Raw genomic sequence first — 71,323 nt, 5'->3', positions numbered from 1 at the left:
CTGCTTTTTACAAATTATGGTCGAACATTCACACCTACTTGCAGCTGAATACTTCCGCTCCACCTTTTAGGTATGTATGGTTGGCATTTGCACCTCTTTTTATACTGATTGCTGAAGATTAAGTTGTTCTTTCTCAAACTACAAATTTTTTTTAATTGTTGAAACTTGATTTGAAGTGGATAAATAAGGAGGACAAACAGTTTTAAGTCAGGCTGATAGAAGGAATTAATTTTATAGCAAAATCTGTATTTTGTCATATGTCGAGAGATGCTTATTGCTGAAGAAGTTCTTTCTCATTCTACAAAGTACAACGTTGTTTATCGTTGAAACTTGATTAGACATGAATAAATATGAAGGACAAAGCAGTCTTAACTTGGTTTGAGTTAATGAATTCGTTTTATAGGAGAATCCGAATTCGTGCATAACTCATAAAATAGAGCTTATTTTCGGATTCCTGAAGAATGAGTCTGGTTCTTTCTCATAATACAAAGTTTGTTGTTTATTGTTGAAACTTCATCAGAAGTGAAGAAATAAATGAATGCCTATCAACAAATGTGGGATCTAAACTCTAGTGCTTCCTCTAAAATAATTTCCTTTCTCAATTTAGAAATGTGTGTGTGTAAGTCACAACACCCGTGACACCAAAACGGCTTTCTTTTCTCTACACTCTGCACTATGAGCACACACACCAAATCAGAAAGGCTTTTTTCTCTCTTTTCTACATTATGGACTGTGGGGACACAAAACCGCTCTCTCTCTTTTTTTTTTTTTATCGTGTGCCAGGGCGTTGTCTCATGTATTAGATTATGCTTAAGATACGACTGGGTTTATCAGTCACATCAGAATCCATACATACTGATCCTCCCGTAATAAAATGGTCGGATCTTATCAAACACACTTTGTTTCTTGTGACAATCAAGTCAGCGAAACAGCGTATACACGTCAAGACACTGAATCAAGTTTGCCACAAGAACTCATAAGTTTGGCAGTATTGCTCTGCCGTCAGCAATCATACACCCATTTTATTTTCGTGAGACATGTGCAAGCACCTGTTCATCTACTGTTCTATCAATATGAATTAGTGATCTATTATCAATAAGGATACTTCTACAACTACTATCAAAGTATGTCCGGACTTCTTATGTTGTCAGTTGCTATATATGAATAAGTGGGTAGCTACTGACAAGCATTAAGCATGTCACACAGCCCAAACATATAACATTTCAGGACACACCACACAGTTAACAACCACAGTGAAGCGTGTCAAAGCCCAAACATGTAACATTCAACAGGACACTTACACAACACATTCAAATCAAACAGTCAGACAACATACAAGAACATATACCCCAGCCGGCATTGCTCCCTGCCTATTTTCGTACAGCACACTATGTGTGCGCACACCTTTATTCACAAACTCTTCAACTTATACTCTTTTACCGAAGCTGCTACAGCTCGATTGGCCGAATACCCTTTGATCCTATTTCGGTGAATTTGACATCTGCCTTACATATAACAGATTAGCGGTTTAGCAGTTTTAATTTAGTATGAGTGAAGGAATTCATTTTATAGCAAAATCCGAAATCGTGAAGAACTCATGAAAGTAAGCTTATTCTCGGATTCCTGAAACTTTAGATTTGCTCTTTCTTTTACTGCAAAGTACAACGTTGTTTTTTTTGTTTAAATCTTTCTAGACATGGTAAATATTAAGGACAAAGCAGTTTTCACATAGTTTGAGTGAAGGAATTAATTTTATGGATAAAATCCCAAGAGTCTGCTGAGAAAAGAGAGTGAATGCGAAGTAGACTTTAACACGGCTATGGGAGCGAGCCGAGTGTGGGCTAACCGGGAGAATTGCTTGAAAGAAACGCGACACCGAATGAGCGATCAGAACAAAGCCTCAATACGGGATTCTCGTGGTGTTTTTGTTGCTGCCTTGTCTTTTGCACAGAGTAAAAGACAAGGCAGCCATCGAATAGGGCCCGATTGTTCCTAGTTGGTCAGCCGAGGAGCAAGGGGGGGGGGGGGGGGGGGGGGGGGGGGGGGCAAGCGTCTCAACCAAGCAAAGCTCACCATGGGGAAGGTGGCTATGCCAACAAGCCTGATGCCCTGCTCCCGCAGTGACGGATAATCGTACTCTGGTTTCTCTTCATAACGTACAAGTCTTTCGCCTTTTACTAAAGATTTCTGTGGAGAGCAGCACTAATGAGTTGTTTCTATTTTTGGCAGGCTTTACCTTTGCGGGTGAAGCCCTTTCTGTCTGTGCAAAAGAAATCTTCTTACTGTGCAGAGTGACTTCTCTGAGTAGAGTCGCCTTACTTGTTGCGACTGTGCCGATGTTCGAAGCTGGAGTGCAAAGTTGTTGCTTGAATGGTGCTTGCTGGAGCGTGCGGGAGTGCAAAGTTATACCATTTAAAAGGGCTGAAGAGTGCTCAGTGCAGCGGGTGGGCGACACTCTGGCCACCTTGAAAACCGAGGTTACATCCACTACCAGGGGCAGCCCAAGTTCTGCCGCAAGTGTGGTGAGCATGGGCACCTGGTTGAGGCTTGTACCAAGGTGTTATGTGGGAAGAGCAGAGAAATTGGGCAAACTTTTGGAGAGTGTCCAAATGGCAGGAAATGTAATCTCTGTGGAGAATTAAATCACCTCTTCAGAGATTGCCCTAAATCTTTTGCCAACAAATTAAAGACGGTAAAGCCACAGTCAAGCCAACAAAGAGAAGGACCAAAGGTGGCAGTTGGTGAACAAAGTGAAGAGGTTGACCCAATAAATTCAAACTTCCCGCCAAAAGCTTGGATTGGAAGTGAGGAGCAAAAAGGGGAGGGGCCTGTAGAGGCCTCACCACTCAGTGTTGAAGTCTGTGAGAATTCACAGGCAGAGGGTGGAGCTACGCTAAATGAGGAGGAAGAGCAGACAGGTGAGTCTAGTGAAGATACTCACCTCCCCGAAGGTCAACAGCCGAAGAGGACGGCATCTGAGCCTCTGATTCCCCAGTGGTATCAGAGAAGAGGGGAAGGGTTAGGTCCCTTTCAGACAGTTCTTCAGTGGAAGAACCTAGAGTCTTCCCCTCCGACTCACGAAATGAGGTCTCCTTTTTAACTTCAGCTCTGCAATCAACCCCCAGGGACTCAAAGTTAAATGCAACATTGCGTCAGAGGCCAACACCGAGAGTCCGAAAAGGAAATATAGATCACCCTACTCACTTTTCACCTAAAGAAATGAAGGAAGAGCTAGTTTCCCAAGAAATAACCTGTGTGTAATTTGTTTTGATAACTTAGAAAAACGAAAATGACATACCTACTTTCCTTTATGCTTTTAATGGTTCTCACCTTCTCAACACTAAATGTGAGAAGTGTGAAATCAAAGACAAGAGCCCAGAGTATTTTATCCTTCTTAGACTCCATTAAATCAGATGTGTTTTTAATACAAGAATGTGGACTACCTTTTTTAAAAAACCATAGACAATGGGAGGAAATGTGGCCCCATTTATCGATATGGAGTGGCTCAAATCAAAATAAAAATGATGGTGTGGCCATTCTAATTAAAAATCCGCATGTTCTGGTGAAAGGTAGCACAGTGGTGAGAGACGGACGGGCACTTTTAGCACACTTGAATTTTATGGGGCAAGACTTTAACCTCTTAAATATTTATGGTTTCAATGGAAAAAATGAAAGGTATGACCTTTTAGAAGATATACAGCTTTACATGCTAGGGCAAGTACCTTTAGTTGTAGGAGGGGATTTTAACTGTATCTTGAGCGGGAAAGATAGAAAAAGAGCAGGGGTAGATTTTAAAGTGGATAAGACTTCGATTTTACTTCAGGGCATATGCAAGGATTTTAAGCTTACTGACTGTTTTAAAACCATGCATCCCAGAGAGGAGGGCTTCACCTGGTTTAGTCATGATGGCACCAGAGCCTCTCGCATTGATTATTTCTTTACTAGAGATTGCCCACCCACTGATGTTAGATTAACCCCTGTTTTCTTTTCAGACCACCTTATGCTCTCCTGCACCCTTTCACCCCCTTCTGGTGTGACGGTAGGAAGTGGTCTGTGGAAACTCAACTGTTCCCTGTTGGAGGATGAAATCATAGTCAGTCAGTACAGGGAATGTTATAAAGAGTGGCAGACCCTTCAAGACCTCTACGAAACACATGCACAATGGTGGGAAATGGTGAAGGAAACGACCCAGACTTTTTTTAAACAGCAAGGTAAACGTAAAAAAAGGAAAGAGAATAGATGTATGATGGGACTACATAAACGCTTACAGCGCTACTTTAAACTAAATCAGTGTGGCATAGACTTTAAAGAAGAAATCAAAGATGTCAAAAAGGAAATGTCAGTTTTAGCAGAAATAAAGAGTAAAGGAATTTTTGTAAGAAGCAGGGAGCAGGAAATTGAGGAAGGTGAAAAAGAAAGAAAGTTATAAATAAAAAGGAGTGTATTCAAAATCTAAAAAGAGAAGATGGGTTTTTAACAAAATCCACACAAGAGATGATTGAAACTGTACATACCTTTTAAAGTAACATGTACAAAGAGAAACCAGTGCACTTGGAAACATCGGCAGAAATCTTAAAATTCGTTGACAAAACCGTAAAAGAGAATGCACACTTGACACAGAATTTTACTGCTTTAGAGTTAAAAAAAATGCCTAACAGGTTTTAAGAGAAGTCGAGCTCCGGGTTTAGACGGGCTTCCTGCAGAATTCTATCTGACCTATTGGGACCTTTTATCATCAGACATTTTAGATGTTTTTAAAGATTTTGAAAAACTCGACCGACTGCCTGACAGTTTTAGAGTGGGAATAGTGACTCTACTTTATAAAAAAAATTATAAGACTGACCTAAAGAATTGGAGGCCCATCACACTTTTAAACTTTGACTGTAAACTTTTTAGCAAGGTTTTAGCGACACGGATGTCCTCTGTTTTAGAGGAGGTAATTCACCCAGACCAAGCTTGTGCCATCTCAGGGAGACAACTCACCGACAGCCTCGTACTGATTCGAGACATCATTGATTACGCTAGAGACAGAAACACCCGGCTTGTCATCTTAAATTTAGACTTTGAAAAAGCATTTGATCGGGTCTCGCATCAATATCTCTTTCAGGTGTTGCAGCCATCGAAAAGGGCCCGATTGTTCCTACTTGGTGAGCTTTGTGCTTGGTTGAGACGCTTGCCCCCCCCCCCCCCCCCCCCCCCCTGCTCCTCGGCTGACCAAGTAGAAACAATCTATTCGATGGCTGCCTTGTCTTTTACTCTGTGCAAAAGACAAGGCAGCCACAAACACCACGGGAACACCGTATTGAGGCTTTGTTATGACCACTCATTCGGTGTCGCGTTTCTTTCAAGCAATTCTCCCGGTTAGCCCGCACTCGGCTCGCTCCCAGAGCCGTGTTAAAGTCCACTTCGCATTCACTCTCTTTTCTCAGCAGATTAAAAGAAAGTTTCATCTTGGGCTCCCTGAAACTTCCATCCTGCACCGCTGTTTGCTTTTTCACAAGAGCAGAGGAGAGCGCACCGTTCCCAGCGGCACTGCAGTACCGGGTCGAGGCTTGGAGTGAACGGAGCAAGCTTCTTTTTCAACTCCTATTCTTAAAAATCCATTTAATATGTTGTCCTCGTATAGAGGACATATTAAACTGATAAGAACGGATACTACACTTGATCTTAGCCAAAAGGCCGAGAAGCGATAACTGTCCACTGTTTCAGGTCCGAGGGCCCTTGCTGGCACAATGCGCACTTGTGGCAGTGTTCTTTTTATGGCCATAGGTGGCCAGAGTGTCACGTTGCACCTCCGCCCACCCGCTGCACTGAGCACTCTTCAGCCCTTTTAAATGGTATAATTTTGCACTCCCGCATGCTCCAGCAAGCACCATTCAAGCAACAACTTTGCACTCCAGCTTCGAACATCGGCACAGTCGCAACAAGTAAGGCGACTCTACTCAGAGAAGTCACTCTGCAAAGTAGCAAGATTTCTTTTGCACAGACAGAAAGGGCTTCACCCGCAAAGGTAAAGCCTGCCAATAATAGAAACAACTCATTAGTTCTGCTCTCCACGGAAGTCTTTAGTAAAAGGCGAAAGACTTGTATGTTATGAAGAGAAACCAGAGTACGATTATCCGTCACTGCGGGAGCAGGGCATCAGGCTAGTTGGTATAGCCACCTTCCCCATGGTGAGCTTTGCTTGGTTGAGACGCTTGCCCCCCCCCCCTTGCTCCTCGGCTGACCAAGTAGGAACAATCGGGCCCTATTCGATGGCTGCCTTGTCTTTTACTCTATGCAAAAGACAAGGCAGCAACAAAAACACCACGAGAATCCCGTATTGAGGCTTTGTTCTGACCTCTCATTCGGTGTCGCGTTTCTTTCAAGCAATTCTCCCGGTTAGCCGACACTCGGCTCGCTCCCATAGCCGTGTTAAAGTCTACTTCGCATTCACTCTCTTTTCTCTGCAGACTCTTGGGATTTTATCTATAAAATTAATTCCTTCACTCAAACTATGTGAAAACTGCTTTGTCGTTCATATTTACCATGTCTAGAAAGATTTAAACAAAAAAAACAACTTTGTACTTTGCAGTAAAAGAAAGAGCAAATCTAAAGTTTCAGGAATCCGAGAATAAGCTTACTTTCATGAGTGCTTCACGATTTCGGATTTTGCTATAAAATGAATTCCTTCACTCAAACTAAATTAAAACTGCTAAACCGCTAATCTGTTACATGTAAGGCAGATGTCAAATTCACCGAAATAGGATCTAAGGGTATTCGGCCAATCGAGCTGTAGCAGCTTCGGTAAAAGAGTATAAGTTGAAGAGTTTGTGAATAAAGGTGTGCGCACACATAGTGAGCTGTACGAAAATAGGCAGGGAGCAATGCCGGCTGGGGTATATGTTCTTGTATGTTGTCTGACTGTTTGATTTGAATGTGTTGTGTAAGTGTCCTGTTGAATGTTTGGGCTTTGACACTTCACTGTGGTTGTTAACTGTGTGGTGTGTCCTGAAATGTTATATGTTTGGGCTGTGTGACATGCTTAATGCTTGTCAGTAGCTACCCACTTATTCATATATAGCAACTGACAACATAAGAAGTCTGGACATACTTTGATAGTAGTTGTAGAAGTATCCTTATTGATAATAGATAAACTAATTCATAGTGATAGAACAGTAGATGAACAGGTGCCTGCACGTCTCACGAAAATAAAATGGGTGTATGATTGCTGACGGCAGAGCAATACTGCCAAACTTATGAGTTCTTGTGGCAAACTTGATTCAGTGTCTTGACATGTATACGCTGTTTCGCTGACTTGATTGTCACAAGAAACAAAGTGTGTTTGATAAGATCCGACCATTTTATTACGGGAGGATCAGTATGTATGGATTCTGATGTGACTGATAAACCCATTCGTATCTTAAGCATAATCTAATACGTGAGACAACGCCCTGGCACACAATCAAAAAAAAAAAGAGAGAGCGGTTTTGTGTCCCCACAGTCCATAATGTAGAAAAGAGAGAAAAAAGTCTTTCTGATTTGGTGTGTGTGCTCATAGTGCAGAGTGTAGAGAAAAGAGAGAAAAGAAAGCCGTTTTGGTGTCACGGGTGTTGTGACTTACACACACACATTTCTGAATTGAGAAAAGAAATTATTTTAGAGGAAACAGTAGAGTTTAGATCCCACATTTGTTGATAGGCATTCATTTATTTCTTCACTTCTGATGAAGTTTCAACAATAAACAACAAACTTTGTATTATGAGAAAGAACCAGACTCATTCTTCAGGAATCCGAAAATAAGCACGAATTCTGATTCTCCTATAAAACGAATTAATTAACTCAAACCAAGTTAAGACTGCTTTGTCCTTCATATTTATTCATGTCTAATCAAGTTTCAACGATAAACAACGTTGTACTTTGTAGAATGAGAAAGAACTTCTTCAGCAATAAGCATCTCTCGACATATGACGAAATACAGATTTTGCTATAAAATTAATTTCTTCTATCAGCGTGACTTAAAACTGTTTGTCCTCCTTATTTATCCACTTCAAATCAAGTTTCAACAATTAAAAAAAAATTGTAGTTTGAGAAAGAACAACTTAATCTTCAGCAATCAGTATAAAAAGAGGGTAACAAAAGGTGCAAATGCCAACCATACATCACTAAAAGGTGGAGCGGAAGTATTCAGCTGCAAGTAGGTGTGAATGCTCGACCATAATTTGTAAAAAGTGGGTAAGAAAAGGTTCGAATGCCCGACTAAATATTAACAAAAGCGGGAGGAGAGGTCTTCGGATGAGAGTGGGTGAGAATTTCCTACCATACAAGTATGGTGGAGAGGAAGCTGTGATTGGCCGACAATAGTAAAAAGCAGGTGAGAAAAGGTGCGAATGTCAAAACATACATGATCAAAACAGGGAGCGGAGGTGTTTGGCTGCGACAAGGTGTGAATGTCCACCCATAATTAATGAAAAACGGGCAACAAGTAGGTTCGAATGCCCAACCATACATCATCAAAAGCAGGAGTGGATGTGTTCGGCTTCAAGAAGGTATGAATGTCCATCAATAATTGCTATAAAACATGCAAGAAAATTTTCGAATATCAAACCGCACATAATCATAAGCGGGAGAGGAGGTGTTCCGCTGCAAGAAGGTGTGAATATCCACCCATAATTACTGAAAAATGGGTAAGAAAAGGTGCAAATGCCCAACCATACATCATCAAAAGCAGGAGTGGATGTGTTCGGCTACAAGAAGGTTTGAATGTCCGACCATAGTTTGTAAAAAGCGGGTAAGAACAGGTTTGTATAACCGACTGTACACAATCAAAAGAGGGAGCGGAGTTGTTCAGCTACAAGAAGGTGTGAAAGTCCGACCATGGTTTGTAAAAAGCGGGTAAGAAAAGGTTCGTATGCCCGAATATACACCATCAAATGCGGGAGCGGAGGTGTTCGGCTGTGAGTAGGTGTGAATCTCCAACCATAATTGTTGAAAAATGTGTTAGAAAAGGTAAAAATGCCGGTCCATACATCATCAAAAGCGGGAGAGGTGGTTTTTCGGCTGCAAGTAGGTGTGAATGTCCAGCCATAATTACTCACAAACGGGGGAAGAAAAGGTAGTATTTCCAGACCACACATGATCAAAACAGGGAATGGAGGTGGTTCAGCTGCAAGGTGTGAATGTCTGACTAAAGTTTGTAAAAACCGTGTAAGACAAGGGGCGAATGCCCGACAATGTATGATCAAAAGAGGGAGCGGAGGTTTTCGGCTGCAAGGTCTGAATGTCCAACCACAATTTGTAAAAATCGGGGAAGAAAAGGCTCGAAAGCCCGACTATACACCATCAAAAGCGGGAGCAGAGGTGTTCAGGTGCAAGAAGGTCTGAATGTCCGACCAAAAATTACTGAAAAATGGGTAAGAAAAGGTGCGAATGCCAAATCATACATCATCAAAAGCAGGAGCGGGTGTGTTCGGCTACAAGAAGGTTTGAATGTCCAACCATAGTAAGTAATAGTCGGGTAAGAAAAGGCTCGAATGCCCGACTATATACCATCAAAAGCGGAAGCGGAGGTGTTCGGCTGCAAGACGGTGTGAACGTCCGACCAAAGTTTGTAAAAAGCAGTTAAGAAAATGTTCGAATATCCAACCAAACATAATCAAAAGCGGGAGCAGAGCTGTTCGACTGCAAGTAGGTGTGAATATCAGATCATAATTTGCAAAAAGCTGTTGAGAAAGGGTGAGAATGCCCGACTATACACTATCAAATGTGGGAGCGGAGGTGTTCGTCTGTGGGTAGGTGTGAATGTCCGACCATAATTGCTGAAAAATGTGTTAGAAAAGGTAAGAATGCCGGACCATATATCATCAAAAGCGGGAGAGGTTGTGTTCAGCTGCAAGTAGGTGTGAATGTCCAGCCATAATTACTCACAAACGGGTAAGAAAAGGTGCGAAAGCCCAACCGCACATGATCATAAGTGGATGAGAAGGTGTTCGACTGCAAGTAGGTGTGAATGTAAGATCATAATTTGTAAAAATCGGGTAAGAAAAGGTAAGAATGCCCAACCATAAATTATCAAAAGCGGCAGCAGAGTTTCGGCTGGTATTTATCAATGTCTATATAGATTTCAGCAAAAAACAACGTTGTACTTGGCAGTAAAAGAAAGTGCAAATCAAAAGTTTTAGGAATCCGAGAATAAGCTTATTTTCATGAGTTCTGCACGATTTCGGATTTTATGTATAAAATGAATTCCTTCACGCAAACTAAGTTAACACTGCTTTGTCCTTCATATGTACCCATTTCTACATATATTTCAAGCATAAACTTCCTCATACTACCCTGAATGAGAAAGAGCCACACTTGTGATTAAGCCATACGCCCCTTTTGAGGAGTTCTGCATGATTTGGGATTTTATCTATAAAATCAATTCCTTCACTCAAACTATGTTAAAACGGCTTTTACCTTCATATTTATCAATGTCTCGATAGATTTAAACAAAAAAACAACGTTGTACTTTGCAGTAAAAGAAAGAGCCAATCAAAAGTTTTAGGAATCCGAGAATAAGCTTATTTTCATGAGTTCTGCACGATTTCGGATTTTATGTATAAAATGAATTCATTCACTCAAACCAAGTTAAAACTGCTTTTTCATTCATATTTATCAATGTCTAGATCAACTTCAACAAAGAACAACATTGTATTTTGCAGTAGAAGAAAGAGCAAAACTGAAGGATCAGGAATCCGAGAATAAGCTTCTTTTCTTATGGGCAAGTGGGAACTGCTTTGTCCTTCATATTTATCAATGTGTAGATGGATTTCAACTTCTTCTACTGCAAAGTCCAATGTTTTTCTTTGTTGAAGTCGATCTAGACATTGATGAATATGGAAGGACAAAGCAGTTTTAACTTGGTTTGAGCAAAGCAATTAATTTTATAGCAAAATCCGAAATCGTGCAGAACTCATGAAAGCAGGCTTATACTCGGATTCCTGAAACTTTAGATTTGCTCTTTCTTTTACTGCAAAGTACAACGTTGTTTTTTTGTTTAAATCTTTCTAGACATGGTAAATATGAAGGACAAATCAGTTTTAACATAGTTTGAGTGAAGTAATGCATTTTATAAGCAAAATCCCAAATCATGCAGAACTCACGAAAAGCTTTTTCTCGCTTTTCACTGCTTTTTACAAACTTTGGTCGGACGTTCACACCTTCTTGCATCCGAACACCTCCGCTTCCGCTTTTGATGATGTATATTCGGGCATTCGAACCTTTTATTACCCGCTTTTTACAAACCATTGTCGGACTTTCACACCTTCTTGCAGCCGCACACCACCTCTCCCGCTTTTGATGATGTATGGTCCAGTATTCTTACCTTTTCTAACACATTTTTCAGCAATTATGGTCGGACATTCACACCTACTCACAGCTGGACACCTCCGCTCCCGCTTTTGATCATACAATGTCGGGACATCGCTCCTTGTCTTACCAGCTTTTTACAAACTTTAGTCGAACATTCACACCTTCTTGCAGCTGAACACCTCCGCTCCCGCTTTTGATGATGTTTAGTCGGGCTTTCGAGCCTTTTCTTACCCGGTTTTTACAAATTATGGTTGGACATTCAGACCTTGCAGCCGAACACTTCCGCTCTCTCTTTTTATCATACATTGTCGGGCATTGGCACCTTTTCTTACCCGCTTTTTACAAACTATAGTCAGACATTCACACCTTGCAGCTGAACCTCCGCTCCCTGTTTTGATCATGTATGGTCTGGCAATACTACCTTTTCTTCCCCCGTTTGTGAGTAATTATGGCTGGACATTCACACCTACTTGCAGTCGAACAGCTCTGCTCCCGCTTTTGATTATGTTTGGTTGGGCATTCGAACCTTTTCTTAACTGCTTTTTACAAACCATGGTCGGACTTTCACACCTTCTTGTAGCCGAACAACTCCGCTCCCGCTATTGATTGTGTACAGTCGGGTATTTTAACCTTTTCTTACCCGCTTTTTACCAACTATGGTCGGACATTCACACCGTCTTACAGCGGAACACCTCCGCTCCCGCTTTTTATGGTGTATAGTTGGGCATTCGAACCTTTTCTTACCCGCTATTTACAAACTATGGTAGGACATTCAAACTTTCGTATATCTGAAAACCTCTGCTCTCTCTTTTGATCATACATTGTCGGACATTCGCACCTTTTCTTACCCGCTTTTTACAAACCATGGTCGGACTTTTACATCTTCTTGTAGCCGAACACATCCGCTCCCGCTATTGATTGTGTACAGTCGGGTATTTTAACCTTTTCTTACCCGCTTTTTACCAAGTATGGTCGGACATTCACACCTTCGTACAGCGGAACACCTCCGCTCCCTCTTTTGATGGTGTATGTTCGGGCATTCAAACCTTTTCTTACCCGCTTTTTCCAAACTATGGTCGGCTATTCACAGCTTCCTCTCCACCATACTTGTATGGTGGGATATTCACACCCACTTGCATCCGAAGACCTCCGCCCCAAATTTTGTTGATATTTAGTCGGACATTCGCACCTTACCCGCTTTTGGCAAACTATGGCCTTCTTGCAGCCAAACAACTCTGATCTTGCTTTTGATGATGTAAGGTTGGGCATTCAGACCTTGCTTCACCTGCTTTTCACCAAATATAGTCGGACATTCACACCTTCTTGCAGCCGAACACTTCCGCTCCACCTTTTAGTGTTCTATCACACCTTTTTTTTCACCGCATTTTATACATTATGGTTGGAAATTTTCAACCACTCTCATCCGAAGACCTCTCCTCCCGCTTTTGTTAATATATTTGAACTTTAGTTTGACATTCAAACCTTCTTGCAGCTGAACCACCTCCGCTCCCTGTTTTGATCATATATGGTCTGGCTACTACCTTTTCTTACCCGTTTGTGAGTAATTATGGCTGGACATTCACACCTACTTGCAGTCGAACACAACCTCTCTCGCTTTTGATGATGTATGGACCGGCATTTTTACCTTTTCTAACACATTTTTCAGCAATTATGGTCGGAGATTCACACCTACTCACAGCCGAACAACTCCGCTCCCGCATTTGATGATGTATAGTCGGGCATTCTCACCCTTTCTCATCAGCTTTTTGCAAATTATGATCTGACATTCACACCTACTTGCAGTCGAACAGCTCTGCTCCCGCTTTTGATTATGTTTGGTTGGATATTCGAACCTTTTCTTAACTTCTTTTTACATATTTTGGTTGGACGTTCACACCTTCTTGTAGCCGAACACTTCCACTCCTGCTTTTGATGATGTATGGTTGGGCATTCACACCTTTTTTTTGCCCATTTTTCAGGAATTATGGGTGGACATTCACACCTTGCAGCTGAACACCTCCTATCCCACTTATGATCATGTGCGGTTTGATTTTCGAAAAGTTTCTTTCATGTTTTCTAGCAATTATTGATGGACATGTAGACCTTCTTGCAGCTGAACACCTCCGCTCCCGCTTTTGATCATACATTGTCAGGCATTCGCACCTTGTCTTACCCACTTTTTACAAACTTTAGTCGAACAGTCACACCTTTTTGCAGCCGAACACCACCTCTCCCGCTTTTGATGATGTATGGTCCAGCATTCTTACCTTTTCTAACACATTCTTCAGCAATTATGGTCGGACATTCACACCTACTCAGAGCCGAACACCTCCGCTCCCGCATTTGATGGTGTATAGTCGGGCATTCTCACCCTTTCTCATCAGCTTTTTACAAATTATGATCTGACATTCACACCTGCTTTTGATAATGTATTGTTAGGCATTCGCACCTTTTTTTTTACCCATTTTTCATGAATTATGGGTGGACATTCACACCTTCTTGCAGCCGAACACCTCCTCTCCCGCTTATGATCATGTGCGGTTTGATATTCGAAAATTTACTTTCTTGTTTTAAAGCAATTATTGATGGACATTCAAACCATCTTTTTGATGGTGTATAGTCGGGCTCTCGAGCCTTTTCTTCCCGGTTTTTACAAACCATGGTCGGACTTTCACACCTTCTTGTAGCCGAATAACTCCGCTCCCGCTATTGATTGTGTACAGTCGGGTATTTTAACCTTTTCTTACCCGCTTTTTACCAACTATGGTCGGACATTCACACCGTCTTACAGCGGAACACCTCTGCTCCCGCTTTTGATGGTGTATAGTCGGGCATTCGAACCTTTTCTTACCCGCTTTTTACAAACTATGGTGGGACATTCAAACCTTCTTGTATCCGAAAACCTCCGCTCTCTCTTTTGATCATACATTGTCGGACATTCGCACCTTTTCTTACCCGCTTTTTACAAACCATGGTCGGACTTTCACATCTTCTTGTAGCCGAACACATCCGCTCCCGCTATTGATTGTGTACAGTCGGGTATTTTAACCTTTTCTTACCCGCTTTTTACCAAGTATGGTCGGACATTCACACCTTCGTACAGCGGAACACCTCCGCTCCCTCTTTTGATGGTGTATGTTCGGGCATTCAAACCTTTTCTTACACGCTTTTGGCAAACTATGGCCTTCTTGCAGCCAAACACCTCTGATCTCGCTTTTGATGATGTAAGGTTGGGCATTCAGACCTTGCTTCACCTGCTTTTCACCAAATATAGTCGGACATTCACACCTTCTTGCAGCCGAACACTTCCGCTCCACCTTTTAGTATTCTATCACACCTTTTTTTCACCGCATTTTATACATTATGGTCGGAAATTTTCAACCACTCTCATCGGAAGACCTCTCCTCCCGCTTTTGTTAATATATTTGAACTTTAGTCGGACATTCAAACCTTCTTGCAGCTGAACCACCTCCGCTCCCTGTTTTGATCATATATGGTCTGGCAATACTACCTTTTCTTACCCGTTTGTGAGTAATTATGGCTGGACATTCACACCTACTTGCAGCCGAACACAACCTCTCTCGATTTTGATGATGTATGGACCGGCATTCTTACCTTTTCTAACACATTTTTCAGCAATTATGGTCGGAGATTCACACCTACTCACAGCCGAACAACTCCGCTCCCGCATTTGATGGTGTATAGTCGGGCATTCTCACCCTTTCTCATCAGCTTTTTGCAAATTATGATCTGACATTCACACCTACTTGCAGTCGAACAGCTCTGCTCCCGCTTTTGATTATGTTTGGTTGGATATTCGAACCTTTTCTTAACTTCTTTTTACATATTTTGGTTGGACGTTCACACCTTCTTGTAGCCGAACACTTCCACTCCTGATTTTGATGATGTATCGTTGGGCATTCACACCTTTTTTTTGCCCATTTTTCAGGAATTATGGGTGGACATTCACACCTTGCAGCTGAACACCTCCTATCCCACTAATGATCATGTGCGGTTTGATTTTCGAAAAGTTTCTTTCATGTTTTCTAGCAATTATTGATGGACATGTAGACCTTCTTGCAGCTGAACACCTCCGCTCCCGCTTTTGATCATACATTGTCAGGCATTCGCACCTTGTCTTACCCACTTTTTACAAACTTTAGTCGAACAGTCACACCTTTTTTCAGCCGAACACCACCTCTCCCGCTTTTGATGATGTATGGTCCAGCATTCTTACCTTTTCTAACACATTCTTCAGCAATTATGGTCGGACATTCACACCTACTCAGAGCCGAACACCTCCGCTCCCGCATTTGATGGTGTATAGTCGGACATTCTCACCCTTTCTCATCAGCTTTTTACAAATTATGATCTGACATTCACACCTGCTTTTGATAATGTATTGTTAGGCATTCGCACCTTTTTTTACCCATTTTTCATGAATTATGGGTGGACATTCACACCTTCTTGCATCCGAAGACCTCCGCCCCAAATTTTGTTGATATTTAGTCGGACATTCGCACCTTACCCGCTTTTGGAAAACTATGGCCTTCTTGCAGCCAAACACCTCTGATCTCGCTTTTGATGATGTGAGGTTGGGCATTCAGACCTTGCTTCACCTGCTTTTCACCAAATATAGTCGGACATTCACACCTTCTTGCAGCCGAACACTTCCGCTTTTAGTGTTCTATGAGGCATTCACATATTTTTTTTCACCGTATTTTATAGATTATGGTTGGAAATTCTCACCCACTCTCATCCGAAGACCTCTCCTCCCGCTTTTGTTAATATATAGTTGGGCATTCGAACCTTTTCTTACCCGCTTTTTACAAATTATAGTCGAACATTCACACCTACTTGCAGCTGAATACTTCCGCTCCACCTTTTAGGTATGTATGGTTGGCATCTTCACTAGACTCACCTGTCTGCTCTTCCTCCTCATTTAGCGTAGCTCCACCCTCTGCCTGTGAATTCTCACAGACTTCAACACTGAGTGGTGAGGCCTCTACAGGCCCCTCCCCTTTTTGCTCCTCACTTCCAATCCAAGCTTTTGGCGGGAAGTTTGAATTTATTGGGTCAACCTCTTCACTTTGTTCACCAACTGCCACCTTTGGTCCTTCTCTTTGTTGGCTTGACTGTGGCTTTACCGTCTTTAATTTGTTGGCAAAAGATTTAGGGCAATCTCTGAAGAGGTGATTTAATTCTCCACAGAGATTACATTTCCTGCCATTTGGACACTCTCCAAAAGTTTGCCCAATTTCTCTGCTCTTCCCACATAACACCTTGGTACAAGCCTCAACCAGGTGCCCATGCTCACCACACTTGCGGCAGAACTTGGGCTGCCCCTGGTAGTGGATGTAACCTCGGTTTTCAAGGTGGCCAGAGTGTCGCCCACCCGCTGCACTGAGCACTCTTCAGCCCTTTTAAATGGTATAACTTTGCACTCCCGCACGCTCCAGCAAGCACCATTCAAGCAACAACTTTGCACTCCAGCTTCGAACATCGGCACAGTCGCAACAAGTAAGGCGACTCTACTCAGAGAAGTCACTCTGCACAGTAAGAAGATTTCTTTTGCACAGACAGAAAGGGCTTCACCCGCAAAGGTAAAGCCTGCCAAAAATAGAAACAACTCATTAGTGCTGCTCTCCACAGAAATCTTTAGTAAAAGGCGAAAGACTTGTACGTTATGAAGAGAAACCAGAGTACGATTATCCGTCACTGCGGGAGCAGGGCATAAGGCTTGTTGGCATAGCCACCTTCCCCATGGTGAGCTTTGCTTGGTTGAGCCGCTTGCTCCCCCCCCCCTTGCTCCTCGGCTGACCAAGTAGGAACAATCGGGCCCTATTCGATGGCTGCCTTGTCTTTTACTCTGTGCAAAAGACAAGGCAGCAACAAAAACACCACGAGAATCCCGTATTGAGGCTTTGTTCTGACCGCTCATTCGGTGTCGCGTTTCTTTCAAGCAATTCTCCCGGTTAGCCCACACTCGGCTCGCTCCCATAGCCGTGTTAAAGTCTACTTCGCATTCACTCTCTTTTCTCAGCAGACTCTTGGGATTTTATCTATAAAATGAATTCCTTCACTCAAACTATGTGAAAAATGCTTTGTCCTTAATATTTACCATGTCTAGAAAGATTTAAACAAAAAAAACAACGTTGTACTTTGCAGTAAAAGAAAGAGCAAATCTAAAGTTTCAGGAATCCGAGAATAAGCTTACTTTCATGAGTGCTTCACGATTTCGGATTTTGCTATAAAATGAATTCCTTCACTCAAACTAAATTAAAACTGCTAAACCGCTAATCTGTTATATGTAAGGCAGATGTCAAATTCACCGAAATAGGATCAAAGGGTATTCGGCCAATCGAGCTGTAGCAGCTTCGGTAAAAGAGTATAAGTTGAAGAGTTTGTGAATAAAGGTGTGCGCACACATAGTGTGCTGTACGAAAATAGGCAGGGAGCAATGCCGGCTGGGGTATATGTTCTTGTATGTTGTCTGACTGTTTGATTTGAATGTGTTGTGTAAGTGTCCTGTTGAATGTTACATGTTTGGGCTTTGACACGCTTCACTGTGGTTGTTAACTGTGTGGTGTGTCCTGAAATGTTATATGTTTGGGCTGTGTGACATGCTTAATGCTTGTCAGTAGCTACCCACTTATTCATATATAGCAACTGACAACATAAGAAGTCCGGACATACTTTGATAGTAGTTGTAGAAGTATCCTTATTGATAATAGATCACTAATTCATAGTGATAGAACAGTAGATGAACAGGTGCTTGCACATGTCTTACGAAAATAAAATGTGTGTATCATTGCTGACGGCAGAGCAATACTGCCAAACTTATGAGTTCTTGTGGCAAACTTGATTCAGTGTCTTGACGTGTATACGCTGTTTCGCTGACTTGATTGTCACAAGAAACAAAGTGTGTTTGATAAGATCCGACCATTTTATTACGGGAGGATCAGTATGTATGGATTCTGATGTGACTGATAAACCCAGTCGTATCTTAAGCATAATCTAATACGTGAGACAACGCCCTGGCACACGATAAAAAAAAAAAAAGAGAGAGAGAGGTTTTGTGTCCCCACAGTCCATAATGTAGAAAAGAGAGAAAAAAGCCTTTCTGATTTGGTGTGTGTGCTCATAGTGCAGAGTGTAGAGAAAAGAAAGCCGTTTTGGTGTCACGGGTGTTGTGACTTACACACACACATTTCTAAATTGAGAAAGGAAATTATTTTAGAGGAAGCACTAGAGTTTAGATCCCACATTTGTTGATAGGCATTCATTTATTTCTTCACTTCTGATGAAGTTTCAACAATAAACAACAAACTTTGTATTATGAGAAAGAACCAGACTCATTCTTCAGGAATCCGAAAATAAGCTCTATTTTATGAGTTATGCACGAATTCGGATTCTCCTATAAAACGAATTCATTAACTCAAACCAAGTTAAGACTGCTTTGTCCTTCATATTTATTCATGTCTAATCAAGTTTCAACGATAAACAACGTTGTACTTTGTAGAATGAGAAAGAACTTCTTCAGCAATAAGCATCTCTCGACATATGACGAAATACAGATTTTGCTATAAAATTAATACCTTCTATCAGCCTGACTTAAAACTGTTTGTCCTCCTTATTTATCCACTTCAAATCAAGTTTCAACAATTAAAAAAAATTTGTAGTTTGAGAAAGAACAACTTAATCTTCAGCAATCAGTATAAAAAGAGGTGCAAATGCCAACCAAACATACCTAAAAGGTGGAGCGGAAGTATTCAGCTGCAAGTAGGTGTGAATGTTCGACCATAATTTGTAAAAAGCGGGTAAGAAAAGGTTCGAATGCCCGACTATATATTAACAAAAGCGGGAGGAGAGGTCTTCGGATGAGAGTGGGTGAGAATTTCCAACCATAATCTATAAAATACGGTGAAAAAAAATATGTGAATGCCTCATAGAACACTAAAAGCGGAAGTGTTCGGCTGCAAGAAGGTGTGAATGTCCGACTATATTTGGTGAAAAGCAGGTGAAGCAAGGTCTGAATGCCCAACCTTACATCATCAAAAGCAGGAGTGCATGTGTTCGGCTACAAGAAGGTGTGAACGTCCAACCAAAGTTTGTAAAAAGCAGTTAAGAAAAGGTTCGAATATCCAACCATACATAATCAAAAGCGGGAGCAGAGCTGTTCGACTGCAAGTAGGTGTGAATGTCAGATCATAATTTGCAAAAAGCTGATGAGAAAGGGTGAGAATGCCCGACTATACACCATCAAATGCGGTAGCGGAGTTGTTCGGCTGTGAGTAGGTGTGAATCTCCAACCATAATTGCTGAAAAATGTGTTAGAAAAGGTAAAAATGCCGGTCCATACATAATCAAAATCGGGAGAGGTGGTGTTCAGTTGCAAGAAGGTCTAAATGTCCATCAATAATTGCTAGAAAACATGAAAGAAAATTTTCGAAAATCAAACCACACATGATCATAAGTGGGAGCGGAGTTGTTCGGCTGTGAGTAGGTGTGAATGTCCGACCATAATTGCTGAAAAATGTGTTAGAAAAGGTAAGAATGCCGGTCCATACATCATCAAAAGCGAGAGAGGTTGTGTTCGGCTGCAAGTAGGTGTGAATGTCCAGCCATAATTACTCACAAACGGGTAAGAAAAGGTAGTATTGCCAGACCATATATGATCAAAACAGGGAGCGGAGGTGGTTCAGCTGCAAGAAGGTTTGAATGTCCGACTAAAGTTCAAATATATTAACAAAAGCGGGAGGAGAGGTCTTCGGATGAGAGTGGTTGAAAATTTCCAACCATAATGTATAAAATGCGGTGAAAAAAAGGTGTGATAGAACACTAAAAGGTGGAGCGGAAGTGTTCGGCTGCAAGAAGGTGTGAATGTCCGACTATATTTGGTGAAAAGCAGGTGAAGCAAGGTCTGAATGCCCAACCTTACATCATCAAAAGCGAGAAAAGAGGTGTTTGGCTGCAAGAAGGCCATAGTTTGCCAAAAGCGGGTAAGGTGCGAATGTCCGACTAAATATCAACAAAATTTGGGGCGGAGGTCTTCGGATGCAAGTGGGTGTGAATGTCCGACTATATTTGGTGAAAAGCAGGTGAAGCAAGGTCTGAATGCCCAACCTTACATCATCAAAAGCGAGATCAGAGGTTTTTGGCTGCAAGAAGGCCATAGTTTGCCAAAAGCGGGTAAGGTGCGAATGACCGACTAAATATCAACAAAAGTGGGGGCGGAGGTCTTCGGATGCAAGTGGGTGTGAATATCCCACCATACAAGTATGGTGGAGAGGAAGCTGTGAATGGCCGACCATAGTAAAAGGCGGGTGAGAGAAGGTGCGAATGTCAAACCATACATAATCAAAACAGGGAGCGGAGGTGTTCTGCTGTAAGAAGGTGTGAATGTCCAACCATAGTTGGTAAAAAGCGGGTAAGAAAAGGTTAAAATACCCGACTGTACACAATCAATAGCGGGAGCGGAGTTGTTCGGCTACTAAAAGGTGTGAAAGTCCGACCATGGTTTGTAAAAAGCGGGTAAGAAAAGGTGCGAATGCCCGACAATGTATGATCAAAAGAGGGAGTGGAGGTTTTCTGCTGCAAGAAGGTCTGAATGTCCAACCATAATTTGTAAAAACCGGGGAAGAAAAGGCTCGAAAGCCCGACTATACACCATCAAAAGTGGGAGCGGAGGTGTTCAGCTGCAAGACGGTCTGAATGTCCATCAATAATTGCTAGAAAACATGAAAGAAAATTTTCGAATATCAAACTGCACATGATCATAAGCGGGAGAGGAGGTGTTCAGCTGCAAGAAGGTGTGAATGTCTACCCATAATTACTGAAAAATGGGTAAGAAAAGGTGCGAATGCCTAACCATACATCATCAAAATAGGGAGCGGAGGTGTTCCGCTGTAAGACGGTGTGAATGTCCGACCATAGATGGTAAAAAGCGGCTAAGAAAAGGTTAAATTACCCGACTGTACACAATCAAAAGAGGGAGCGGAGTTGTTCAGCTAAGAGAAGGTGTGAAAGTCCGACCTTGGTTTGTAAAAAGCGGGTAAGAAAAGGTTCGTATGCCCGAATATACACCATCAAAAGCGGAAGCGGAGTTGTTCGGCTGTGAGTAGGTGTGAATCTCCAACCATAATTGCTGAAAAATGTGTTAGAAAAGGTAAAAATGCCGGTCCATACATAATCAAAATCGGGAGAGGTGGTGTTCAGCTGCAAGAAGGTCTAAATGTCCATCAATAATTGCTAGAAAACATGAAAGAAAATTTTCGAAAATCAAACCACACATGATCATAAGTGGGAGAGGAGGTGTTCAGCTGCAAGAAGGTGTGAATGTCCACCCATAATACCTGAAAAATGGGTAAAAAAAAAGGTGCGAATGCCCAACCATACATGATCAAAAGCAGGAGTGCATGTGTTCGGCTACAAGAAGGTGTGAACGTCCAACCAAAGTTTGTAAAAAGCAGTTAAGAAAAGGTTCGAATATCCAACCATACATAATCAAAAGCGGGAGCAGAGCTTTTTGACTGCAAGTAGGTGTGAATGTCAGATCATAATTTGCAAAAAGCTGATGAGAAAGGGTGAGAATGCCCGACTATACACCATCAAATGCGGGAGCGGAGTTGTTTGGCTGTGAGTAGGTGTGAATCTCCGACCATAATTGCTGAAAAATGTGTTAGAAAAGGTAAGAATGCCGGTCCATACATCATCAAAAACGAGAGAGGTTGTGTTCGGCTGCAAGTAGGTGTGAATGTCCAGCCATAATTACTCACAAACGGGTAAGAAAAGGTACTATTGCCTGACCATATATGATCAAAACAGGGAGCGGAGGTGGTTCAGCTGCAAGAAGGTTTGAATGTCCGACTAAAGTTCAAATATATTAACAAAAGCGGGAGGAGAGGTCTTCGGATGAGAGTGGTTGAAAATTTCCAACCATAATGTATAAAATGCGGTGAAAAAAAGGTGTGATAGAACACTAAAAGGTGGAGCGGAAGTGTTCGGCTGCAAGAAGGTGTGAATGTCCGACTATATTTGGTGAAAAGCAGGTGAAGCAAGGTCTGAATGCCCAACCTTACATCATCAAAAGCGAGATCAGAGGTGTTTGGCTGCAAGAAGGCCATAGTTTGCCAAAAGCGGGTAAGGTGCGAATGTCCGACTAAATATCAACAAAATTTGGGGCGGAGGTCTTCGGATGCAAGTGGGTGTGAATGTCCGACTATATTTGGTGAAAAGCAGGTGAAGCAAGGTCTGAATGCCCAACCTTACATCATCAAAAGCGAGATCAGAGGTGTTTGGCTGCAAGAAGGCCATAGTTTGCCAAAAGCGGGTAAGGTGCGAATGACCGACTAAATATCAACAAAAGTGGGGGCGGAGGTCTTCGGATGCAGGTGGGTGTGAATATCCCACCATACAAGTATGGTGGAGAGGAAGCTGTGAATGGCCGACCATAGTAAAAGGCGGGTGAGAGAAGGTGCGAATGTCAAACCATACATAATCAAAACAGGGAGCGGAGGTGTTCTGCTGTAAGTAGGTGTGAATGTCCAACCATAGTTGGTAAAAAGCGAGTAAGAAAAGGTTAAAATACCCGACTGTACACAATCAATAGCGGGAGCGGAGTTGTTCGGCTACTAAAAGGTGTGAAAGTCCGACCATGGTTTGTAAAAAGCGGGTAAGAAAAGGTGCGAATGCCCGACAATGTATGATCAAAAGAGGGAGTGGAGGTTTTCGGCTGCAAGAAGGTCTGAATGTCCAACCATAATTTGTAAAAACCGGGGAAGAAAAGGCTCGAAAGCCCGACTATACACCATCAAAAGTGGGAGCGGAGGTGTTCAGCTGCAAGACGGTCTGAATGTCCATCAATAATTGCTAGAAAACATGAAAGAAAATTTTCGAATATCAAACTGCACATGATCATAAGCGGGAGAGGAGGTGTTCAGCTGCAAGAAGGTGTGAATGTCTACCCATAATTACTGAAAAATGGGTAAGAAAAGGTGCGAATGCCTAACCATACATCATCAAAATAGGGAGCGGAGGTGTTCCGCTGTAAGACGGTGTGAATGTCCGACCATAGATGGTAAAAAGCGGCTAAGAAAAGGTTAAATTACCCGACTGTACACAATCAAAAGAGGGAGCGGAGTTGTTCAGCTAAGAGAAGGTGTGAAAGTCCGACCTTGGTTTGTAAAAAGCGGGTAAGAAAAGGTTCGTATGCCCGAATATACACCATCAAAAGCGGAAGCGGAGTTGTTCGGCTGTGAGTAGGTGTGAATCTCCAACCATAATTGCTGAAAAATGTGTTAGAAAAGGTAAAAATGCCGGTCCATACATAATCAAAATCGGGAGAGGTGGTGTTCAGCTGCAAGAAGGTCTAAATGTCCATCAATAATTAATAGAAAACATGAAAGAAAATTTTCGAAAATCAAACCATACATCATCAAAAGCAGGAGTGCATGTGTTCGGCTACAAGAAGGTGTGAACGTCCAACCAAAGTTTGTAAAAAGCAGTTAAGAAAAGGTTCGAATATCCAACCATACATAATCAAAAGTGGGTGCAGAGCTGTTCGACTGCAAGTAGGTGTGAATGTCAGATCATAATTTGCAAAAAGCTGATGAGAAAGGGTGAGAATGCCCGACTATACACCATTAAATGCGGTAGCGGAGTTGTTCGGCTGTGAGTAGGTGTGAATCTCCAACCATAATTGCTGAAAAATGTGTTAGAAAAGGTAAAAATGCCGGTCCATACATAATCAAAATCGGGAGAGGTGGTGTTCAGCTGCAAGAAGGTCTAAATGTCCATCAATAATTAATAGAAAACATGAAAGAAAATTTTCGAAAATCAAACCACACATGATCATAAGTGGGAGAGGAGGTGTTCAGCTGCAAGAAGGTGTGAATGTCCACCCATAATACCTGAAAAATGGGTAAAAAAAAAGGTGCGAATGCCCAACCATACATCATCAAAAGCAGGAGTGCATGTGTTCGGCTACAAGAAGGTGTGAACGTCCAACCAAAGTTTGTAAAAAGCAGTTAAGAAAAGGTTCGAATATCCTACCATACATAATCAAAAGCGGGAGCAGAGCTTTTCGACTGCAAGTAGGTGTGAATGTCAGATCATAATTTGCAAAAAGCTGATGAGAAAGGGTGAGAATGCCCGACTATACACCATCAAATGCGGGAGCGGAGTTGTTTGGCTGTGAGTAGGTGTGAATCTCCGACCATAATTGCTGAAAAATGTGTTAGAAAAGGTAAGAATGCCGGTCCATACATCATCAAAAACGAGAGAGGTTGTGTTCGGCTGCAAGTAGGTGTGAATGTCCAGCCATAATTACTCACAAACGGGTAAGAAAAGGTACTATTGCCTGACCATATATGATCAAAACAGGGAGCGGAGGTGGTTCAGCTGCAAGAAGGTTTGAATGTCCGACTAAAGTTCAAATATATTAACAAAAGCGGGAGGAGAGGTCTTCGGATGAGAGTGGTTGAAAATTTCCAACCATAATGTATAAAATGTGGTGAAAAAAAGGTGTGATAGAACACTAAAAGGTGGAGCGGAAGTGTTCGGCTGCAAGAAGGTGTGAATGTCCGACTATATTTGGTGAAAAGCAGGTGAAGCAAGGTCTGAATGCCCAACCTTACATCATCAAATGCGAGATCAGAGGTGTTTGGCTGCAAGAAGGCCATAGTTTGCCAAAAGCGGGTAAGGTGCGAAATTTGGGGCAGAGGTCTTCGGATGCAAGTGGGTGTGAATATCCAACCATACAAGTATGGTGGAGAGGAAGCTGTGAATAGCCTACCATAGTTGGTAAAAAGCGGGTAAGAAAAGGTTAAAATACCCGACTGTACACAATCAATAGCGGGAGCGGATGTGTTCGGCTACAAGAAGGTGTGAAAGTCCGACCATGGTTTGTAAAAAGCGGGTAAGAAAAGGTGCGAATGTCCGACAATGTATGATCAAAAGAGAGAGCGGAGGTTTTCGGATACAAGAAGGTTTGAATGTCCCACCATAGTTTGTAAAAAGCGGATAAGAAAAGGTTTGAATGCCCGACTATACACCATCAAAAGCGGGAGCAGAGGTGTTCCGCTGTAAGACGGTGTGAATGTCCGACCATAGTTGGCAAAAAGCGGGTAAGAAAAGGTTAAAATACCCGACTGTACACAATCAATAGCAGGAGCGGAGTTGTTCGGCTACAAGAAGGTGTGAAAGTCCGACCATGGTTTGTAAAAACCGGGAAGAAAAGGCTCGAAAGCCCGACTATACACCATCAAAAAGAAGGTTTGAATGTCCATCAATAATTGCTTTAAAACAAGAAAGTAAATTTCCGAATATCAAACCGTACATGATCATAAGCGGGAGAGGAGGTGTTCCGCTGTAAGACGGTGTGAATGTCCGACCATAGTTGGTAAAAAGCGGGTAAGAAAAGGTTAAAATACCCGACTGTACACAATCAATAGCGGGAGCGGAGTTGTTCGGCTACTAAAATGTGTGAAAGTCCGAACCTGGTTTGTAAAAAGCGGGTAAGAAAAGGTTCGAATGCCCGAACATACACCATCAAAAGAGGGAGCGGAGGTGTTCCGCTGTAAGACGGTGTGAATGTCCGATCATAGTTGGTAAAAAGCGGGTAAGAAAAGGTTAAAATACCCGACTGTACACAATCAAAAGAGGGAGCGGAGTTGTTCAGCTAAGAGAAGGTGTGAAAGTCAGACCATGGTTTGTAAAAAGCGGGAAGAAAAGGCTCGAAAGCCCGACTATACACCATCAAAAAGAAGGTTTGAATGTCCATCAATAATTGCTTTAAAACAAGAAAGTAAATTTTCGAATATCAAACCGTACATGATCATAAGCGGGAGAGGAGGTGTTCCGCTGTAAGACGGTGTGAATGTCCGACCATAGTTGGTAAAAAGCGGGTAAGAAAAGGTTAAAATACCCGACTGTACACAATCAATAGCGGGAGCGGAGTTGTTTGGCTACTAAAAGGTGTGAAAGTCCGACCCTGATTTGTAAAAAGCGGGTAAGAAAAGGTTCGAATGCCCGAACATACACCATCAAAAGAGGGAGCGGAGGTGTTCCGCTGTAAGACGGTGTGAATGTCCGATCATAGTTGGTAAAAAGCGGGTAAGAAAAGGTTAAAATACCCGACTGTACACAATCAAAAGAGGGAGCGGAGTTGTTCAGCTAAGAGAAGGTGTGAACGTCCGACCAAAGTTTGTAAAAAAGCAGTTAAGAAAAGGTTCGAATATCTAACCAAACATAATCAAAAGCGGGAAGAGAGCTGTTCGACTGCAAGTAGGTGTGAATGTCAGAGAATAATTTGCAAAAAGCTGATGAGAAAGGGTGAGAAATCCCGACTATACACCATCAAATGCGGTAGCGGAGTTGTTCGGCTGTGAGTAGGTGTGATTCTCCAACCATAATTGCTGAAAAATGTGTTAGAAGAGGTAAGAATGCCGGTCCATACATCATCAAAAGCGGGAGAGGTGGTGTTCGGCTGCAAGTAGGTGTGAATGTCCATTAATAATTGCTTTAAAACATGAAAGAAAATTTTCGAATATCAAACCTTACATGATCATTAGCGGGAGAGGAGGTGTTCAGCTGCAAGAAGATGTGAATATCCACCTATAATTACTGAAAAATGGGTAGGAAAAGATGCGAATGTCCAACCATAAATCATCAAAAGCAGGAGTGGAGTTGTTCAGCTACAAGAAGGTATGAAAGTCCAACCATGGTTTGTAAAAAGCGGGTAAGAGAAGGTTCGACTACCCGAATATATACCATCAAAAGCGGAAGCGGGGGTGTTCAGCTGCAAGAAGGTGTGAACGTCCGACCAAAGTTTGTAAAAAGCAGTTAAGAAAAGGTTTGAATATCCAACCGAACATAATCAAAAGCGGGAGCAGAGCTGTTCGACTGCAAGTAGGTGTAAATGTCAGATCATAATTGCTGAAAAATGTGATAGAAAAGACTAGAATAACGGACAATACATCATCAAAAGCGGGAGAGGTGGTTTTTCGGCTGCAAGTAGGTGTGAATGTCCAGCCATAATTACTCACAAACGGGGGAAGAAAAGGTAGTATTTCCAGACCACACATGATCAAAACAGGGAATGGAGGTGGTTCAGCTGCAAGGTGTGAATGTCTGACTAAAGTTTGTAAAAACCTTGTAAGACAAGGGGCGAATGCCCGACAATGTATGATCAAAAGAGGGAACGGAGGTTTTCGGCTGCAAGGTCTGAATGTCCAACCATAATTTGTAAAAATCGGGGAAGAAAAGGCTCGAAAGCCCGACTATACACCATCAAAAGAGGGAGCAGAGGTGTTCAGGTGCAAGAAGGTCTGAATGTCCGACCAATAATTACTGAAAAATGGGTAAGAAAAGGTGCGAATGCCAAATCATACATCATCAAAAGCAGGAGCGGATGTGTTCGGCTACAAGAAGGTTTGAATGTCCACCCATAGTAAGTAATAGGTGGGTAAGAAAAGGCTCGAATGCCCGACTATACACCATCAAAAGCGGAAGCGGAGGTGTTCTGCTGGAAGACGGTGTGAACGTCCGACCAAAGTTTGTAAAAAGCAGTTAAGAAAATGTTCGAATATCCAACCAAACATAATCAAAAGCGGGAGCAGAGCTGCTCGACTTCAAGTAGGTGTGAATATCAGATCATAATTTGCAAAAAGCTGATGAGAAAGGGTGAGAATGCCCGACTATACACTATCAAATGTGGGAGCGGAGGTGTTCGTCTGTGAGTAGGTGTGAATGTCCGACCATAATTGCTGAAAAATGTGTTAGAAAAGGTAAGAAGGCCGGACCATATATCATCAAAAGCGGGAGAGGTTGTGTTCGGCTGCAAGAAGGTGTGAATGTCCAGCCAAATATTACTCACAAACGGGTAAGAAAAGGTACTATTGCCAGACCATATATGATCAAAACAGGGAGCGGAGGTGGTTCAGCTGCAAGAAGGTTTGAATGTCCGACTAAAGTTTGTAAAAAGCGGGTAAGACAAGGTGTGAATGCCCGACAATGTATGATCAAAAGAGGAGCGGAGGTTTTCGGCTGCAAGAAGGTCTGAATGTCCACCCATAATTACTGAAAAACGGGTAAGAAAAGGTGCGAAAGCCCAACCGCACATGATCATAAGTGGATGAGAAGGTGTTCGACTGCAAGTAGGTTTTAATGTAATCAATGTCTAGATAGATTTCAACAAAAAACAACGTTGTACTTTGCAGTAAAAGAAAGTGCACATCAAAAGTTTTAGGAATCCGAGAATAAGCTTATTTTCATGAGTTCTGCACGATTTCGGATTTTATGTATAAAATGAATTTCTTCACGCAAACTAAGTTAACACTGCTTTGTCCTTCATATGTACCCATTTCTACATATATTTCAAGCATAAACTTCCTCATATTACCCTGAATGAGAAAGAGCCACACTTGTGATTAAGCCATACCTCCCTTTTGAGGAGTTCTGCATGATTTGGGATTTTATCTATAAAATTAATTCCTTCACTCAAACTATGTTAAAACGGCTTTTACCTTCATATATATCAATGTCTCGATAGATTTAAACAAAAAAAAAACAACGTTGTACTTTGCAATAAAAGAAAGAGCAAATCAAAAGTTTTAGGAATCCGAGAATAAGCTTATTTTCATGAGTTCTGCACGATTTCGGATTTTATGTATAAAATGAATTCATTCACTCAAACCAAGTTAAAACTGCTTTTTCCTTCATATTTATCCATGTCTAGATCAACTTCAACAAAGAACAACATTGTATTTTGCAGTAGAAGAAAGAGCAAAACTGAAGGATCAGGAATCCGAGAATAAGCTTCTTTTCATACGTTCTGCATGATTTGGGATTTTATGTATAAAATGAATTCCTTCACTCAAACTAAGTTAACACTGCTTTGTCCTTCATATGTACCCATTTCTACATATATTTCAAGCATAAACTTCCTCATACTACCCTGAATGAGAAAGAACCACACTTGTGATTAAGCCATACGCCCCTTTTGAGGAGTTCTGCATGATTTGGGATTTTATCTATAAAATCAATTCCTTCACTCAAACTATGTTAAAACGGCTTTTACCTTCATATTTATCAATGTCTCGATAGATTTAAACAAAAAAAACAACGTTGTACTTTGCAGTAAAAGAAAGAGCTAATCAAAAGTTTTAGGAATCCGACAATAAGCTTATTTATATGAGTTCTGCACGATTTCGGATTTTATGTATAAAATGAATTAATTCACTCAAACCAAGTTAAAACTGCTTTTTCCTTCATATTTATCAATGTCTAGATCGACTTCAACAAAGAACAACATTGTATTTTGCAGTAGAAGAAAGAGCAACACTGAAAGATCAGGAATCCGAGAATAAGCTTATTTTCTTATGGGCAAGTGGGAACTGCTTTGTCCTTCATATTTATCAATGTGTAGATGGATTTCAACTTCTTCTACTGCAAAGTCCAATGTTTTTCTTTGTTGAAGTCGATCTAGACATTGATGAATATGGAAGGACAAAGTAGTTTTAACTTGGTTTGAGCAAAGCAATTCATTTTATAGCAAAATCCGAAATCGTGCAGAACTCATGAAAGCAGGCTTATACTCGGATTCCTGAAACTTTAGATTTGCTCTTTCTTTTACTGCAAAGTACAACGTTGTTTTTTTGTTTAAATATTTCTAGACATGGTAAATATGAAGGACAAATCAGTTTTAACATAGTTTGAGTGAAGTAATGCATTTTATAAGCAAAATCCCAAATCATGCAGAACTCACGAAATGCTTTTTCTCGCTTTTCACTGCTTTTTACAAACTTTGGTCGGACGTTCACACCTTCTTGCATCCGAACACCTCCGCTTCCGCTTTTGATGATGTATATTCGGGCATTTGAACCTTTTTTTACCCGCTTTTTACAAACCATTGTCGGACTTTCACACCTTCTTGCAGCCGCACACCACCTCTCCCGCTTTTGATGATGTATGGTCCAGTATTCTTACCTTTTCTAACACATTTTTCAGCAATTATGGTCGGACATTCACATCTACTCACAGCTGGACACCTCCGCTCCCGCTTTTGATCATACAATGTCGGGACATCGCTCCTTGTCTTACCAGCTTTTTACAAACTTTAGTCGAACATTCACACCTTCTTGCAGCTGAACACCTCCGCTCCCGCTTTTGATGATGTATAGTCGGGCTTTCGAGCCTTTTCTTACCCGGTTTTTACAAATTATGGTTGGACATTCAGACCTTGCAGCCGAACACCTCCGCTCTCTCTTTTGATCATACATTGTTGGGCATTCGCACCTTGTCTTACCCGCTTTTTACAAACTATAGTCAGACATTAACACCTTGCAGCTGAACCTCCGCTCCCTGTTTTGATCATGTATGGTCTGGCATACTACCTTTTCTTCCCCCGTTTGTGAGTAATTATGGCTGGACATTCACACCTACTTGCATCCGAAAACCTCCGCCCCAAATTTTGTTGATATTCAGTCGGACATTCGCACCTTACCCGCTTTTGGCAAACTATGGCCTTCTTGCAGCCTAACAACTCTGATCTTGCTTTTGATGATGTAAGGTTGGGCATTCAGACCTTGCTTCACCTGCTTTTCACCAAATATAGTCGGACATTCACACCTTCTTGCAGCCGAACACTTCCGCTCCACCTTTTAGTGTTCTATCACACCTTTTTTTTCACCGCATTTTATACATTATGGTTGGAAATTTTCAACCACTTTCATCCGAAGACCTCTCCTCCCGCTTTTGTTAATATATTTGAACTTTAGTTTGACATTCAAACCTTCTTGCAGCTGAACCACCTCCGCTCCCTGTTTTGATCATATATGGTCTGGCAATACTACCTTTTCTTACCCGTTTGTGAGTAATTATGGCTGGACATTCACACCTACTTGCAGCCGAACACAACCTCTCTCGCTTTTGATGATGTATGGACCGGCATTCTTACCTTTTCTAACACATTTTTCAGCAATTATGGTCGGAGATTCACACCTACTCACAGCCGAACAACTCCGCTCCCGCATTTGATGATGTATAGTCGGGCATTCTCACCCTTTCTCATCAGCTTTTTGCAAATTATGATCTGACATTCACACCTACTTGCAGTCGAACAGCTCTGCTCCCGCTTTTGATTATGTTTGGTTGGATATTCGAAACTTTTCTTAACTTCTTTTTACATATTTTGGTTGGACGTTCACACCTTCTTGTAGCCAAACACTTCCACTCCTGCTTTTGATGATGTATGGTTGGGCATTCACACCTTTTTTTTGCCCATTTTTCAGGAATTATGGGTGGACATTCACACCTTGCAGCTGAACACCTCCTGTCCCACTTATGATCATGTGCGGTTTGATTTTCGAAAAGTTTCTTTCATGTTTTCTAGCAATTATTAATGGACATGTAGACCTTCTTGCAGCTGAACACCTCCGCTCCCGCTTTTGATCATACATTGTCAGGCATTCGCACCTTGTCTTACCCACTTTTTACAAACTTTAGTCGAACAGTCACACCTTTTTGCAGCCGAACACCACCTCTACCGCTTTTGATGATGTATGGTCCAGCATTCTTACCTTTTCCAACACATTCTTCAGCAATTATGGTCGGATAATCACACCTACTCAGAGCCGAACACCTCCGCTCCCGCAGTTGATGGTCTATAGTCGGGCATTCTACAGCGGAAAAGACTCATTCTTATGTTTGGTTAGATATTCAAACCTTTTCTTAACTGCTTTTTACAAACTTTGGTCGGACGTTCACAGTATCTTGCAGCCGAACACCTCCGCTTCCGCTTTTGATGGTGTATATTCGGGCATACGAACCTTTTCTTACCCACTTTTTACAAACCAAGGTCGGACTTTCACACCTTCTCTTAGCTGAACAACTCCGCTCCCTCTTTTGATTGTGTACAGTCGGGTAATTTAACCTTTTCTTACCCGCTTTTTACCATCTATGGTCGGACATTCACACCGTCTTACAGCGGAACAACTCCGCTCCCTCTTTTGATGATGTATGGTTAGGCATTCGCACCTTTTCTTACCCATTTTTCAGTAATTATGGGTAGACATTCACACCTTCTTGCAGCTGAAATCCTCCTCTCCTGCTTATGATCATGTGCAGTTTGATATTTGAAAATTTTCTTTCATGTTTTCTAGCAATTATTGATGGACATTCAGACCGTCTTGAAGCTGAACACCTCCGCTCCCACTTTTGATGGTGTATAGTCGGGCTTTCGAGCCTTTTCTTCCCCGGTTTTTACAAATTATGGTTGGACATTCAGACCTTCTTGCAGCCGAAAACCTCCACTCCCTCTTTTGATCATACATTGTCGGGCATTCGCACCTTTTCTTACCCGCTTTTTACAAACCATGGTTGGACTTTCACACCTTCTTGTAGCCGAACAACTCTGCTCCCGCTATTGATTGTGTACAGTCGGGTATTTTAACCTTTTCTTACCCGCTTTTTACCAACTATTGTTGGACATTCACACCGTCTTACAGCGGAACACCTCCGCTCCCTCTTTTGATGGTGTATGTTCGGGCACTCGAACCTTTTCTTACCCGCTTTTTACAAACTATGGTCAGACATTGAAACCTTCTTGTAGCCGAACACATCCACTCCTGCTTTTGATGATGGGTATTCAAACCTACTTGTTGCCCGATTTTCATTAATTATGGGTGGACATACACACCTTGTCGCAGCCAAACACCTCCGCTCCCTGTTTTGATCATGTATGATTGGACATTCGCACCTTTTCTCACCCGCTTTTTTCTATGGTCGGCCATTCACAGCTTCCTCTCCACCATACTTGTATGGTGGGATATTCACACCCACTTGCATCCGAAGACATCCGCCCCCACTTTTGTTGATATTTAGTCGGTCATTCGCAGCTTACCCGCTTTTGGCAAACTATGGCCTTCTTGCAGCCAAACACCTCTGATCTCGTTTTTGATGATGTAAGGTTGGGCATTCAGACCTTGCTTCACCTGCTTTTCACCAAATATAGTCGAACAGTCACACCTTCTTGCAGCCGAACACTTCTGCTCCATCTTTTAGTGTTCTATGGGGTATTCACACCTTTTTTTTCACCGCATTTTATTGATTATGGTTGGAAATTCTCACCCACTCTTATCCGAAGACCTCTCCTCCTGCTTTTGTTAATATATAGTCGAGCATTCAAACCTTTTCTTACCCGCTTTTTACAAATTATGGTCGAACATTCACACCTACTTGCAGCCGAACACATCCGCTCCCGCTTTTGATGGTGTATAGTCGGGCTTTCGAGCCTTTTCTTCCCCGGTTTTTACAAATTATGGTTGTACATTCAGACCTTGCAGCCGAAAACCTCCGCTCCCTCATTTGGTCATACATTGTCAGGCATTCGCACCTTGTCTTACCCGCTTTTTATAAACTTTAGCCAGACATTCACACCTTGCAGCTGAACCACCTCCGCTCCCTGTTTTGATAATGTATGGTCTGGCAATACTACCTTTTCTTACCGGTTTGTGAGTAATTATGGCTGGACATTCACACCTACTTGCAGCCGAACACCACTTTTGCCGCATTTGATGATGTATGGTCCGGCATTCTTGTCTTTTCTAACACATTTTTCAGCAATTATGGTTTGACATTCACACCTACTCACAGCCGAACACTTCCGCTCCCGCATTTGATGGTGTATAGTCGGGCATTCTCACCCTTTCTCATCAGCTTTTTGCAAATTATGATCTGACATTCACACCTACTTGCAGTCGAACAGCTCTGCTCCCGCTTTTGATTATGTTTGGTTGGATATTCGAAACTTTTCTTCACTGCTTTTTACAAACTTTGGTCGGACGTTCACACCTTCTCTCAGCCGAACACCTCCGCTTCCGCTATTGATTGTGTACAGTCGGGTATTTTAACCTTTTCTTACCCGCTTTTTACCAACTATGGTCAGACATTCACACCTTCTTACAGTGGAACACCTCCGCTCCCTCTTTTGATGGTGTATGTTCGGGCATTCGAACCTTTTCTTACCCGCTTTTTACAAACTATGGTCGGACATTAAAACCTTCTTGTAGCCAAACACATCCACTCCTGCTTTTGATGATGTATGGTTGGGCATTCGTACCTTTTCTTACCCATTTTGGAGTAATTATGGGTGGACATTCACACCTTTTTGCATTTTAACACCTCCTCTCCCGCTCATGATCATGTGCGGTTTGATATTCGAAAATTCTCTTCCATGTTTTCTAGCAATTATTGATGGACATTCAGACCTTCTTGCAGCTGAACACCTCCGCTCTAGCTGTTGATGGTGTATAGTCGGGCTTTCGAGCCTTTTCTTCCCAGATTTTTACAAATTATGGATGGACATTCAGACCTTCTTTCAGCCGAAAACCTCCACTCCCTCTTTTGATCATACATTGTCGGGCATTCGCACCTTTTCTTACCCGCTTTTTACAATTCATGGTCGGACTTTCACACCTTTTAGTAGCGGAACAACTCTGCTCCCGCTATTGATTGTGTACAATAGGGTATTTTAACCTTTTCTTACCTGCTTTTTGCCAATTATGGTTGGACATTCACACCTTCTTACAGCGGAACACCTCCGCTCCCTCCTTTGATGGTGTATGTTCGGGCATTCAAACCTTTTCTTACCCGCTTTTTACAAACTATGGTCAGACATTCAAACCTTCTTGTAGCCGAACACATCCACTCCTGCTTTTGATGATGGGTATTCAAACCTACTTGTTGCCCGCTTTTCATTAATTATGGGTGGACATACACACCTTGTCGCAGCCAAACACCTCCGCTCCCTGTTAGGATCATGTATGGTTGGGCATTCGTACCTTTTCTTACCCATTTTGCAGTAATTATGGGTGGACATTCACACCTTCTTGCATTTGAACACCTCCTCTCCCGCTTATGATCATGTGCGGTTTGATATTCGAAAATTCTCTTCCATGTTTTCTAGCAATTATTGATGGACATTCAGACCTTCTTGCAGCTGAACACCTCCGCTCCAGCTGTTGATGGTGTATAGTCGGGCTTTCGAGCCTTTTCTTCCCAGATTTTTACAAAATATGGATGGACATTCAGACCTTGTTTCAGCCGAAAACCTCCGCTCCCTCTTTTGATCATACATTGTCGGGCATTCGCACCTTTTCTTACCCGCTTTTTACAAACCATGGTCGGACTTTCACACCTTTTAGTAGCGGAACAACTCTGCTCCCGCTATTGATTGTGTACAATCGGGTATTTTAACCTTTTCTTACCTGCTTTTTGCCAACTATGGTCGGACATTCACACCTTCTTACAGCGGAACACCTCCGCTCCCTCCTTTGATGGTGTATGTTCGGGCATTCAAACCTTTTCTTACCCGCTTTTTACAAACTATGGTCAGACATTCACACCTTCTTGCAGCCGAACACTTCCGCTCTACCTTTTAGTGTTCTATGGGGTATTCACACCTTTTTTTTCACCGCATTTTATAGATTATGGTTGTAAATTCTCACCCACTCTTATCCGAAGACCTCTCCTCCTGCTTTGGTTAATATATAGTCGGGCATTCGAACCTTTTCTTACCCGCTTTTTACAAATTATGGTCGAACATTCACACCTACTTGCAGCCGAACACCTCCGCTCCCGCTTTTGATGGTGTATAGTCGGGCTTTCGAGCCTTTTCTTCCCCGGTTTTTACAAATTATGGTTGGACATTCAGACCTTGCAGTCTTTTGATCATACATTGTCAGGCATTCGCACCTACTTGCAGCCGAATACTTCCGCTCCACCTTTTAGTGATGTATGGTTGGCATTTGCACCTTTTCTTACCCTTTCTTACCCTACTGATTGCTTAAGATTAAGTTGTTTTTTCTCAAACTACAACATTTTTTTAATTGTTGAAACTTGATTTGAAGTGGATAAATAAGGAGGACAAACAGTTTTAAGTCAGGCTGATAGAAGGAATTCATTTTATAGCAAAATCTGTATTTCGTCATATGTCGAGAGATGCTTATTGCTGAAGAAGTACAAAGTACAACGTTGTTTATCGTTGAAACTTGATTAGACATGAATAAATATGAAGGACAAAGCAGTCTTAACTTGGTTAGAGTTAAGGAATTCGTTTTATAGGAGAATCCGAATTCGTGCATAACTCGTAAAATAGAGCTTATTTTCGGATTCCTGAAGAATGAGTCTGGTTCTTTCTCATAATACAAAGTTTGTTGTTTATTGTTGAAACTTCATCAGAAGTGAAGAAATAAATGAATGCCTATCAACAAATGTGGGATCTAAACTCTAGTGCTTCCTCTGAAATAATTTCCTTTCTCAATTCAGAAATGTGTGTGTGTAAGTCACAACACCCGTGACACCAAAACGGCTTTCTTTTCTCTCTTTTCTCTACACTCTGCACTGTGAGCACACACACCAAATCAGAAAGGCTTTTTTCTCTCTTTTCTACATTATGGACTGTGGGGACACAAAACCGCTCTCTCTTTTTTTTTTTGATTGTGTGCCAGGGCGTTGTCTCACGTATTAGATTATGCTTACGATACGAATGGGTTTATCAGTCACATCAGAATCCATACATACTGATCCTCCCGTAATAAAATGGTCGGATCTTATCAAACACACTTTGTTTCTTGTGACAATCAAGTCAGCGAAACAGCGTATACACGTCAAGACACTGAATCAAGTTTGCCACAAGAACTCATAAGTTTGGCAGTATTGCTCTGCCGTCAGCAATCATACACCCATTTTATTTTCGTGAGACATGTGCAGGCACCTGTTCATCTACTGTTCTATCACTATGAATTAGTTTATTTATTATTAATAAGGATACTTCTACAACTACTATCAAAGTATGTCCAGACTTCTTATGTTGTCAGTTGCTATATATGAATAAGTGGGTAGCTACTGACAAGCATTAAGCATGTCACACAGCCCAAACATATAACATTTCAGGACACACCACACAGTTAACAACCACAGTGAAGTGTCAAAGCCCAAACATGTAACATTCAACAGTACACTTACACAACACATTCAAATCAAACAGTCAGACAACATACAAGAACATATACCCCAGCCGGCATTGCTCCCTGCCTATTTTCCTACAGCTCACTATGTGTGCGCACACCTTTATTCACAAACTCTTCAACTTATACTCTTTTACCAAAGCTGCTACAGCTCGATTGGCCGAATACCCTTAGATCCTATTTCGGTGAATTTGACATCTGCCTTACATGTAACAGATTAGCGGTTTAGCAGTTTTAATTTAGTTTGAGTGAAGGAATTCATTTTATAGCAAAATCCGAAATCGTGAAGAACTCATGAAAGTAAGCTTATTCTCGGATTCCTGAAACTTTAGATTTGCTCTTTCTTTTACTGCAAAGTACAACGTTGTTTTTTTTTTGTTTAAATCTTTCTAGACATGGTAAATATGAAGGACAAAGCAGTTTTAACATAGTTTGAGTGAAGGAATTCATTTTATAGATAAAATCCCAAGAGTCTGCTGAGAAAAGAGAGTGAATGCGAAGTAGACTTTAACACGGCTCTGGGAGCGAGCCGAGTGTGGGCTGACCGGGAGAATTGCTTGAAAGAAACGCGACACCGAATGAGCGGTCAGAACAAAGCCTCAATACGGTGTTCCCGTGGTGTTTTTGTTGCTGCCTTGTCGATTGCACAGGGGCAAGCGTTTCAACCAAGCAACGCTCACCATGGGGAAGGTGGCTATGGCAACTAGCCTGATGCCCTGCTCCCGCAGTGACGGATAATCGTACTCTGGTTTCTCTTCATAACATACAAGTCTTTCGCCTTTTACTAAAGACTTTCGTGGAGAGCAGCACTAATGAGTTGTTTCTATTTTTGGCAGGCTTTACCTTTGCGGGTGAAGCCCTTTCTGTCTGTGCAAAAGAAATCTTGTTACTGTGCAGAGTGACTTCTCTGAGTAGAGTCGCCTTACTTGTTGCGATTGTGCCGATGTTCGAAGCTGGAGTGCAAAGTTGTTGCTTGAATGGTGCTTGCTGGAGCATGCGGGAGTGCAAAGTTATACCATTTAAAAGGGCTGAAGAGTGCTCAGTGCAGCGGGTGGGCGCAGGTGCAACGTGACACTCTGGCCACCTATGGCCATAAAAAGAACACTGCTACAAGTGCGCATTGTGCCAGCAAGGGCCCTCGGACCTGAAACAGTGTACAGTTATCGCTTCTCGGCCTTTTGGCTAAGATCAAGTGTAGTATCTGTTCTTATCAGTTTAATATGTCCTCTATACGAGGACTACATATTAAATGGATTTTTAAGAATAGGAGTTGAAAAAGAAGCTTGCTCCGTTCACTCCAAGCATCGACCCGGTACTGCAGTGCCGCTTGGAACGGTGTGCTCTTCTCTGCTCTTGTGAAAAAGCAAACAGCGGTGCAGGATGGAAGTTTCAGGGAGCCCAAGATGAAACTTTCTTTTAATCTGCTGAGAAAAGAGAGTGAATGCGAAGTAGACTTTAACACAGCTCTAGGAGCGAGCCGAGTGTGGGCTAACCGGGAGAATTGCTTGAAAGAAACGCGACACCGAATGAGTGGTCAGAACAAAGCCTCAATACGGTGTTCCCGTGGTGTTTGTGGCTGCCTTGTCTTTTGCACAGAGTAAAAGACAAGGCAGCCATCGAATAGGGCCCGATTGTTCCTACTTGGTCAGCCGAGGAGCAAGGGGGGGGAGCAAGCGTCTCAACCAAGCAAATCTCACCAAGTAGGAACAATCGGGCCCTATTCGATGGCTGCAACACCTGAAAGAGATATTGATGCGAGACCCGATCAAAAGCTTTTTCAAAGTCTAAATTTAAGATGACAAGCCGGGTGTTTCTGTCTCTAGCGTAATCAATGATGTCTCGAATCAGTACGAGGCTGTCGGTGAGTTGTCTCTCTGAGATGGCACAAGCCTGGTCTGGGTGAATTACCTCCTCTAAAACAGAGGACATCCGTGTCGTTAAAACCTTGCTAAAAAGTTTACAGTCAAAGTTTAAAAGTGTGATGGGCCTCCAATTCTTTAGGTCAGTCTTATCATTTTTATCAGAAGTGAAGAAATAAATGAATGCCTATCAACAAATGTGGGATCTAAACTCTAGTGCTTCCTCTAAAATAATTTCCTTTCACAATTTAGAAATGTGACAACACCCGTGACACCAAAACGGCTTTCTTTTCTCTACACTCTGCACTATGAGCACACACACCAAATCAGAAAGGCTTTTTTCTCTCTTTTCTACATTATGGACTGTGGGGACACAAAACCGCTCTCTCTTTTTTTTTTTGATTGTGTGCCAGGGCGTTGTCTCACGTATTAGATTATGCTTACGATACGAATGGGTTTATCAGTCACTTCAGAATCCATACATACTGATCCTCCCGTAATAAAATGGTCAGATCTTATCAAACACACTTTGTTTCTTGTGACAATCAAGTCAGCGAAACAGCGTATACACGTCAAGACACTGAATCAAGTTTGCCACAAGAACTCATAAGTTTGGCAGTATTGCTCTGCCGTCAGCAATCATACACCCATTTTATTTTCGTGAGACATGTGCAGGCACCTGTTCATCTACTGTTCTATCACTATGAATTAGTTTATCTATTATTAATAAGGATACTTCTACAACTACTATCAAAGTATGTCCAGACTTCTTATGTTGTCAGTTGCTATATATGAATAAGTGGGTAGCTACTGACAAGCATTAAGCATGTCACACAGCCCAAACATATAACATTTCAGGACACACCACACAGTTAACAACCACAGTGAAGTGTCAAAGCCCAAACATGTAACATTCAACAGGACACTTACACAACACATTCAAATCAAACAGTCAGACAACATACAAGAACATATACCCCAGCCGGCATTGCTCCCTGCCTATTTTCCTACAGCTCACTATGTGTGCGCACACCTTTATTCACAAACTCTTCAACTTATACTCTTTTACCAAAGCTGCTACAGCTCGATTGGCCGAATACCCTTAGATCCTATTTCGGTGAATTTGACATCTGCCTTACATGTAACAGATTAGCGGTTTAGCAGTTTTAATTTAGTTTGAGTGAAGGAATTCATTTTATAGCAAAATCCGAAATCGTGAAGAACTCATGAAAGTAAGCTTATTCTCGGATTCCTGAAACTTTAGATTTGCTCTTTCTTTTACTGCCAAGTACAACGTTGTTTTTTTTTTGTTTAAATCTTTCTAGACATGGTAAATATGAAGGACAAAGCAGTTTTAACATAGTTTGAGTGAAGGAATTCATTTTATAGATAAAATCCCAAGAGTCTGCTGAGAAAAGAGAGTGAATGCGAAGTAGACTTTAACACGGCTCTGGGAGCGAGCCGAGTGTGGGCTAACCAGGAGAATTGCTTGAAAGAAACGCGACACCGAATGAGCGGTCAGAACAAAGCCTCAATACGGTGTTCCCGTGGTGTTTTTGTTGCTGCCTTGTCGATTGCACAGGGGCAAGCGTTTCAACCAAGCAACGCTCACCATGGGGAAGGTGGCTATGGCAACTAGCCTGATGCCCTGCTCCCGCAGTGACGGATAATCGTACTCTGGTTTCTCTTCATAACATACAAGTCTTTCGCCTTTTACTAAAGACTTTCGTGGAGAGCAGCACTAATGAGTTGTTTCTATTTTTGGCAGGCTTTACCTTTGCGGGTGAAGCCCTTTCTGTCTGTGCAAAAGAAATCTTGTTACTGTGCAGAGTGACTTCTCTGAGTAGAGTCGCCTTACTTGTTGCGATTGTGCCGATGTTCGAAGCTGGAGTGCAAAGTTGTTGCTTGAATGGTGCTTGCTGGAGCATGCGGGAGTGCAAAGTTATACCATTTAAAAGGGCTGAAGAGTGCTCAGTGCAGCGGGTGGGCGGAGGTGCAACGTGACACTCTGGCCACCTATGGCCATAAAAAGAACACTGCTACAAGTGCGCATTGTGCCAGCAAGGGCCCTCGGACCTGAAACAGTGGACAGTTATCGCTTCTCGGCCTTTTGGCTAAGATCAAGTGTAGTATCTGTTCTTATCAGTTTAATATGTCCTCTATACGAGGACTACATATTAAATGGATTTTTAAGAATAGGAGTTGAAAAAGAAGCTTGCTCCGTTCACTCCAAGCATCGACCCGGTACTGCAGTGCCGCTGGGAACGGTGCGCTCTTCTCTGCTCTTGTGAAAAAGCAAACAGCGGTGCAGGATGGAAGTTTCAGGGAGCCCAAGATGAAACTTTCTTTTAATCTGCTGAGAAAAGAGAGTGAATGCGAAGTAGACTTTAACACAGCTCTGGGAGCGAGCCGAGTGTGGGCTAACCGGGAGAATTGCTTGAAAGAAACGCGACACCGAATGAGTGGTCAGAACAAAGCCTCAATACGGTGTTCCCGTGGTGTTTGTGGCTGCCTTGTCTTTTGCACAGAGTAAAAGACAAGGCAGCCATCGAATAGGGCCCGATTGTTCCTACTTGGTCAGCCAAGGAGCAAGGGGGGGGAGCAAGCGTCTCAACCAAGCAAATCTCACCAAGTAGGAACAATCGGGCCCTATTCGATGGCTGCAACACCTGAAAGAGATATTGATGCGAGACCCGATCAAAAGCTTTTTCAAAGTCTAAATTTAAGATGACAAGCCGGGTGTTTCTGTCTCTAGCGTAATCAATGATGTCTCGAATCAGTACGAGGCTGTCGGTGAGTTGTCTCTCTGAGATGGCACAAGCCTGGTCTGGGTGAATTACCTCCTCTAAAACAGAGGACATCCGTGTCGTTAAAACCTTGCTAAAAAGTTTACAGTCAAAGTTTAAAAGTGTGATGGGCCTCCAATTCTTTAGGTCAGTCTTATCATTTTTATCAGAAGTGAAGAAATAAATGAATGCCTATCAACAAATGTGGGATCTAAACTCTAGTGCTTCCTCTAAAATAATTTCCTTTCACAATTTAGAAATGTGTGTGTGTAAGTCACAACACCCGTGACACCAAAACGGCTTTCTTTTCTCTACACTCTGCACTATGAGCACACACACCAAATCAGAAAGGCTTTTTTCTCTCTTTTCTACATTATGGACTGTGGGGACACAAAACCGCTCTCTCTTTTTTTTTTGATTGTGTGCCAGGGCGTTGTCTCACGTATTAGATTATGCTTACGATACGAATGGGTTTATCAGTCACTTCAGAATCCATACATACTGATCCTCCCGTAATAAAATGGTCGGATCTTATCAAACACACTTTGTTTCTTGTGACAATCAAGTCAGCGAAACAGCGTATACACGTCAAGACACTGAATCAAGTTTGCCACAAGAACTCATAAGTTTGGCAGTATTGCTCTGCCGTCAGCAATCATACACCCATTTTATTTTCGTGAGACATGTGCAGGCACCTGTTCATCTACTGTTCTATCACTATGAATTAGTTTATCTATTATTAATAAGGATACTTCTACAACTACTATCAAAGTATGTCCAGACTTCTTATGTTGTCAGTTGCTATATATGAATAAGTGGGTAGCTACTGACAAGCATTAAGCATGTCACACAGCCCAAACATATAACATTTCAGGACACACCACACAGTTAACAACCACAGTGAAGTGTCAAAGCCCAAACATGTAACATTCAACAGTACACTTACACAACACATTCAAATCAAACAGTCAGACAACATACAAGAACATATACCCCAGCCGGCATTGCTCCCTGCCTATTTTCCTACAGCTCACTATGTGTGCGCACACCTTTATTCACAAACTCTTCAACTTATACTCTTTTACCAAAGCTGCTACAGCTCGATTGGCCGAATACCCTTAGATCCTATTTCGGTGAATTTGACATCTGCCTTACATGTAACAGATTAGCGGTTTAGCAGTTTTAATTTAGTTTGAGTGAAGGAATTCATTTTATAGCAAAATCCGAAATCGTGAAGAACTCAAGAAAGTAAGCTTATTCTCGGATTCCTGAAACTTTAGATTTGCTCTTTCTTTTACTGCCAAGTACAACGTTGTTTTTTTTTTGTTTAAATCTTTCTAGACATGGTAAATATGAAGGACAAAGCAGTTTTAACATAGTTTGAGTGAAGGAATTCATTTTATAGATAAAATCCCAAGAGTCTGCTGAGAAAAGAGAGTGAATGCGAAGTAGACTTTAACACGGCTCTGGGAGCGAGCCGAGTGTGGGCTGACCGGGAGAATTGCTTGAAAGAAACGCGACACCGAATGAGCGGTCAGAACAAAGCCTCAATACGGTGTTCCCGTGGTGTTTTTGTTGCTGCCTTGTCGATTGCACAGGGGCAAGCGTTTCAACCAAGCAACGCTCACCATGGGGAAGGTGGCTATGGCAACTAGCCTGATGCCCTGCTCCCGCAGTGACGGATAATCGTACTCTGGTTTCTCTTCATAACATACAAGTCTTTCGCCTTTTACTAAAGACTTTCGTGGAGAGCAGCACTAATGAGTTGTTTCTATTTTTGGCAGGCTTTACCTTTGCGGGTGAAGCCCTTTCTGTCTGTGCAAAAGAAATCTTGTTACTGTGCAGAGTGACTTCTCTGAGTAGAGTCGCCTTACTTGTTGCGATTGTGCCGATGTTCGAAGCTGGAGTGCAAAGTTGTTGCTTGAATGGTGCTTGCTGGAGCATGCGGGAGTGCAAAGTTATACCATTTAAAAGGGCTGAAGAGTGCTCAGTGCAGCGGGTGGGCGCAGGTGCAACGTGACACTCTGGCCACCTATGGCCATAAAAAGAACACTGCTACAAGTGCGCATTGTGCCAGCAAGGGCCCTCGGACCTGAAACAGTGTACAGTTATCGCTTCTCGGCCTTTTGGCTAAGATCAAGTGTAGTATCTGTTCTTATCAGTTTAATATGTCCTCTATACGAGGACTACATATTAAATGGATTTTTAAGAATAGGAGTTGAAAAAGAAGCTTGCTCCGTTCACTCCAAGCATCGACCCGGTACTGCAGTGCCGCTTGGAACGGTGTGCTCTTCTCTGCTCTTGTGAAAAAGCAAACAGCGGTGCAGGATGGAAGTTTCAGGGAGCCCAAGATGAAACTTTCTTTTAATCTGCTGAGAAAAGAGAGTGAATGCGAAGTAGACTTTAACACAGCTCTAGGAGCGAGCCGAGTGTGGGCTAACCGGGAGAATTGCTTGAAAGAAACGCGACACCGAATGAGTGGTCAGAACAAAGCCTCAATACGGTGTTCCCGTGGTGTTTGTGGCTGCCTTGTCTTTTGCACAGAGTAAAAGACAAGGCAGCCATCGAATAGGGCCCGATTGTTCCTACTTGGTCAGCCGAGGAGCAAGGGGGGGGAGCAAGCGTCTCAACCAAGCAAATCTCACCAAGTAGGAACAATCGGGCCCTATTCGATGGCTGCAACACCTGAAAGAGATATTGATGCGAGACCCGATCAAAAGCTTTTTCAAAGTCTAAATTTAAGATGACAAGCCGGGTGTTTCTGTCTCTAGCGTAATCAATGATGTCTCGAATCAGTACGAGGCTGTCGGTGAGTTGTCTCTCTGAGATGGCACAAGCCTGGTCTGGGTGAATTACCTCCTCTAAAACAGAGGACATCCGTGTCGTTAAAACCTTGCTAAAAAGTTTACAGTCAAAGTTTAAAAGTGTGATGGGCCTCCAATTCTTTAGGTCAGTCTTATCATTTTTATCAGAAGTGAAGAAATAAATGAATGCCTATCAACAAATGTGGGATCTAAACTCTAGTGCTTCCTCTAAAATAATTTCCTTTCACAATTTAGAAATGTGACAACACCCGTGACACCAAAACGGCTTTCTTTTCTCTACACTCTGCACTATGAGCACACACACCAAATCAGAAAGGCTTTTTTCTCTCTTTTCTACATTATGGACTGTGGGGACACAAAACCGCTCTCTCTTTTTTTTTTTGATTGTGTGCCAGGGCGTTGTCTCACGTATTAGATTATGCTTACGATACGAATGGGTTTATCAGTCACTTCAGAATCCATACATACTGATCCTCCCGTAATAAAATGGTCAGATCTTATCAAACACACTTTGTTTCTTGTGACAATCAAGTCAGCGAAACAGCGTATACACGTCAAGACACTGAATCAAGTTTGCCACAAGAACTCATAAGTTTGGCAGTATTGCTCTGCCGTCAGCAATCATACACCCATTTTATTTTCGTGAGACATGTGCAGGCACCTGTTCATCTACTGTTCTATCACTATGAATTAGTTTATCTATTATTAATAAGGATACTTCTACAACTACTATCAAAGTATGTCCAGACTTCTTATGTTGTCAGTTGCTATATATGAATAAGTGGGTAGCTACTGACAAGCATTAAGCATGTCACACAGCCCAAACATATAACATTTCAGGACACACCACACAGTTAACAACCACAGTGAAGTGTCAAAGCCCAAACATGTAACATTCAACAGGACACTTACACAACACATTCAAATCAAACAGTCAGACAACATACAAGAACATATACCCCAGCCGGCATTGCTCCCTGCCTATTTTCCTACAGCTCACTATGTGTGCGCACACCTTTATTCACAAACTCTTCAACTTATACTCTTTTACCAAAGCTGCTACAGCTCGATTGGCCGAATACCCTTAGATCCTATTTCGGTGAATTTGACATCTGCCTTACATGTAACAGATTAGCGGTTTAGCAGTTTTAATTTAGTTTGAGTGAAGGAATTCATTTTATAGCAAAATCCGAAATCGTGAAGAACTCATGAAAGTAAGCTTATTCTCGGATTCCTGAAACTTTAGATTTGCTCTTTCTTTTACTGCCAAGTACAACGTTGTTTTTTTTTTGTTTAAATCTTTCTAGACATGGTAAATATGAAGGACAAAGCAGTTTTAACATAGTTTGAGTGAAGGAATTCATTTTATAGATAAAATCCCAAGAGTCTGCTGAGAAAAGAGAGTGAATGCGAAGTAGACTTTAACACGGCTCTGGGAGCGAGCCGAGTGTGGGCTAACCAGGAGAATTGCTTGAAAGAAACGCGACACCGAATGAGCGGTCAGAACAAAGCCTCAATACGGTGTTCCCGTGGTGTTTTTGTTGCTGCCTTGTCGATTGCACAGGGGCAAGCGTTTCAACCAAGCAACGCTCACCATGGGGAAGGTGGCTATGGCAACTAGCCTGATGCCCTGCTCCCGCAGTGACGGATAATCGTACTCTGGTTTCTCTTCATAACATACAAGTCTTTCGCCTTTTACTAAAGACTTTCGTGGAGAGCAGCACTAATGAGTTGTTTCTATTTTTGGCAGGCTTTACCTTTGCGGGTGAAGCCCTTTCTGTCTGTGCAAAAGAAATCTTGTTACTGTGCAGAGTGACTTCTCTGAGTAGAGTCGCCTTACTTGTTGCGATTGTGCCGATGTTCGAAGCTGGAGTGCAAAGTTGTTGCTTGAATGGTGCTTGCTGGAGCATGCGGGAGTGCAAAGTTATACCATTTAAAAGGGCTGAAGAGTGCTCAGTGCAGCGGGTGGGCGGAGGTGCAACGTGACACTCTGGCCACCTATGGCCATAAAAAGAACACTGCTACAAGTGCGCATTGTGCCAGCAAGGGCCCTCGGACCTGAAACAGTGGACAGTTATCGCTTCTCGGCCTTTTGGCTAAGATCAAGTGTAGTATCTGTTCTTATCAGTTTAATATGTCCTCTATACGAGGACTACATATTAAATGGATTTTTAAGAATAGGAGTTGAAAAAGAAGCTTGCTCCGTTCACTCCAAGCATCGACCCGGTACTGCAGTGCCGCTGGGAACGGTGCGCTCTTCTCTGCTCTTGTGAAAAAGCAAACAGCGGTGCAGGATGGAAGTTTCAGGGAGCCCAAGATGAAACTTTCTTTTAATCTGCTGAGAAAAGAGAGTGAATGCGAAGTAGACTTTAACACAGCTCTGGGAGCGAGCCGAGTGTGGGCTAACCGGGAGAATTGCTTGAAAGAAACGCGACACCGAATGAGTGGTCAGAACAAAGCCTCAATACGGTGTTCCCGTGGTGTTTGTGGCTGCCTTGTCTTTTGCACAGAGTAAAAGACAAGGCAGCCATCGAATAGGGCCCGATTGTTCCTACTTGGTCAGCCAAGGAGCAAGGGGGGGGAGCAAGCGTCTCAACCAAGCAAATCTCACCAAGTAGGAACAATCGGGCCCTATTCGATGGCTGCAACACCTGAAAGAGATATTGATGCGAGACCCGATCAAAAGCTTTTTCAAAGTCTAAATTTAAGATGACAAGCCGGGTGTTTCTGTCTCTAGCGTAATCAATGATGTCTCGAATCAGTACGAGGCTGTCGGTGAGTTGTCTCTCTGAGATGGCACAAGCCTGGTCTGGGTGAATTACCTCCTCTAAAACAGAGGACATCCGTGTCGTTAAAACCTTGCTAAAAAGTTTACAGTCAAAGTTTAAAAGTGTGATGGGCCTCCAATTCTTTAGGTCAGTCTTATCATTTTTATCAGAAGTGAAGAAATAAATGAATGCCTATCAACAAATGTGGGATCTAAACTCTAGTGCTTCCTCTAAAATAATTTCCTTTCACAATTTAGAAATGTGTGTGTGTAAGTCACAACACCCGTGACACCAAAACGGCTTTCTTTTCTCTACACTCTGCACTATGAGCACACACACCAAATCAGAAAGGCTTTTTTCTCTCTTTTCTACATTATGGACTGTGGGGACACAAAACCGCTCTCTCTTTTTTTTTTGATTGTGTGCCAGGGCGTTGTCTCACGTATTAGATTATGCTTACGATACGAATGGGTTTATCAGTCACTTCAGAATCCATACATACTGATCCTCCCGTAATAAAATGGTCGGATCTTATCAAACACACTTTGTTTCTTGTGACAATCAAGTCAGCGAAACAGCGTATACACGTCAAGACACTGAATCAAGTTTGCCACAAGAACTCATAAGTTTGGCAGTATTGCTCTGCCGTCAGCAATCATACACCCATTTTATTTTCGTGAGACATGTGCAGGCACCTGTTCATCTACTGTTCTATCACTATGAATTAGTTTATCTATTATTAATAAGGATACTTCTACAACTACTATCAAAGTATGTCCAGACTTCTTATGTTGTCAGTTGCTATATATGAATAAGTGGGTAGCTACTGACAAGCATTAAGCATGTCACACAGCCCAAACATATAACATTTCAGGACACACCACACAGTTAACAACCACAGTGAAGTGTCAAAGCCCAAACATGTAACATTCAACAGGACACTTACACAACACATTCAAATCAAACAGTCAGACAACATACAAGAACATATACCCCAGCCGGCATTGCTCCCTGCCTATTTTCCTACAGCTCACTATGTGTGCGCACACCTTTATTCACAAACTCTTCAACTTATACTCTTTTACCAAAGCTGCTACAGCTCGATTGGCCGAATACCCTTAGATCCTATTTCGGTGAATTTGACATCTGCCTTACATGTAACAGATTAGCGGTTTAGCAGTTTTAATTTAGTTTGAGTGAAGGAATTCATTTTATAGCAAAATCCGAAATCGTGAAGAACTCAAGAAAGTAAGCTTATTCTCGGATTCCTGAAACTTTAGATTTGCTCTTTCTTTTACTGCCAAGTACAACGTTGTTTTTTTTTTGTTTAAATCTTTCTAGACATGGTAAATATGAAGGACAAAGCAGTTTTAACATAGTTTGAGTGAATTTATTCATTTTATTGATAAAATCCCAAGAGTCTGCTGAGAAAAGAGAGTGAATGCGAAGTAGACTTTAACACGGCTCTGGGAGCGAGCCGAGTGCGGGCTAACCGGGAGAATTGCTTGAAAGAAACGCGACACCGAATGAGCGGTCAGAACAAAGCCTCAATACGGGATTCTCGTGGTGTTTTTGTTGCTGCCTTGTCTTTTGCACAGAGTAAAAGACAAGGCAGCCATCAAATAGGGCCCGATTGTTCCTACTTGGTCAGCCGAGGAGCAAGGGGGGGAGCAAGCGTCTCAACCAAGCAAAGCTCACCATGGGGAAGGTGGCTATGGCAACTAGCCTGATGCCCTGCTCCCGCAGTGACGGATAATCGTACTCTGGTTTCTCTTCATAACATACAAGTCTTTCGCCTTTTACTAAAGACTTCCGTGGAGAGCAGCACTAATGAGTTGTTTCTATTATTGGCAGGCTTTACCTTTGCGGGTGAAGCCCTTTCTGTCTGTGCAAAAGAAATCTTGCTACTTTGCAGAGTGACTTCTCTGAGTAGAGTCGCCTTACTTGTTGCGATTGTGCCGATGTTCGAAGCTGGAGTGCAAAGTTGTTGCTTGAATGGTGCTTGCTGGAGCATGCGGGAGTGCAAAGTTATACCATTTAAAAGGGCTGAAGAGTGCTCAGTGCAGCGGGTGGGCGGAGGTGCAACGTGACACTCTGGCCACCTATGGCCATAAAAAGAACACTGCTACAAGTGCGCATTGTGCCAGCAAGGGCCCTCGGACCTGAAACAGTGGACAGTTATCGCTTCTCGGCCTTTTGGCTAATATCAAGTGTAGTATCTGTTCTTATCAGTTTAATATGTCCTCTATACGAGGACAACATATTAAATGGATTTTTAAGAATAGGAGTTGAAAAAGAAGCTTGCTCCGTTCACTCCAAGCCTCGACCCGGTACTGCAGTGCCGCTGGGAACGGTGCGCTCTCCTCTGCTCTTGTGAAAAAGCAAACAGCGGTGCAGGATGGAAGTTTCAGGGAGCCCAAGATGAAACTTTCTTTTAATCTGCTGAGAAAAGAGAGTGAATGCGAAGTGGACTTTAACACGGCTCTGGGAGCGAGCCGAGTGCGGGCTAACCGGGAGAATTGCTTGAAAGAAACGCGACACCGAATGAGTGGTCAGAACAAAGCCTCAATACGGTGTTCCCGTGGTGTTTTTGGCTGCCTTGTCTTTTTCACAGAGTAAAAGACAAGGCAGCCATCGAATAGATTGTTTCTACTTGGTCAGCCGAGGAGCAGGGGGGGGGGGGCAAGCGTCTCAACCAAGCAAAGCTCACCAAGTAGGAACAATCGGGCCCTTTTCGATGGCTGCAACACCTGAAAGAGATATTGATGCGAGACCCGATCAAATGCTTTTTCAAAGTCTAAATTTAAGATGACAAGCCGGGTGTTTCTGTCTCTAGCGTAATCAATGATGTCTCGAATCAGTACGAGGCTGTCGGTGAGTTGTCTCCCTGAGATGGCACAAGCTTGGTCTGGGTGAATTACCTCCTCTAAAACAGAGGACATCCGTGTCGCTAAAACCTTGCTAAAAAGTTTACAGTCAAAGTTTAAAAGTGTGATTGGCCTCCAATTCTTTAGGTCAGTCTTATCATTTTTTTTATAAAGTAGAGTCACTATTCCCACTCTAAAACTTTCAGGCAGTCGGTCGAGTTTTTCAAAATCTTTAAAAACATCTAAAATGTCTGATGATAAAAGGTCCCAATAGGTCAGATAGAATTCTGCAGGAAGCCCGTCTAAACCCGGAGCTCGACTTCTCTTAAAACCTGTTAGGCATTTTTTTAACTCTAAAGCAGTAAAATTCTGTGTCAAGTGTGCATTCTCTTTTACGGTTTTGTCAACGAATTTTAAGATTTCTGCCGATGTTTCCAAGTGCACTGGTTTCTCTTTGTACATGTTACTTTAAAAGGTATGTACAGTTTCAATCATCTCTTGTGTGGATTTTGTTAAAAACCCATCTTCTCTTTTTAGATTTTGATTACACTCCTTTTTATTTATAACTTTCTTTCTTTTTCACCTTCCTCAATTTCCTGCTCCCTGCTTCTTACAAAAATTCCTTTACTCTTTATTTCTGCTAAAACTGACATTTCCTTTTTGACATCTTTGATTTCTTCTTTAAAGTCTATGCCACACTGATTTAGTTTAAAGTAGCGCTGTAAGCGTTTATGTAGTCCCATCATACATCTATTCTCTTTCCTTTTTTTACGTTTACCTTGCTGTTTAAAAAAAGTCTGGGTCGTTTCCTTCACCATTTCCCACCATTGTGCATGTGTTTCGTAGAGGTCTTGAAGGGTCTGCCACTCTTTATAACATTCCCTGTACTGACTGACTATGATTTCATCCTCCAACAGGGAACAGTTGAGTTTCCACAGACCACTTCCTACCGTCACACCAGAAGGGGGTGAAAGGGTGCAGGAGAGCATAAGGTGGTCTGAAAAGAAAACAGGGGTTAATCTAACATCAGTGGGTGGGCAATCTCTAGTAAAGAAATAATCAATGCGAGAGGCTCTGGTGCCATCATGACTAAACCAGGTGAAGCCCTCCTCTCTGGGATGCATGGTTTTAAAACAGTCAGTAAGCTTAAAATCCCTGCATATGCCCTGAAGTAAAATCGAAGTCTTATCCACTTTAAAATCTACCCCTGCTCTTTTTCTATCTTTCCTGCTCAAGATACAGTTAAAATCCCCTCCTACAACTAAAGGTACTTGCCCTAGCATGTAAAGCTGTATATCTTCTAAAAGGTCATACCTTTCATTTTTTCCATTGAAACCATAAATATTTAAGAGGTTAAAGTCTTGCCCCATAAAATTCAAGTGTGCTAAAAGTGCCCGTCCGTCTCTCACCACTGTGCTACCTTTCACCAGAACATGCGGATTTTTAATTAGAATGGCCACACCATCATTTTTATTTTGATTTGAGCCACTCCATATCGATAAATGGGGCCACATTTCCTCCCATTGTCTATGGTTTTTTAAAAAAGGTAGTCCACATTCTTGTATTAAAAACACATCTGATTTAATGGAGTCTAAGAAGGATAAAATACTCTGGGCTCTTGTCTTTGATTTCACACTTCTCACATTTAGTGTTGAGAAGGTGAGAACCATTAAAAGCATAAAGGAAAGTAGGTATGTCATTTTCGTTTTTCTAAGTTATCAAAACAAATTACACACAGGTTATTTCTTGGGAAACTAGCTCTTCCTTCATTTCTTTAGGTGAAAAGTGAGTAGGGTGATCTATATTTCCTTTTCGGACTCTCGGTGTTGGCCTCTGACGCAATGTTGCATTTAACTTTGAGTCCCTGGGGGTTGATTGCAGAGCTGAAGTTAAAAAGGAGACCTCATTTCGTGAGTCGGAGGGGAAGACTCTAGGTTCTTCCACTGAAGAACTGTCTGAAAGGGACCTAACCCTTCCCCTCTTCTCTGATACCACTGGGGAATCAGAGGCTCAGATGCCGTCCTCTTCGGCTGTTGACCTTCGGGGAGGTGAGTATCTTGAGACGCTGTGTCGCTCAGCCTACTTTATTGGCTGAGCGACACAGCCAATAAAGTAGGCGCACATATTTTTTCACTTCTTCTCATAGTCATTGTCAGGCCCCGAAGAAATGTGTGATGTGCAGTGCAAATCAGTAGGTTGCATGAAATCAGAAAGGGGTGAAACTAACGCTTTTGCTTCTTCCACTAGTTGTTGTGAAAAAGGAGAGCTGGGAAGTTTCCACTCATAAGCATATGTAAGTGCCGATGAATCAAACTGCACTGCTGTGAAAACTTTGTCAGGCTGTAACATAACCTTAACACCCTCTGGTGTAGAAGTTAAAATAATGCCTAATTTACACATGAGATCACAGCCCATCAGGTTAATGGGACACAACTCTGATAACAAAAATGAGTGTTTGAAGGAGAGCTCATCGGGAGTGACAACACGCAATGGGCATTGTCATTTTCTCCTTCACAACCTGGCCTGAGGCAGACATACAGTAAACGTGGTTTCCACTTAACTTTGGAGGACAATCAAACTCCCCTGGCGTCACTACTGATGAACATAAGTTCCTATATTCTGAAAGAAATATCTTTGCTCTAGGACGGAAATAGCATGCAAAACTTTACTACGTGAATCACAGTCAGCAAGCGTTTCATCACTCTTCAGCTGTGGACAGTCCTTCTTCCAGTGTCCAGTCTGGCCACAGTAAAAACAAATATTCGGATCATAGCTCTGGCGTGGCCCATTTCGACCTCCTCTCCCACACGTCCACGTCTTCAACTTCGGCCTCGTCCTCTTTTTACACCAACTGCGTAATACATGGTCATGGCTGCCAAATGCAGCTCCTTTTCACACTTGTCCCTTTTGGTTGTCTTACGCGTCTCAACTTGGTTATGAGCATGGCAAACATATCGCGAACGTCAGCCAAACGAGGACCCTCACACCATCCCAATGTTCTTTACTTCAGTGGCGACATCTGGCATGAGGCCTTTAATTATTGCATTGCATGCAATACTCTCCCATGGTCCTGATTCATTACCCAAATCCCTTGGTCTCTGATGACCGCTGTGCTTGCTGACTTCCTCAAGGATGCGGTGTACAAAATCATCAGTCCCTTCACCGGGTTTCTGTTTGCAGGTGTAAATGTGGGACATATTGATTTTGGTTGGAAATATAGTGGTGATGGCTTGACACAGTCTTTGGATGGCTGCTTCATATTGAGCGTTATCATTATGTCCTCGTTCACTGTTGGTAGGTCGCAAATCCAGTTGTAGCATACTGGCCTCTATTTTGCAGAGGTCGGTCGGTTTGAACTTTTTTGCCAATATGCGACGCAATTCAACCCCAGTCGGGCAGATTGTGCGCAGAAATCTCGCAACTCGTCAGCAAAATGGGGTCCAGAAATCTCTGGATCTGGTAAGCATTGTTATGCTTCCATGATGTCAGTCTCAGTCCAGGGTCGATAAACCAGTAATGGTCCAGTGGGAACTGCAACTTTAACCATAGGCATGGTTTGAATCTGGTTTTGTTTTTTCTCACGTTTAGATCTCTGAAGTCCAGATTGTGGGTAAAGGATTTTTGTCACTTGCGTTAAAAGTTCTTGGGCAGGTACGCTGGAGAACCAAACATCTTCCTTTTCCTCATCATCAGACCTATGTAACTGATGTTGTGAGAATGATGGAATTTCTTCCCGAGGGAGTATGGAAGAAGTCCCTTCTTCCCGAGAGCCAGAGGCTTGTGGCAGGGCTGGCTGTTGTTGTTGCAGGGCAGGAGTCCAGGTCTGGATCCGGCACAGCTAATACTAAATTATTATCATCATTCCGTCATGGCATTTGTTTAACATTTTCCTTTCTTTCTCTTAATACACTTTATTTTTTCCAAAATTCTATACCTTTCTTACTTCTTATTTAAACTCAATTTTCTTTTTTTTGCTTCATCTCTTTCTCATATTTGCAAAACTTTTCTTCTAATTTTCTTATTTCTAACATACTAAAAGAACCTTCAGGTGGAAAACCTCTGGACCATATGTCTTTTTCATTTCATCATGCTTAGGTCCCCCGGTAGGGTCAAAAGTCTGAGACCTACTGTTTCCCATTCTCAGACTTGGAATGGGGAAATATATTCCTTCACTCAAAGGACGTCTCCAATGAGGACCTTAATCTGTACTCACACTTCTTCGGAGTACTTCACACTTCTTCGGACTGCTTCAAAAGTTTCACTTACCCATGAAATCTCTGTCTCACTAATGACACAACCGGGAAACACTCTTTTATTCAAATAAAAACTAAACAGCAGTCCTATCGTCTCAGACTATCATATTTCAAAAATGATCCCAGCGCTGGTATTCAAGAAAAGGACCTGCCAGTCCTCTCTCTCAGAAAAGGCCTTGGAGGTATGAGGCTGGAACAGCTACTTCAGTCCAGGCTGGCCATGCACTGCGATCCGGTCCAGAGACACCAGTCGAGGGATCCTGTTCGTGACGCCAAAATTGTGGTGGAAATTTAGTAACGCACAGAGTCAGTTATTTTCTTCTGAGGAGATAAGAGGCTTTAATAATAATATCTTGAAAGAGAGAACAACACAGTACAGAATACAGAGTTGCTCTGACCACTGAAGCAAAAACACACAGTTATATTGCCCGCTCATCACGTCATCTGTCTTTGGTTGATAGTTGATTGTTCTTCTAACTTTCCTCCCCAACCATCAGTTTAGGTTACCCAAAAGGAGTGTATTGCTCCATCACAAGTATGCTTCTTTCACATACAGGGTAATATGAAGAATTTTATGCCTAAAACCTATTTAGACATGCAAAAATATGAAGGACAAAGCAGTTTTAACTTGGTTTGAGTGAAGGAATTCATTTTATATCAAAATCCGGAATTGTGTAGAACTCGTGAAAAGAAGCTTATTCTTGGATTCCTGAAAAAATTTAGTGTTGTTGTTTCCTATCCTGAAACGTACTACGTTCGTTTTTGTTTAAAGCTATTTAGACATGGATAAATATGAAGGACAAAGCAGTTTTAACTTGGTTTGAGTGAAGGAATTCATTTTATATCAAAATCCGAAATTGTGTAGAACTCGTGAAAATAAGCTTATTCTCGGATTCCTAAAGGTTTAGTGTTGTTCTTTCCTATCCTGCAAAGTACAACGTTCTTTTTTGTTTAAAGCTATTTAGACATGGATAAATATGAAGGAAAAAGCAGTTTTAACTTGGTTTGAGTGAAGGAATTCATTTTATATCAAAATCTGGAATTGTGCATTATGTCAGCCGAATTGTAGTCTGAATACATTTATGCCAAACAGATTTGCTTTGCCAAGGGAAGTTTTATAAATGTTTATTGTTTATGTTTACAATATATAAACTAGCAGAATAATTAATTCATCCTCCTGGTCCCTCCCACCCCGGAGAGGGCAGCCAGAGACTGGCTGCAATAGGCATCCCCGCTACCTGGGACCCAACACAGGGCAGGAGGGCCTGATGTCCACCAGGCTCGGGGCCTGCAGTCACCATATTCCGGGAGCTACTGTACCCCCAGAAGGAACCCATCCCGCCCCACCCCACTCAACCCAACCCCACCCCGGAGGACCTCTACAAAAACAAACAAACAACAACAAAAATCAAACAAACAAACAAACAAATCACCCGGTCACACCAGTCGCAGCAGCGAGACCCACCATCACCCAGGCCCCCCCAGGCCCCCCCCAACAGGGGAAAAGCACACCCCCACACAGACCCCCTCCCCCTCACCGCACGCCCCAACACCCTAAAGAAAATAACCACCTGCGGACACCTTGGAGTTCCCAGAGCAACAAGGCCGGCACCAGGACCTGCACCAACCCACGCATATTGTGGCATGTCCAGGGCAACCCAGACCCCCCAGGCACAGGCAGGGCCCCGCCCCGGGCGCAAGGCAGCGGCAAGCCACCAGGTCCAGGCCCAGCTCCACCACCCACGCCAGAGCGGCCCGGTCACCCGGTACAGAGCCAGCAGCCACCACCCCAAGGCCCCTAAGGGACCCCGCCCCACACCGCAAGACAGCCCCACCCGCAAGCCCCCAAAACTGCCCTCCAAGCCCGACACACAGTCCCCCCCAGCAATGACCAACCCGGTCCCCACGACCCGAGAGACCACCAGACGCCCGAAGCCACACAGCCCCCCCCAGCACACACCCAACCGCCCAGAGCGACGGGACAGCAACCCACCACCAACACTATGTGATCAAGCTAATCAGAGGAGACCAGAGAGAATTAAATTCAGCCAATTGATGTTTTGAGGAGGCAGACATTGTTTCCATGCTAATATAATCTAAAAGAAAATTTCTAAACTGGTTAATACACAGATTGTTCTTCGCTTTCCAGTTCATGAGAATAGTTTTCTTTGCTATACATAACACTGTGAGGATCATGTGTGCTAAGCTAAATTCCACGTTGATGTTGTCTAAGTCACCCAGTATGCACAGTGTGGGGCATGCAGGAATGCTACACTTTAGCCATGTTGATAGGTCCGCACAGACTTCAAGCCAGAACTTCTGGACAGGCGCACAAAAAAACAAAGCGTGTGCATAATCATCAGGTGTGTTATCTGTGCAATGTGAGCAGATGTTTGAGTGTGTTAGACCCATCCTGAACATCCTTTGTCCTGTATAGTGTGTTCTATGAAGAATTTTGTATTGTATGAGCTGTAAATTAGGATTTTGAGTCATTCTGAAGGTGTTCAAACATATTTGTGGCCAGAAGCTATGACTAGAACTGATGGATAAATCTGCCTCCCATTTTGAGGATGGTAGAGACATTGTGTCATCTATCTTAGACAATAATTCATATATTTTTGATAGTAGTTTTGGGGTGCAGATGCTTAGAAATTCTGCTACCCTAATCGGGAGTTGTAAGTCTGGTTGGTGGAGGATATATTTCTTTGTTATTATAGACTTAAGTTGTTGATATTCTAGGAATTTATTGCTGCCTATCTCATGTTGTGATATGAGCTCATCAAATGAAATAAAATGTCCATTTTGGATTATATGTTCCAGATGTTTGATTCCTTTGATCTTCCAGAGAGTAAAGTTTAGCATTTTTTTGTTTTGCAGGATGTCAGGATTGTTCCAGATGGGTGTAAGCTTACACGGGACAAGTGAAGACTTTGTTATTTTAAGAAATTCCCACCAGGCTGTCAGAGAGGTGCTGATGTTAATGCTTTTGAAACATTTGTGATTTTTTACGTTTTGACTAATAAGTGGCAGGTCAGAGATTTCCAGATTATCACACAATGCTTGTTCTATATTTATCCATGTTCATCTATTGGGCTAGGTTTAAACCATTTTGATATATACCGTAACCTATTGGCTAAGGAATAGTGCTGAAAATTAGGTAAATCTAATCCACCACTGTCCTTGGTCTTCTGGTCTTCTGTCTTCTGTTTGTTTTTCCACAGAAATTTGGAGATGCATGAATCTAGTGACTTAAACCAAGTAGCAGGTTGGTTTTATGGGGATCATTGAGAACAAATAGTTAACTTTTGGTAGTATCATCATTTTAATGGTTGTAACTCTCCCCATAAGTGATATAGGTAAGGACTTCCAACGAGAGAGATTGTCCTCTACTGTCTTTAATAATTGCACATAAATTAGCTTTGTTAGCTCTGAGAGCCTGGAGGAAATGTTTATGCCTAAATATCTAATATTTCCTGACTGTAAAGTGATCGCAGGTATATTCTGGACCCTACAGTTAATGGGCAGAACTGTGGTCTTAGACCAATTGATAGAGTAGTCAGAAAGTGCTGAGAATTTATTTATGAGTGTGATCGTGTGAGTGAGAGACGTCTGTGAGTTCTGAAGGAAAAGTAATACATCATCAGCATAAAGACTTATTTTATGCTCAATATTTTGGGGTTGGATGTCTTTAATATTTCTATCTTGTCTGATAGCAGCTGCTAAAGGTTTGATGAAATTAGCAAAAAGTGAGGGAGAAAGTGAGCAACCCTGTCTTGTACTTCTCTGCAGACTGAAGCTTGGAGAAGTTTGATCATTTGTCCTGACACTTGCATTTGGGGAGTCAGTTATTTTCTTGTGAGGAGATAAGAGACTTTAATAATAATATCTTGCAAGAGAGAACAACACAATACAGAATACAGAGTTGCTCTGACCACTGAAGCAAAAACACACAGTTATATTGCCCGCTCATCACGTCATCTGTTTTTGGGTATAATTGATTGTTCTTCTAACTTTCCTCCCCAACCATCAGTTGAGGTTACCCAGACACACTCGTAAATACCAGCCTAACCCTGTCCCCCCTAAAGTGCAGCTATCTCATTATAACAAGCCCACCATTGTAAAGAGGAATTTAAGAAAACAGGGCAGGGTGGTACCTTGCAGCTCGGTCATTTGCAGGTTATACACAGTAACACTCAATACAATGCATATAAGAATTATTTTCCATTACATTCCTCCCTTTTGATTATAATAATACCATTATATTAATCAACCCAAAAGAAACAAGGAAAATAATAACTTTATCTGTAAAACATCAGCCTGCATTTGCACACAACGTGAGTTTAAAATGCAGGCATCATAGTAATAAAGGGTCCAATGATAAACAATCAAAACATGAACAATTAAACATGATTATCTTCATCCCTCTCTAAGTCAGCGTCACTAGAGGAAAGATTTTGAAAGCAAGAAAGTTATTTGAGTCATTTGGTCTTTTTCACACTGTTGTTTAGATGGACTACATAAAAGGATGTCATCCACATACTGCAAAAGAGCAGAGCCTGTGGTTGATTGAAGTTAATCCAGACTAGCTTTGAGGGCAGCATTGTAAATAGTGGGACTTTCACAGTACCCCTGGCATAACCAGGTAAAAGTCCAAGATCTCCCTTCAAACTAAAAAGCAAACCAAAATAGGCTATCAGGGTGCACTGGCGACAAGTCAACCACTGAGAAAAACTGTGCATCTGATGTAATTTGAGACAAAATAGTGTGTGGGTTGGGCACAGTAGGAGCATGTGGCTGAACTGCAGCATTCACCGCTTGGAGGTCCTGTACAAAACGCCATTCATCTGGCTGGCCAGCATCTTTAATCTTTTTAACAGGAAACAATGGAGTTAAGCACAGGTGAATTTTCAAAAGGAACAATAACGCCTGTTTTCTGAAAAGATTGAAAAACAGGTTTAATCCCTTTAATTGCTTCAGGCTTAAAAGGGTATTGTTTTTTACATGGACAAAAGTCTGATTTAGGGGTGACAATTACTGGTTCACAGCCTTTTATCAACCCCACATCATATTTGCTCTTAGCCCAAAGATCATTGGGCACTTCAGCCAACATGGGTATCGAAGACAAATCTGTTTCAGATAAAAAACATGCTTCAAAATGTGATTCTGTGGTAGGAATTAAGTCCACAGTTCTTTGACAATGCATTGTACTCAAAAATGTTTTTTTGTATGCTGACAATCGTTCAGAAAACATAAAATTTGGATCAGCAGGTGAAACAGTCCACTCCATTTCTTTCTGACATGTAGCAACAAACTCTCCCACACCTTGTCACTGCCAGTGTGTACGTTTGGCCAAGGAAATGTGAGGGCGAGTACCACAAACATTAAAAAAATCGAAGTGCTCTGGAGTGAGCGACACAGCCAATAAAGTAGGCGCACATATTTTTTCACTTCTTCTCATAGTCATTGTCAGGCCCCAAAGAAATGTGTGATGTGCAGTGCAAATCAGTAGGTTGCATGAAATCAGAAAGGGGTGAAACTAACGCTTTTGCTTCTTCCACTAGTTGTTGTGAAAAAGGAGAGCTGGGAAGTTTCCACTCATAAGCATATGTAAGTGCCGATGAATCAAACTGCACTGCTGTGAAAACTTTGTCAGGCTGTAACATAACCTTAACACCCTCTGGTGTAGAAGTTAAAATAATGCCTAATTTACACATGAGATCACAGCCCATCAGGTTAATGGGACACAACTCTGATAACAAAAATGAGTGTTTGAAGGAGAGCTCATCGGGAGTGACAACACGCAATGGGCATTGTCATTTTCTCCTTCACAACCTGGCCTGATGCAGACATACAGTAAACGTGGTTTCCACTTAACTTTGGAGGACAATCAAACTCCCCTGACGTCACTACTGATGAACATAAGTTCCTATATTCTGAGAGAAATATCTTTGCTCTAGGACGGAAATAGCATGCAAAACTTTACTACGTGAATCACAGTCGGCAAGCGTTGCTTCACTACACAGAGCAGGAAAAATGTGTGAGTGTGTTTGTGCTATCACCCATTAGTGGAGGCTCCGCTGCCGTGTGACGTCCAGAACCTGCCTCCCACCCTCAGTCAGCCTTTTGCCCAATTTCATCACTTTTTAGCTGTGGACAGTCCTTCTTCCAGTGTCCAGTCTGGCCACAATAAAAACAAATATTCGGATCATAGCTCTGGCGTGGCCCATTTCGACCTCCTCTCCCACACGTCCACGTCTTCGACTTCGGCCTCGTCCTCTGTTTACACCAACTGCGTAATACATGGTCATGGCTGCCAAATGCAGCTCCTTTTCACACTTGTCCCTTTTGGTTGTCTTACGCGTCTCAACTTGGTTCTGAGCATGGCGAGCATATCGGCGAACATCAGCCAAACGAGGACCCTCACACCATCCCACGTAAATGTTCTTTACTTCAGTGGCGACATCTATATAATATTGTCTGGGTCCCGTTAAAACATGTATTTGTCTTGTTTGCTTTAAAACAAGTATTCCCCATTTTCTATCCCTTCAGTAGCCAACCAGTTTGTATGGAGTACACTGGAGCAACTTGACTGATCAGTAAAACACTGCTTTTGTTGTCACCGCAAGGCTTCCCCCGTCGGTTGTTTCACTGAGACACTACTGAGTAACTACAACTCAACCCAGTTTATACACATAACATTCATATACATACTAACAAACAAACAAACAATAATTTATCGCAATTTTCTCATCTCTGTTTGAACGTACACCCAGGTAAATATTCCTGTAGTCTTCTCATACCGACTATGGACCCATTCATTGTTTAACTTCACTGTTTTGCAAATCCTAATTGAATATTACACATTGACATTGAACTTTACTGGATAAGCAGGTCTTCATTGCATTCAGCAGCCTATATGTGAGCATCTATGTGTAAGCTGTTCTTCTTTGCATTTATCAGCAGCAAGCAATTCTTCACTGCACATGCATATGTAAATAGTAAAACAATTCCAATGTGTTAGCGAAACCTTCTATATCACAGTGGTTTCTAAGATCTATTTTAAGTTCTTTGCCATCAGTGAGATGACATAGCTTACAAAGTGTGTCAAATTATCACTGAAGATCTTTTCAGGAATTTCAAATCTAGAAATGAGTTATTTTACGCGTGATTTTGCTACTGAGAGTGCATCTGCTTGTGCACATGGAAATATTTCAGACCATTTGGTAAAAACATCTGTTGTCACTGAGCAGAATCGTTTCCCTTAACATTAATTTAGTTCAATGAAATCTACACAATAATGAAATAATGAAATCCAAACAAATATGTTGAAAAAGATACACTGGCTTAGGGAATTATCTTCGTTTTGGTCTTAGATTGCCCTGTGGAATGTATTTTGCACATATTTGACCTGCTAGACAAAACTTTATTCATTTATTTATTCTAAAAAAAAAAATTCAATAATAAGTAAAACCATATGCTGTAAAAACCTTGTTCATTATTGCTTCCATCCCTCCTGTTGAGACATGACATGGTCCGTGGCTCAATACTGCAGCATATTTAAACAAATTCTTTGGCAGTATGGTTTTCCTTCCGGTCATTCATACGAGTCTATTGTAAATGGCAATTGAATAACATCTAATAATGCTAAAATATTTGTAGTTTATACATTTAGCTGTGGATGTCAACATACCTGTTTTTCCAATGCTGTGTTAACACATGTACAGTTGAGAAGGCATACTGACTGTCAGTGTAAACGTTAACAACCTTTTTGTTATTTAATTTACAAGCTTCAGTTAAAGCTACCAATTCGACTGCTTGAACAGAGTAATTTTTTGGTAGTGGTTGTTTTAAGAAAACTTCAGTTTCTGTTACTACTGCAAATCCTGTAGCATTTGTGCCATCAGGGTTTTTTGCTTGACCTGTTGAATAAATATAGTTATTTCTGCATTTTCATAACGTATATCAGTTAAGTCTGGCCTGGGTAAAACACTGATGGTTATTTCTGACATGCAATCATGAGGCTTTCCATCTGTGGGGTAGGTAGCAGTGTGGATGGATTAAGTGTAGCACATCTCTCGACAACAAGGTGTGGCTGTGAAAGAAGAACTGTTATGTAGGAGAGATGTCTGGTAAAGATATTTTGTTAAGTAACCATATCACAGCCACTGCATGAGGTACCTTAAGTGTTAATGGGTGAAATAACACCATTATTGTTGATGCCTGCACTGCCAATGGCTTCTGGCCATTGATTCAAAAGTACGATCTCGTCCCTGTTTCCCCCTTTCAGTGGACACTGGCCCCTAATTACCGCAATTCAGCAGGGGGTCTTTCATTAGGAGTACTGGACTCCCCCGTGCACGGTTTCAGCTCCGACCCTGGAAAGCGGAAAAAACGTTGAGATCTGGTTTGAGGACCCAATTGTTGAGAAAAGTCTCTCAATGAGACTCAGAGTTGCTGGAGTCAGTTAATGCAAATGTTTAATCTTGCAGCAAGTTCAAGAATGTGTGTGTGTATGGGTGTATGTGTGCGAACGTGTGTGAGTTTGTGTGTGTGAGAGTTTAAAGAACCTGTTATCCACATGCCGGTCTTAAGTAGTATGGCACAGGTCCAGCCTGTCTCATCTTTTTTGGAAGGTCCAGCGCTCGGCCGTAACCCTTCTGTCTGTTTGGACTCTCACATACATTCGGTTAATCATAGAAAAACGAGAACAAAACTTTTTAGCCCCTTAAATTCATAAAACAGACATGGTGCAGTTATTTCCATTCTAGAAAATAAGAGTAATCACCACCATTCCTATAAATTCTGGATATTCTAACAATCTGAATCTTTTTTAAATGTTCGATGAAGCCCTTTGCTGTTCTGTTTAGAGACTCAGCTGATCATAAACCAAGTTTTGCTCTTGAACCAAGCTTCTAAACTCTTCACCTTTTTCATTTCTCAGTTAGTATTCACTTTAAAACTGATTAAAAGAAAAATTAAATGAATGCCTATCAACAAATATGGGATCTAAACTCTAGTGCTTTCTCTAAAATAATTTCCTTTCTCAATTCAGAAATGTGTGTGTGTAAGTCACAACACCCGTGACACCAAAATGGCTTTCTTTTCTCTCTTTTCTCTACACTCTGCACTGTGAGCACACACACCAAATCAGAAAGGCTTTTTTCTCTCTTTTCTACATTATGGACTGTGGGGACACAAAACCGCTCTCTCTCTTTTTTTTTTTTGATTGTGTGCCAGGGCGTTGTCTCACGTATTAGATTATGCTTAAGATACGAATGGGTTTATCAGTCACATCAGAATCCATACATACTGATCCTCCCGTAATAAAATGGTCGGATCTTATCAAACACACTTTGTTTCTTGTGACAAGTCAGCGAAACAGCGTATACACGTCAAGACACTGAATCAAGTTTGCCACAAGAACTCATAAGTTTGGCAGTATTGCTCTGCCGTCAGCAATCATACACCCATTTTATTTTCATGAGACATGTGCAGGCACCTGTTCATCTACTGTTCTATCACTATGAATTAGTTTATCTATTATCAATAAGGATACTTCTACAACTACTATCAAAGTATGTCCGGACTTCTTATGTTGTCAGTTGCTATATATGAATAAGTGGGTTGCTACTGAAAAGCATTAAGCATGTCACACAGCCCAAACATATAACATTTCAGGACACACCACACAGTTAACAACCACAGTGAAGCGTGTCAAAGCCCAAACATGTAACATTCAACAGGACACTTACACAACACATTCAAATCAAACAGTCAGACAACATACAAGAACAAATACCCCAGCCGGCATTGCTCCCTGCCTATTTTCCTACAACTCACTATGTGTGCGCACACCTTTATTCACAAACTTTTACCGAAGCTGCTACAGCTCGATTGGCCAAATACCCTTAGATCCTATTTCGGTGAATTTGACATCTGCCTTGTATGTAACAGATTAGCAGTTTAGCAGTTTTAATTTAGTTTGAGTGAAGGAATTCATTTTATAGCAAAATCCGAAATCGTGAAGAACTCATGAAAGTAAGCTTATTCTCGGATTCCTGAAACTTTAGATTTGCTCTTTCTTTTACTGCAAAGTACAACGTTGAGCAGCACTAATGAGTTGTTTCTATTTTTGGCAGGCTTTACCTTTGCGGATGAAGCCCTTTCTGTCTGTGCAAAAGAAATCTTGTTACTGTGCAGAGTGACTTCTCTGAGTAGAGTCGCCTTACTTGTTGCGACTGTGCCGATGTTCGAAGCTGGAGTGCAAAGTTGTTGCTTGAATGGTGCTCGCTGGAGCGTGTGGTAGTGTAAAGTTATACCATTTAAAAGGGCTGAAGAGTGCTCAGTGCAGCGGGTGGGCGGAGGTGCAAAGTGACACTATGGCCATAAAAAGAACACCGCTACAAGTGCGCATTGTGCCAGGAAGGGCCCTCGGACGTGAACCAGTGGACAGTTATCGCTTCTCTGCCTTTTGGCTAAGATCAAGTGTAGTATCTGTTCTTATCAGTTTAATGTCTGATATGTCCTCTATGCGAGACTACATATTAAATGGATTTTTATCAATAGGAGTTGAAAAAGGAGCTTGCTCCGTTCACTCCAAGCATCGACCCGGTACTGCAGTGCCGCTGGGAACGGTGCGCTCTCCTCTGCTCTTGTGAAAAAGCAAACAGCGGTGCAGGATGGAAGTTTCAGGGAGCCTAAGATGAAACTTTCTTTTAATCTGCTGATAAAAGAGAGTGAATGCGAAGAAGACTTTAACACGGCTCTGGGAGCGAGCCGAGTGCGGGCTAACCAGGAGAATTGCTTGAAAGAAACGCGACACCGAATGAGCGGTCAGAACAAAGCCTCAATACGGTGTTCCTGTGGTGTTTTTATAAAATGCGGTGTAAAAAAAGGTGTGAATGCCCCATAGAAAACTAAAAGGTGGAGCGGAAGTGTTCGGCTGCAAGAAGGTGTGAATGTCCGACTATATTTGGTGAAAAGCAGGTGAAGCAAGGTCTGAATGCCCAATCTTACATCATCAAAAGCGAGATCAGAGGTGTTTGGCGGCAAGAAAACGGGTAAGGTGTGAATGACCGACTAAATATCAACAAAAGTGGGGGCGGAGGTCTTCGGATGCAAGTAGGTGTGAATATCCCACCATACAAGTATGGTGGAGAGGAAGCTGTGAATAGCCGACCATAGTTTGCAAAAAGTGGGTGAGAAAAGGTGCGAATGTCCAACCATACATGATCAAAACAGGGAGCGGAGGTGTTTGGCTGCGACAAGGTGTGAATGTCCACCCATAATTAATGAAAAGCGGGCAACAAGTAGGTTTGAATGCCCAACCATACATCAACAAAAACAGGAGTGGATGTGTTTGGCTAGAAGAAGGTTTGAATGTCCGAGCATAGTTTGTAAAAAGAGGGAGTGGAGGTTTTCGGCTACAAGAAGGTTTGAATGTACGACCATAGTTTGTAAAAAGCGGGTAAGAAAAGGTGCGAATGCCCGAACATACACCATCAAAAGAGGGAGCGGAGGTGTTCCGCTGAAAGACGGTGTGAATGTCCGACCATAGTTGGTAAAAAGCGGGTAAGAAAAGGTTCGAATGCCCGAATATATACCATCAAAAGCGGAAGCGGAGGTGTTCGGCTGTAAGAAGTTGTGAACGTCCGACCAAAGTTTGTAAAAAGCAGTTAAGAAAAGGTTCGAATATCCAACCAAACATAATAAAAAGTGGGAGCAGAGCTGTTCGACTGCAAGTAGGTGTGAATGTCCAGCCATAATTCCTGAAAAATGGGTAAGAAAAGGTGCGAATGCCCAACCATACATCATCAAAAGAAGAAGTGGATGTGTTCTGCTACAAGAAGGTTTGAATGTCCGACCATAGTTTGTAAAAAGTGGGTAAGAAAAAGTTCGAATGCCCGAACATACACCATCAAAAGAGGGAGCGGAGGTGTTCCGCTGTAAGACGGTGTGAATGTCCGACCATAATTGGTAAAAAGCGGGTAAGAAAAGGTTAAAATACCCGACTGTACACAATCAATAGCGGGAGCGGAGTTGTTCAGCTACAAGAAGGTGTGAAAGTCCGACCATGGTTTGTAAAACGCGGGTAAGACAAGGTGCGAATGCCCGACAATGTATGATCAAAAGAGGGAGCGGAGGTGTTCAGCTGCAAGGTCTGAATTTCCAACCGTAATTTGTAAACACCGTTGAAGAAAAGCCTCGAAAGCCCGACTATACACCATCAAAAGCGGGAGCAGAGGTGTTCAGCTGCACACAATCAGGTTTTTGCAAATTATGATCTGACATTCACACATGCTTTTGATGATGTATGGTTGGGCATTCGCACCTTTTTTTACCCATTTTTCAGGAATTATGGGTAGACATTCACACCTTCTTGCAGCTGAACACCTCCTCTCCCGCATATGATCATGTGCGGTTTGATATTCGAAAATTTTCTTTCATGTTTTCTAGCAATTATTGATTGACATTCAGACCTTCTTGCAGCTGAACCCCTCTGCTCCCGCTTTTGATGGTGTATAGTCGGGCTTTCGAGCCTTTTCTTCCCCGGTTTTTACAAATTACGGTTGGACATTCAGACCTTCTTTTAGCCGAAAACCTCTGCTCCCTCTTTTGATCATACATTGTCGGGCATTCGCACCTTTTCTTACCCGCTATTTACAAAAAATGGTCGGCCATTCACACCTTCTTGTAGCCGAACACATTCGCTCCCGCTATTGATTGTGTACAGTCGGGTATTTTAACCAACTACGGTCGGACATTCACACCTTCTTATGGCGGAACACCTCCGCTCCCTCTTTTGATGGTGTATGTTCGGGCATTCGAACCTTTTCTTACCCGCTTTTTACAAACTATGCTCGGACATTCAAACCTTCTTGTAGCCTAACACATCCAGTCCTGCTTTTGATGATGTATGGTTGGGCATTCGCACCTTTTTTTTTACCCATTTTTGAGGAATTATGGGTGGACATTCACACCTTCTTGCAGCTGAACACCTCCTCTCCCACTTATGATCATGTGCGGTTGGATATTCGAAAATTTTCTTTCATGTTTTCTAGCAATTATTGATGGACATTCAGACCTTGTTGCAGCTGAACCCCTCTGCTCCCGCTTTTGATGGTGTATAGTCGGGCTTTCGAGCCTTTTCTTCCCCGGTTTTTACAAATTATGGTTGGACATTCAGACCTTCTTTTAGCCGAAAACCTCCGCTCCCTCTTTTGATCATACATTGTCGGGCATTCGCACCTTTTCTTACCCGCTATTTACAAAAAATGGTCGGCCATTCACACCTTCTTGTAGCCGAACACATTCGCTCCCGCTATTGATTGTGTACAGTCGGGTATTTTAACCAACTACGGTCGGACATTCACACCTTCTTATGGCGGAACACCTCCGCTCCCTCTTTTGATGGTGTATGTTCGGGCATTCGAAACTTTTCTTACCCGCTTTTTACAAACTATGCTCGGACATTCAAACCTTCTTGTAGCCTAACACATCCAGTCCTGCTTTTGATGATGTATGGTTGGGCATTCGCACCTTTTTTTTTACCCATTTTTGAGGAATTATGGGTGGACATTCACACCTTCTTGCAGCTGAACACCTCCGCTCCCGCTTTTGATGGTGTATAGTTGGGCTTCCGAGCCTTTTCTTCCCCGGTTTTTACAAATTATGGTTGGACATTTAGACCTTCTTGCAGCCGAAAACCTCCGTTCCCTCTTTTGATCATACATTGTCGGGCATTCGCACCTTTTCTTATCCGCTTTTTACCAATTATGGTCGGATATTCACACCTTCTTACAGCGAAAAACCTCCGCTCCCTTTTTTGATCATTTATGGTCTGGCAATACTACCTTTTCGTACCCGTTTTTGACTAATTATGGCTGGACATTCACAGCTTCTTGCAGCCGAACACCTCTTCTCCCGCTTTTGATGATGAATGGTCCGGCATTCTTACCTTTTCTAACACATTTTTCAGCAATTATTGTCGGTCATTCACACCTTTCTCATCAGCTTTTTGCAAATTATGATCTGACATTCACACCTACTTGCAGCCGAACAACTCGGCTTCCGCTTTTGATGGTGTATATTTTGGCATTCGAACCTTTTCTTACCCGCTTTTTACCAACTATGGTCGGACATTCACACCTTCTTACAGCGGAACACCTCCGCTCCCTCTTTTGATGGTGTATGTTCTGGCATTCGAACCTTTTCTTACCCACTTTTTACAAACTATGCTCGGACATTCACACCTTCTTACAGCGAAACACCTCCGCTCCCTCTTTTGATTTTGTATGTACGGGCATTCGAACCTTTTCTTACCCGCCTTTTACAAACTATGGTCGGACATTCAAACGTTCTTGTGGCCGAACACATCCACTTCTGCTTTTCATGATGTATAGTTGGGCATTCACACCTTTTCTTACCCATTTTTCAGTAATTATTGGTGGACTTTCACACCTTCTTGTAGCCGAACAACTCCGCTTCCGCTATTGATTGTGTACAGTCAGGTTTTTTAACCTTTTCTTACCCGCTTTTTACCAACTATGGTCGGACATTCACACCGTCTTACAGCGGAACACCTCCGCTCCCTCTTTTGATGGTGTATGTTCGGGCATTCGAACCTTTTCTTACCCGCTTTTTACAAACTATGCTCGGACATTCAAACCTTCTTGTAGCCGAACACATCCACTCCTGCTTTTGATGATGTATGGTTGGGCATTCGAACCTACTTGTTGCCCGCTTTTCATTAATTATGGGTGGACATTCACACCTTGTCGCAGCCAAACACACTCCGCTCCCTGTTTTGATCATGTATGGTTGGACATTCGCACCTTTTCTCACCCGCTTTTTGCAAACTATGGTCGGCCATTCACAGCTTCCTCTCCACCATACTTGTATGGTGGGATATTCACACCCACTTGCATCCGAAGACCTCCGCCCCCACTTTTGTTGATATTTAGCCGATCATTCGCACCTTACCCGCTTTTGGCAAACTATGACCTTCTTGCCGCCAAAAACCTCTGATCTCGCTTTTGATGATGTAAGGTTGGGCATTCAGACCTTGCTTCACCTGCTTTTCACCAAATATAGTTGGACATTCACACCTTCTTGCAGCCGAACACTTCCGCTCCACCTTTTAGTTTTCTATGGGGCATTCACACCTTTTTTTACACCGCATTTTATAAAAACACCACAGGAACACCGTATTGAGGCTTTGTTCTGACCGCTCATTCGGTGTCGCGTTTCTTTCAAGCAATTCTCCTGGTTAGCCCGCACTCGGCTCGCTCCCAGAGCCGTGTTAAAGTCTGCTTCGCATTCACTCTCTTTTCTCAGCAGATTAAAAGAAACTTCCATCCTGCACCGCTGTTTGCTTTTTCACAAGAGCAGAGGAGAGCGCACCGTTCCCAGCGGCACTGCAGTACCGGGTCGATGCTTGGAGTGAATGGAGCAAGCTCCTTTTTCAACTCCTATTGATAAAAATCCATTTAATATGTAGTCCTTGCATAGACATATCACATATTAAACTGATAAGTACAGATACTACACTTGATCTTAGCCAAAAGGCTAGAACCAGAATCATTCTTCAGGAATCCGAAAATAAGCTCTATTTTATGAGTTATGCACGAATTCGGATTCTCCTATAAAACGAATTCCTTAACACAAACCAAGTTAAGACTGCTTTGTCCTTCATATTTATTCATGTCTAATCAAGTTTCAACGATAAACAACGTTGTACTTTGTAGAATGAGAAAGAACTTCTTCAGCAATAAGCATCTCTCGACATATGACGAAGTACAGATTTTGCTATAAAATGAATTCCTTCTATCAGCCTGACTTAAAACTGTTTGTCCTCCTTATTTATCCACTTCAAATCAAGTTTCAACAAATAAAAAAATGTTGTAGTTTGAGAAAGTACAACTTAATCTTCAGCAATCAGTATAAAAAGAGGTGCAAATGCCAACCATACATACCTAAAAGGTGGTAATCGAGCTGTAGCAGCTTCGGTAAAAGAGTATAAGTTGAAGAGTTTGTGAATAAAGGTGTGCGCACACATAGTGTGCTGTACGAAAATAGGCAGGGAGCAATGCCGGCTGGGGTATATGTTCTTGTATGTTGTCTGACTGTTTGATTTGAATGTGTTGTGTAAGTGTCCTGTTGAATGTTACATGTTTGGGCTTTGACACGCTTCACTGTGGTTGTTAACTGTGTGGTGTGTCCTGAAATGTTATATGTTTGGGCTGTGTGACATGCTTAATGCTTGTCAGTAGCTACCCACTTATTCATATATAGCAACTGACAACATAAGAAGTCCGGACATACTTTGATAGTAGTTGTAGAAGTATCCTTATTGATAATAGATCACTAATTCATAGTGATAGAACAGTAGATGAACAGGTGCTTGCACATGTCTCACGAAAATAAAATGGGTGTATCATTGCTGATGGCAGAGCAATACTGCCAAACTTATGAGTTCTTGTGGCAAACTTGATTCAGTGTCTTGACGTGTATACGCTGTTTCGCTGACTTGATTGTCACAAGAAACAAAGTGTGTTTGATAAGATCCGACCATTTTATTACGGGAGGATCAGTATGTATGGATTCTG

At 42.2% G+C, this 71,323-nt stretch overlaps 16 non-coding genes across 16 annotated transcripts; 12 read left to right on the top strand and 4 right to left on the bottom strand.

Annotated features, from left to right (window-relative positions):
* Positions 1 to 2,133: 2,133 nt before the first annotated feature.
* On the top strand, positions 2,134 to 2,247 carry LOC140286466 (U5 spliceosomal RNA). Its single transcript, XR_011911269.1, has one exon. It is a non-coding gene; the product is annotated as a U5 spliceosomal RNA (small nuclear RNA).
* Positions 2,248 to 5,507: 3,260 nt separating this feature from the next.
* Positions 5,508 to 5,691, bottom strand: LOC140286456 (U2 spliceosomal RNA). The gene has a single exon (XR_011911262.1). It is a non-coding gene; the product is annotated as a U2 spliceosomal RNA (small nuclear RNA).
* Positions 5,692 to 5,999: 308 nt separating this feature from the next.
* On the bottom strand, positions 6,000 to 6,113 carry LOC140286473 (U5 spliceosomal RNA). Its single transcript, XR_011911276.1, has one exon. It is a non-coding gene; the product is annotated as a U5 spliceosomal RNA (small nuclear RNA).
* Positions 6,114 to 16,923: 10,810 nt separating this feature from the next.
* Positions 16,924 to 17,037, bottom strand: LOC140286465 (U5 spliceosomal RNA). The gene has a single exon (XR_011911268.1). It is a non-coding gene; the product is annotated as a U5 spliceosomal RNA (small nuclear RNA).
* Positions 17,038 to 38,098: 21,061 nt separating this feature from the next.
* Positions 38,099 to 38,212, top strand: LOC140286471 (U5 spliceosomal RNA). The gene has a single exon (XR_011911274.1). It is a non-coding gene; the product is annotated as a U5 spliceosomal RNA (small nuclear RNA).
* Positions 38,213 to 38,520: 308 nt separating this feature from the next.
* On the top strand, positions 38,521 to 38,704 carry LOC140286452 (U2 spliceosomal RNA). Its single transcript, XR_011911259.1, has one exon. It is a non-coding gene; the product is annotated as a U2 spliceosomal RNA (small nuclear RNA).
* Positions 38,705 to 40,889: 2,185 nt separating this feature from the next.
* Positions 40,890 to 41,003, top strand: LOC140286470 (U5 spliceosomal RNA). Its single transcript, XR_011911273.1, has one exon. It is a non-coding gene; the product is annotated as a U5 spliceosomal RNA (small nuclear RNA).
* A 308-nt stretch (positions 41,004 to 41,311) lies between these two features.
* Positions 41,312 to 41,495, top strand: LOC140286450 (U2 spliceosomal RNA). The gene has a single exon (XR_011911257.1). It is a non-coding gene; the product is annotated as a U2 spliceosomal RNA (small nuclear RNA).
* A 2,196-nt stretch (positions 41,496 to 43,691) lies between these two features.
* LOC140286469 (U5 spliceosomal RNA) lies at positions 43,692 to 43,805 on the top strand. Its single transcript, XR_011911272.1, has one exon. It is a non-coding gene; the product is annotated as a U5 spliceosomal RNA (small nuclear RNA).
* A 308-nt stretch (positions 43,806 to 44,113) lies between these two features.
* LOC140286451 (U2 spliceosomal RNA) lies at positions 44,114 to 44,297 on the top strand. Its single transcript, XR_011911258.1, has one exon. It is a non-coding gene; the product is annotated as a U2 spliceosomal RNA (small nuclear RNA).
* Positions 44,298 to 46,482: 2,185 nt separating this feature from the next.
* Positions 46,483 to 46,596, top strand: LOC140286468 (U5 spliceosomal RNA). Its single transcript, XR_011911271.1, has one exon. It is a non-coding gene; the product is annotated as a U5 spliceosomal RNA (small nuclear RNA).
* Positions 46,597 to 46,904: 308 nt separating this feature from the next.
* On the top strand, positions 46,905 to 47,088 carry LOC140286449 (U2 spliceosomal RNA). Its single transcript, XR_011911256.1, has one exon. It is a non-coding gene; the product is annotated as a U2 spliceosomal RNA (small nuclear RNA).
* Positions 47,089 to 49,354: 2,266 nt separating this feature from the next.
* LOC140286463 (U5 spliceosomal RNA) lies at positions 49,355 to 49,468 on the top strand. The gene has a single exon (XR_011911267.1). It is a non-coding gene; the product is annotated as a U5 spliceosomal RNA (small nuclear RNA).
* A 308-nt stretch (positions 49,469 to 49,776) lies between these two features.
* LOC140286458 (U2 spliceosomal RNA) lies at positions 49,777 to 49,960 on the top strand. The gene has a single exon (XR_011911264.1). It is a non-coding gene; the product is annotated as a U2 spliceosomal RNA (small nuclear RNA).
* A 15,211-nt stretch (positions 49,961 to 65,171) lies between these two features.
* LOC140286478 (U2 spliceosomal RNA) lies at positions 65,172 to 65,361 on the top strand. Its single transcript, XR_011911280.1, has one exon. It is a non-coding gene; the product is annotated as a U2 spliceosomal RNA (small nuclear RNA).
* A 4,746-nt stretch (positions 65,362 to 70,107) lies between these two features.
* Positions 70,108 to 70,294, bottom strand: LOC140286457 (U2 spliceosomal RNA). The gene has a single exon (XR_011911263.1). It is a non-coding gene; the product is annotated as a U2 spliceosomal RNA (small nuclear RNA).
* Between the last annotated feature and the right edge of the window lie 1,029 nt (positions 70,295 to 71,323).

The sequence above is a fragment of the Leuresthes tenuis genome, unplaced genomic scaffold (genome assembly GCF_036924035.1).
Source record: "Leuresthes tenuis unplaced genomic scaffold, fLeuTen1.0.hap1 SCAF_95, whole genome shotgun sequence".
Classification (NCBI taxonomy): Eukaryota; Metazoa; Chordata; class Actinopteri; order Atheriniformes; family Atherinopsidae; genus Leuresthes; species Leuresthes tenuis.
The sequence above is the reverse complement of the archived record's forward strand: the minus strand, read 5'-3'. Positions and strand labels throughout refer to the sequence as shown.